The sequence below is a fragment of the Populus nigra genome, chromosome 1 (assembly GCF_951802175.1).
Source record: "Populus nigra chromosome 1, ddPopNigr1.1, whole genome shotgun sequence".
Classification (NCBI taxonomy): domain Eukaryota; kingdom Viridiplantae; phylum Streptophyta; class Magnoliopsida; order Malpighiales; family Salicaceae; genus Populus; species Populus nigra.
The window spans coordinates 29,815,481-29,887,569 of NC_084852.1; the positions used below are offsets into that span (position 1 = coordinate 29,815,481).

Below are 72,089 nucleotides of genomic sequence, written 5' to 3' on the forward strand. Positions count from 1 at the left end.
CAACCCCAAAAAATAGAAAAGACGGATATCGGAAAAGATTACAGATTTGTTACTTGATTGGACAAGAAATAGCATATCTTACCCATAGAAAAATCTCCATATAAGAAATAAAAAAATTGTGAAACAAAATTGAAAGAAAGAAAGAAAAGAAAAGAAAAGAGAATATTGTGTAGGAAATATTGTACCTGTGCTTCACAGCGTACAACTGCCATCACACGGTCATTATGTTCCTCAATACTCAATGGAGGAAACAAAAAGTGCCTACGAGCATATAGCTACAGCATATAACAACCAATAGAGTCAGATGTATGGGAAGGTTAAATATGCTGAAAAAACAGCAATTGTGTTAGAAAACGTAAAATTTATCATGCACCTTGTAAGCATGCGTTCAGAAACAAGTCAGCTCATTTACATGAGTTATTAACCATGTAAATATAATATGCCTTCTCAGTTAATCATCTAAACAAGTCATTAACCACTATATCTGCTAATACGTTAAATGAGTTCATCATGCCTTAATGCCTAGTGATCTTGCCAACATCAGGAGTTATTCTATTTTTATTTTTACCAACAGGTCAAGCCATTAATGTGTGATTCAGCGTTCTAACCACCAGCACAATCTCGTATAATGCCAAAAGAAGGTGCAAGGCAGCTCATTTACATAGATGCGTACAAAACAAGTGCCAGAAAAATAATAAAAACCTAAGAAAAATTAAACGATCTGAAATTCAAAAATAAAAGTGGAGTGATGAATACAAAATGAATCTGATTAGAATGCAAGGGTAATCTGAAAAACACCACCGTGAATCCATGAGCAGGATGCCATGCATCTGCAAACATTCTACCGTTCCATTTCTGATATAAGTAAGCATCATATAAAGCATTGATACACAATTTTGCAAGCACAACACATCTCCATGTTTACCCTCCAAATTATGACTATCCTCTCACTATAACAAAATGTAAAATGCATATAATAACACACACTCAAACACCCAGCTAGGAATCTGAAGTATATAAAAGTCCAAAATGGTGATTAAATGAAACAAACAAAATTAGAACATACCTCGAATATACTATCACCAATATATGCCAAAGTCGCAGCATTAAACACTGATCGAGGCTTCTCCACTTTGGGCGGACTCGGCAGCCACCTCTCATATCCCAGATATGAATCACCCAATTGTTCTACAATTTCACATAAATTCCAATTAAAAAGTAAAAAAATCCCAATTGAAAAGGATAAAAATAAATGAATCCTTCATTTGATCATCGATACATGTTAGGAATGACAAATCATTAATCTGCATTTAAGCAGTTAATAAGAAATTTCCCATGCAATATACACATAGAAGCATATTATGTATAGGTTCCTTTATACAGGTTTCCATTAAATGCTCTATTGTCTACCATTTCCTTTCCTTGATTATTTATCTGGGCAAATAACCAAAATATAAAAGAGAAGACCAAATAACATAATTTTGGCAATCATAGAAAACCCATTGACACCAATAACAAGCAAGTTTATTATTATTATTATTGGCTGAATTCTCCTTATCCATTAACCACAACACCATGAGAAACAAAAGCCCTCCATTTCTTACACGCATATATGATAAATAAGAGGCTAGAGGAACATGAGTAATGAGAGAGAGAAACAAATGCGAAACTGCGGAGTACCTTGAACAATAACAGTCTTGCGTTTGAGAAGCCCAGAAACTGTCTGAGCAGTTAAAGTGACAGTTGAGGAGGGAGCAGGAGCAGTACTTGTGGGAACAAAATTGTTGGGTTTAGGATTGAGGTTTTTGAACGGGTTTCTCGGAGCATTGGGATTGTAAGGGAGTCTTTGTTGAGTGTCCACTGAAGCAGCTCTTACTCTTACTCTTCTAGATAACACATCCACATTCATGGATCCTACTGCTGTTGCCATTTGCTCCTTTGTTTTTTCGGTTTGGATGGGACCAGAGGAGTGTTTGGCTGTTGGGTTCGGTCGGTTCTATTTGAGCCTTCTTCAAGTCGGTTTAATGGCTTTTTTTTCATCCTTCAACTCTTACACATTAAACCTGATGGTTCCAAAATTAGGTCCTTATACTATTATGATCGTGTTAAAATTTGTCCCTCTCAAGCTCTTAAAAGAGTTCTTGTATATTTGGAATGAATTTAATTTAAATGTTTTAATAAAATTTCATATTTTGAGTATCAAAAATTAAATTTCAAATGAAATTCAATAATTAAAAATAATATAAAAATAAATCAAAGGCTAATCCCCTTAAAATGAATTCAATTTAGAGGTTTTAATAAAATCTTATATTTAGAATTACTTTTAATGTTAAGAACTGAATGAGATTCAACATTTAAAAATGATACAAAAATAAATTAGAGACCATCCCCTCTAATTTACAACACTAAAGAGGAGAAATTGATGTTAAAACTAACTTCTTCAAAATACTCATTTACTCATTTTTGTTTTTAGATACTTTTGAATGAATAAGATGAAGATGACAAGGATAATATAGAAAATAAAATTAATTGAACTCTAGCTCTTTCAAACATGTGAATTCAATTTATTTATCAATTGAATTTATATTAAACACTATAATTGAATTTAATTATAATATAAAAGTGGCCTTAAACAGCTTGTTAACTAGAATTAGTTGAGATCCTAAACAAATAAATTCTAAAATCATAAGATTTTTCAAACAATATAAAATAATTAGTAAAAAAGATATATACAATGTAAAAAGCTATAAACTTTGTGTACTATATTGTTATCAACAATAAAAATAATTATATTTACCTTGCAATTGAATTTATAAGGGAAAAAAACTATGAGGTTGAATAAACTGTCAATACATGCAAGAAATACTTTTAAAAGGAAAAATAAATATTGTTTTTGTTTTTGTGTTATGGTTACCTTGATAAGTTTAGACTTGGTGAGCGTTTGTTTTTGTGTTATAGTCTATTTTTTAAAATGTTTTTCAAATTGTTTTTTACGCCAAAGGATTACGCCACTTGAACCAAGTTAGATTAGTATAATGCAACTTCTTAACCTAACTGACAAGCTTCAATATGAGCTCCTAGAAAAGCATGTCATGTCTACAATAACCTAACTCAATAGAAGGCAAATACAAAAAGAGTTACAAGCTATAAGACAAGATGAGCTCAAAATGAAATTCCCAAATATTGATGCTCACCCAGAGCTGATAGATGAGTCACGTCGAAATTAAAAATTCACACTAGAAACAACACAAGATATCAAAGTAGAAGAAGAGAAAGGAAGGTGTGATTCTTCAAGGGACGGGGTGCTAGTCGTGCCTCCAAACTTGTTGAGAGAAAAAGTCTAGCCTTTATGAGTAATTGGATCATGTATTGTGAGTGAGCAAGCTTAAGGCCCCAACACTACTATAAAAGGGTCATACATGTGTAACATCGTGATGATCGTTCTCTCAAATCGGGATCTTTGTAGTGATGAGGGAAAGAACAAGAAATTCTTGTTTCCTATCATTAAAAAGAGGATGGAGTCGTCACCTAATATTTTGGTCACTAAAAATCCTAACTAGTCTTAGAATTTGGATAAGAGGACTAGTTGTGTATAGGAAAGAAGTATCACTCCTAGTACACGTTACCTAGATAAGCTGCATTGTTTATTTATGTGATATAAACTAAGATATTGTTGTGTTTTCTAACCATTAGTTTATTTAAATTTTAAGAAAAGTAATCTCCGGTAAGAAGGTTCTTATCTTATTAGGATGAAGCCTAGCCATTCTAGAGTAAAAACATATATATTTTTTTTCTTTTAATATCAGGAATTTTTCTTACATATAACTTCATAATCCTTGATATTGAGACAAATAAAAAATATATATTTTTTAAAATTTTAAAATGTAGGCTAAGTTCTCATGAATTTTATAAACGAGTTATTATGCATAGATATCAACAAAACTATTTTCTTGATTTTTTTATATTTAAAGATGTTAAATCATGCCTTGTATTTTTTTGTTTATTATTTATGCAAATTTATTTATTTATATTTTTGAAAGACTTGGTTATATGCAATTTAAAATAAAATTGTATTTTTAAAGAAATATTTTTTTTATTGTTTTTAGGGATGAAAACTAATTTATTTAATATCGAAAAAGTGCTTCATGTGTAGGTTACAATTCCAACTATCAAATATGAGAGGGTAAAAAGTGTCGAATTCAAATTAATTGCAAAAAAGTATCTTCTGAACATTTAAAAATTTATTAAAATTTTGCTAAGAGCATGTTTTGCAAAACACAAATAAAGTTTAATTGTTACCAGTAAAAGAAAATATCACACCATAAAGCTTTGGTTCTCATCTCTTTTGTTTACAGATCTGCTTTTCTCTCTCCTCATCTGTTATTGTTGTTGTTATTATGGGGGCCTATGAGGAAGAGGCTGGTGATACTTATGGGTTTTACTGGTTATTGTTGCTATGGTTGGCTGCTAGGTGGACATAGGGGATGGTAAAGGCTTAAATGGGCTACCATGGTGGGACTGATCAATGGTATTTGAGTTGTTATTGGGTGGTGGTGTTTTGGTTTTGAGAGGAGCTGTAAGGGAAAGCTAGGGCTGGCGATGGATGGTAGTAGCTAGTTACTATTGGTCATGCTGTCACGGTGGTAGTATCATTGTGGTCTTCATGTGTTGTAAGGAGGAGTTGTGGTTGTGATTGTTTATAATTGTGCACACAAGCCGTGGTGGTTGGAATGAGCTACGTTGTACTGGTGATGTAGGAAGATCACCAGTTCAGCTAATATAGGTGTGTTGACAACTATAATGGTTGGTGGAGGAGCTCACAAATTCTTTATAAAGGAGAGGAAAACGAGTTGATCATTTTAGAGAAAGAGTAGCAACTTTTGCTCTCTTTTTTTGGATTTAAATCCTTGTTTAAAACCTCAAAGATCAAAGGTCAAAGAGAGTTCGTGAAAATGTCAGGAGGCATACCCAAATGGAAAAACAAAAAAAAAATGATCAAGTTAAGGTCAAAACAAAATAAGGATGCCCCATCTAAGCAATAAAAAAGAGCAAGTCAAATAAATACGATGAAATAAAAGAAAAACACTATGACAGTGATCCTGTCTTTTGAAACTTGAAACACTTTTTAAGCCTTCAAATCTCATTCTTTAATAGCTGAAATCAATAACTTGCATTATGTGCCTTTTAAAAGACTTTCTAATCAAGCAAGCAAACAACTTGGACCAATAAATGACTTTAGCAAAATGCAAAAAGAACATTTCCATAAAAATCATGACATTGCAAACAAAAAAACTCGTTATTATTCATGTTAAAAACACAAATGCTAAAAAAAAGACAAATGTTTCCAAACAAAACTTTGATAATTACTCTAGCCATTTGCTTTAAAGCCCATAAAAATAAAAGGTCACTTTATCATATACCTTCACCAATTCCAACCTTGCTATGATAAAAGATTAAATTATCATTTTTCTTAAAGATTATACCCCTCGGAAATTGTAAGAAAATTCAAAACAATTTAAATATTAAAATAATCATTTGAGCCACTGATAGCCCAACTTTAAGCTAACAAGTCTTCCTTAACCTTTACCTTGTCCATTCTTAACCAAAAATACACAAAAGTTGTATCTTAACACTGAATAACATGCCATGGGGTTATAATTAGAGAAACACTTTTAAAATTACATATCATGATTTCTTTTGCAACAATTAGACTTGAATGGATAGAATCCTTGAAATTTATGAGTTAATTCCAAAGCAAGAAAACAATTTTCAAACAAAAAAGTCATTGATCAAGTTTTCAAAGAGCTTGACAGAAATAACATTGATACTTCTTATAAGTCATCTTTAAAAAGTTGAGGGGTAATGTAGTGGATCCTAAGAAGAATAACAAATACCATCTAAATCAGCTGGGGGGCAAATAAGTCATTGTGATAACAATAATCAAATGATGATTCAATAAAATTCATCAAAGCTATGAATGATATTTGATAATGACAAGAGTTTTTTAATGAAAGGAGAGTGAGTAGCAGCTGGAAAATGAAATGAAAGGAGGCTAAAAAGTCACTAGTCTATGAAGAAGGGATCATCGTTAGAATAAAACTTGGGTGTTAATGGAGAGGACTTACAATAAAAAAGAGGTTGTGGGTCCTTTTTTGTGTGTGGTGGCTAGCGGCTAGGTATAAAGAAAATGGGTTAGGTTTTTTTGTGTGTGAGGGGAAAGAATATGAGAAACAATTGTTTTCGTTTCTTCTTTTTTTTTCTACTTTTTTTTTCTTTTGGCTAATGCTTTTCCCTAAAATTCTCCCTATTTTTATGTGGTACAAGCATCTATTTATAGGAAAAACAAACTTGTCATTTTTCTCCTAATTGACTGGTCCCTAAACAACTAAAAAAATTTGGCTTCTCATTTTTCTTTTTGCTCTTTCGGTCCATTTGTCCAAATAATTTTTGTTTTTTTTTATTTTTCTTATTTTCTTTGTATTTTGATATATTTTTTTAAAAAAGAAATGTCAACGTCGACTCAATAAAATTGATCAATGATTTTGAAATGAGCGTGTTAAAAACCGAACATGTTGAAAGTAAATTTTTAAATTTTTAATTCTTTTGAAAAGACACTGAAAATGCCAAAAATAGTTCAAATACATCAAAACTATATTTTTTGGATTTTTTTTATTGTTTTTTTGTTATTTTTTGGATTTTTTTTAAACAAGTAAAAAAATGTGTAAAAAATTAAGTAATGACAGTTACCCCTCTCTTTACAATAATTACAACATAAAGTCTTTTATAGGACTTTAGAAAGTAAGTTTGTAAAGAAAAGGAAATGGTGTTGGGTATTTAAGTGTCAACTCTTTGCAAGAAAATATCTACGAGTTTTCATGAATAGTCTATGTTTAAGTGACCTGCCCATGGATTATGATCGGGTAACTTGCCTGTGGTGTGAAAAATATTTAGGATTTCTCATGAATGATTTGTATTCAGGTGACCTACATGTGATTGATTTTCTTGGTGCTTTTTGATGATAGGGTTGGACTTCCTAATGGCAGGATTAATTTTTTGGGTGCTTCTTAATTGTAGGGTTGACACTTTTTTTTCATGATGATAGGGTTGGACTTCTTGATGGCAGGATTAATTTTTTGGGTGCTTCTTAATTGTAGGGTTGACACTTTTTTTTCATGATGATAGGGTTGGACTTCCTGATGATAGGGTTAATTTTTTGGTGTTTCCTGATTGTAGGGTTGATACATGTCCTTCCTGGTAGCAGGGTTGGACTTTTTATGGCAAGTTTAATTTCTTAGTGCTTCTTAATTACAAGGTTAACATATGTTCTTTCTGATAGCAGGGTTGGACTTCATTGAGGATTTGTTTTCTAGAAATTTTCTGTAAAAACACTATGCAATGATTTAGGATCAAATGATATGCATGCATCCTTACCTAGCTGGAAATGTAGACCCCCTTTTCTTGTCATCTCTCTATTGCTTGATGGATGAGGTTTGTAATTTTTTAGATGAATTCTCTTGACATTTTGACTTTTCAACTCACATGGGTTATACCCATGAGGCTAATGTGTTTGATCTCTTTGTCGCACAACCTGAACCCTTAGGCAATAAATGAAACTCTGCTTAGTTAACCATTCTTTGAGAAGTGATAATTTTTCTTAGCCATAAAATTGCCCCTTGGTTTGATGGCGCCCCCCAATTATGGTATTTTTGCACCATTGCTCACTCTTTCTATTTTGATGGAGAAACATAGCTCTATTATTCTCACTTATCTAAACGAGTTTATCAAATCATCTATTGTCAATGATTGTTGTAAATTTTCCCAAACTGATACATTCATGTGATAACAATTTTCATGTATCATAATCATCCTTCAAAAGGGTAAACCGGATTTTTAGCTATGAAGATACCCCTTAAGTGCAACGTTACTCTCAACTGTTGTTGGAGTTCACCACACTTAAAACTTGAAAAATGTACCAAAAATGATTCAAACTAACTTTAAAGTTGGGTTATAAGTGGTTGAATAATGATTCATAATTTAATTTGATAGAAACTATTTTGCATGTCCAAATAATCACAATGAATAAAAGCAAAGCTTATTGAACTTAAACACATGTGTTTAAGATGATGAAAGACTATCTTTGATAATGCTTTCACGATACTTGAAAAATATCCTTTACAAGTTCTCGATGAGCTTAGCAAAATTTTTCTTTTAAAAGAATCCTAACTTAGATCACACCTCATAATAAGAAAAAGTAAGAAGATTTATAAAAGTAATTTAAACTTAAATGTTTTTACACAAAATGATCCTTAATGATCAATGAAAAGATCAAAAGTGACCAAATAAAAATTTGATGGTATGTAGAGATTAAAATATTCAAAAAAAATTGAGCATGTCATACACTGATGATGATGATACAAAAAAAAAAAGACAAGTAATCCAAGCCTAACACTAGAGGGCATGACAAGATCATTTTACAAGAAAAATTTTAAAATCTAAGAGGCCATCATAAAGAAAAAAGGGAAGGCCTAGGAAAGATGTTGGTAATCCTTAGTCTTGAGAGCCCTTAAACACCTCTTAAACCTAGAAATATCATTTTCTTCCATAACTAATAGTCTAAACCTATATTACATGCCTGATAAAGTCATTTTTAATCAAAGACAAGCAATCTGGGTTTGTAAGCAATGCTCTACCATGCAAAAAGAGATCTTCAAAAGATTATGATTATATTTTATTATTCATACAAGTAGAATGAATGCTTTAAAAATGTATTTTTTTCTTTAAAACTCTTGAGTTGAAACCCAAGCCCTTTTGACCAACAAATCTTGAAATAAAATATCACCTCATATTTTTACTAAAGGAAAAACATGCACCAAAATTTAAGATTCAAACTTCATAAAACCCTATCCATGTGAGTTGCGTGAATTTTTCAAAACATATTTGCTTTAAAATTGCATCGAAATGGTTTTGGAAGACATTTTGTAGAGAAATAATAAAACTAATTTTGGTTAATTGGACATAATTTAAACAAAACTCCATGAAATCAATCCTAATTGTATTAATTCATAGCTAATCTCAACCGATTCAAATAAAATTTCAAAATTCAGCAACTTATCCAAACATTCAATGCACTGCATAATTGATCAAAATTGAACATAATTCATATTATTTTTATACCTCACGAAATCAACTCTAATTATATAAATTCATAGCCAATTTCAACTGATTCAAACAAAATTCATAAATTCAATAACTTATACAAACATTCAACATAATGCATAATTGATAAAATTCAACATAATTCATATAATTTTAATGCTCAATTGCATGAAACAAACTCTAATTACATAAATTCATAGTTAATTTCAACCAATTTAAACAAAATCTCCAAATTTGGTAACTTATCCAAATATTCAATGCAACATATAATTGATCAAAATTCAATCTAATTCATGTTATTTTCATGCTCAATTGCATGACATATAAATTCATAGTTATTTTCAAACAATTGAAACAAAATCCTCAAATTCGACAATTTATTCAAACATTCAACGCAACACATAATTGATTAAAATTCAACATAATTCATGTTATTTTCATGATCAATTGCATGAAATCAATTCTAATCGCATAAATTCATAGCTAATTTCAACTAATTAAAAAAATCCTCAAATTTAACAACTTATCTAAACATTCAACGCCATGCATAATTGATCAAAATTCAACCTAATTCATATTATTTTTTATGCTCAATTGTATGAAATCTATCCTAATGGCATAAATTCATAGCTAATTTTTAGAAAAATCAACAAACTCTAATTTCAAACTAATCCTAAATAGGAATTTAATCACAACTAAATCAATAGTAAATTAACTATATATAAAACCTATAAAATTAATAACAATATAGGATGTTTACCTTGATTTTTTGACTAGGAAGTGGTGAAAGCGTGATGGTTATGGTATATTTGGGATTGTGATAGTGGTAGGGGTTCAAAATGTTTTTTGCTTAAAAATATATCAAAATAATTTTTTTTATTTTTTTAAAATTATTTTTGATATCAGCACATCAAAACAATCTAAAAATTTAAAGAAAAAATTATTTTAAACAAAAAAATTTAAAATTTAAAATAACATGGTTTGTATTGCATTTTCAAACACACCCCTAACCATGGCTAGGGAGCTGTGGTTGTATTGAGGCAATTGTTTCCAACAAGAAAAACCTAATTAAAGGTTCACAACGAAGATGGTGCTTTTTTTTCGGTGTTACATGGCAAAATAGGGGAGTTTTCAGGGTTTTTTTTTTTAAAAAAAACTGTGTTGTTCTACTACTAATATTTTTAATTATCTGTACTAATTTTAAAAAATCATTTTAATGGCTTAATGTTGGATCAAAATCGACCTATGCAGAACTGCTTCTCTTTTGAAAATTTCTGAAACGTTTCTTGCAAATCTTTAACTTGGTGCTGTGTAATTTATGCATACCCTGTGATGACTAGCCTTGGTGCTGTGATGTCCACATTTCCCTCCTCTCAACTTTGGAATATATATATATATAGAGACACACACACACCTTTTACGTAAAATACGTGAGGGAATCAAGACTAATGGACACAACCAATAGATTTGCCTTTTGCTTTAATTTTGAATCATTATAATTATATATATATAAAAATATCCGAGTAACATATACTCTATTAAAATACCAACCTTTTACGTAAAATGTTATATAAGATTCAAAAACTTTGTTTTATAGCTTTTGAGTTTTGGCTTCTAAATAACTTTCAAAATATTTTACTAAATATTTTTTTTCAATGACTTTAAGAGGAAAAAACCCCACAAATTTAAAAGGAAAAAAAACAATTGCATAACAAGGGTATTATATATATAAAAATAAACAAATTACTATAGATTATAGCAGTAATCCCTAGTATTTATTTATTTATTAGGTCTTTTGAAAATTTATAATTTGGTCATTTGATTGGTTTTTTTTAAGTCCTTTAATTACATTGTAATCATTTGGTTTGGACTCTTTGGGTTGTTTTATCTGCCTACAAATAAAGACATAGAGGTATTGAGAAAATATTTTATTACTCAATTGATGCTTGATTTTACAAAATAAATTTTAATTTTATTGGTTTAAAGCAATTAAAACAAAGAAGGGGGATGAAATTTGAGGCTTTAAATGTAAATCCCGAGAAAAACCAAGGCTAGATTAAATTAAAGAAGATAAACTAAACCAAAAAGAAATGGGGGCAAGAACCAATACACTTAAAGAAAATGGGGCCTAAATGCAAATAAGAATAATTATAGAGCATAAATACTCCTATTCTCACCAAAAACAGATCTGCAGCTATGTAAAAAAAGAAAAGAGGGAGTTTTTATATCTATTTTTAGAAATCAAGAAAGAAACACCAAAATTTCAAGAACCCATCCCAGATTGAGGGTTATAGGTAAAATAAACCTTGGTGGGAAAGGGATTAACAAGAAAAAAAATTGAACAAGAAGAGAACAGGGGAGGGTCGGCTGTCATTAGAAAGAAAAGGAGGGATCGAAGCCTTGATTCGCACCAGGTAAGATATTCTAAACCTGGTCTTATGAGTCATTTCAAGTCAATTATAAATTGATGCCTAGATGTTAATTTATATATTGAGTTCTTAGACTTGAATTGAGAAAAAAGTATGAGTTGTTAAAGTAAAGAACTTCATGTGTTGTGTGTAAATGGAAAGGTTGATGAATCTGGACAGTTTCATCTCTTGACCTTCAAAGAGATTTTGGGTAGGAGAATGAAGGAATTATGATCAAGTTCCTTCATAAAAATTGTAGTTTTGGATGTTTACTAACTAATGAAATTGGTCTTGCTCAATTTGGAGTCATAGAACTCCAGTCATGGGTCACCAACCGAGACTGGGTCATGACAGACCCTATAAGGTAGTAGGTTTGGTTCATTGATGAGCAATTTTGACTGTCTTAAAGGCAGAACTGGGTTCTCCCTAAAATATAGAACTTGTAGCCTCATGTCTTACCTTTCCAACTCCATAAATTTTGCTTGAATCGGAGTTCTATAACTCTAGATATAGTTAAAAATCTGAGGAGAGGTCATACAGTAACAGTTCAAAAACAAGACAGTAACAGTTCGATGTCTAGACAGTAACAGTTGGACAATAATGGTTCAATGTCTAGACAGTAACGGTTCAAAAACAAGACAGTAACAGTTCAAAAATGGACAGTAACAGTCCAAGTGTTTGTTGATGAGCGATTTTGACTATCTTAGAGGCAGAACTGGGTTCTTCCCAAAACATAGAACTTGTAGTCTCATGTCTTACCTTTCCAACGCCATAAATTTTGCTTGAATTGAAGTTCTATAACTCCAGATATAGTTAAAAATCTAAGGAGAGGTCAGACAGTAACAGTTCAAAAATGGACAGTAACAGTTGGACAGTAACGGTCCATGTGTTTGTTGATGAGCGATTTTGACTATCTTAGAGGTAAAACTGGGTTCTTCTCAAAACATAGAACTTGTAGCCTCATGTCTTACTTTTCCAACGCCATAAATTTCGCTTGAATCGGAGTTCTATAACTCCAGATATAGTTAAAAATCTAAGGAGAGGTCAGACAATAACAGTTCAAAAACAAGGCAATAACAGTTGGATAGTGATAGTCCAAATATAAAGAAAGGAATGATAGCTAGGATTGGAAAAAGAACGACAGTAATAATGAGTGAAATGAGAAAAACATAAAGTACTAAGAAATGACTGAAAGAAAGACTTAGTAGTTGTTGATGTGGTTATTATAAAACATATCCTTGAGTGAGGAAAATTTATGAGATAAACCTGTGATTTGCAGGAGGGACCACAGACGTGGTGCAACAGCAGCAGCGGGGGAGCACGAGTAGAGCTTCTATTGCAGGTAGGTGATTCACACCTATGCTTTCTAGTTAAATTCCATGATTTAATATATTATTGATGTGAAATGTGAATTACTGAATGTATGTGTATTCAAGGTGAAAAGTTGTTATGTGAATTGCCAAGTGATGAAATTATCATTGATAAAGGAAATATGAGAAGTGTGATTTGAGGCATAAACTAGCATACATTGAGTGTATGTTAGGATTCCGGGTAAGGGGATCACCACGAATGGATTAGCATACATGTAGTGTATGTTAGGATCCCGGGTAAGAGGATCTCCACGTATTGGCTAACATACATTCAGTGTGTGTTAGGATCCCGGGTAAGGGGATCACCATGTATTGGTTAGCATACATTTAGTGTATGTTAGGATCCCGGGTAAAGGGATCGCCTTACATCGACTCTTATGGGGTGGTGATGACGATACCAATGAAATTGGTATCGGTAATGTGATAAGCAAAAGTAATCACGTTGATCTTATAAGGTATGGGATGAAGGTTGATAGTGGTTGAGGGAATGGTTATTAATAGTTTGAATAAGGAAGAGATTTTAAATTAAAAAAAACTAGAAGGGAGAAATAAATGAAATATGAACGCATGTTACCCTGTTGAAATTATTAGATATTCATATTGTTATATTTATCGTGATATTCACCTTGCAATAATATATATTTTGTTTCAGGATCATCGCATGCACGACAGGAGTAGATCCTAGCTTATGTTCCCTTCTTGAAATCTAGGTTCTAGGGAGTATACCCTTATATTTTGTAAACATGAAAATGTTTGTATAACTTAATTTGTCTAGTAAATGTTTAAACTTAATTGGATGAATTTAACGTTGTAGTTCACATAACCATATTTCATGTCTATGTATTTATATTTATTTAATTATCCATCCATAATGATATTTTGTTATATAATGCATATCATAAATATTATGATTGATAGGTGTGAGTATAATTGTGGAATTAAAACCCAGGATGATTGAGTCGGGAATTAAGTTATGAGATGTGAACTGTTAGAAGTGTAAACAGGTTACATGTCAGTCAGTAACTTGGGATAGGGGGGACCCCGTCGAAGTTCCGGTAGATGTTAATACGAAGACCATGAATATATATATATATATATATATATATATATATATATATATATATAAATTAACTACTCTATTTTTCTATTGACATGAGATTGTTGTTTTATCCCAGAAATAGGGGATGTTACATTTGGTATCAGAGCTCAGGTTGCTATTCCGGGGATAAGAATGGTTATATGGTTTTGGAATGTGTTTCAGGATGGTGAGAACAAGGCAAGGAGCCAGGACTGATCCATCCCCAGTTCGGGGAAGTGGCCAGAGTATTCGTAATGAAAGTGATCCAGACTGGGATCCCTTGGCAGACACCTCCTCTCATATACCTGCAGCATCAATGTACTTAGAAGGGGGCGAGTTAGTGAGACTTCGAGATGATTCATCGTTCCGTCAGGCAGATGTATCCATGCCCGAGGGATCAGATAGACAGGGGGGAGATAATATATCACCACTAGTGGCACCGGTAGCTGAATCAAACCTATTTTTGGATCCTACTTTTATGGAACATATAGTGAGAGCTGTGGCAATAGGAATGGTAGCGAGGGCCTCCAATACGACTCCTAGATCAGGGGGAATAGTCATCATAGTACAATGGGTGAAGGGTATGAGAGAGATGGGTTGTATGACTTACCGGGGCGAAGAGGATGCTGAGGTTGCTGGGCATTGGCTGAGGAAAGTGGAAAGAGTTATAAATCAGATGCAGGTGCTAGAGGAGCTACGGGTGGATTGTGTGACTCAGCTATTGGTTGAAAGTGCCCACTCTTAGTGGGAGACCATTAGAGAAAGGAGATCAGGGGAGGTATTGAGATGGAAGGATTTTCGTGAAGAGTTGGAGGAGAGGTACTATTCTTGGGAGCATAAGAGGGAGAAAGAACAAGAGTTTTTGGAATTGAGGCAGGGAGATTTGACAATGCTGAAGTATGAGAGGAGATTTCAGGATTTAGTAGCTTTTGCCTTCACTTACCTTCCCACAGAGCGCCACAGGATGGAGAGGTTTTGTGATGGACTGAGGCGGGAATTGAGGATGATATTGATAGCCATGCAGTTTCAGTCTGTACGGGAATTGGTACGGGCTGCTCAGGGTATGTAGAGAGTAATAAAGGATACCCTGAAACTAGTGGTCGAGCAGAGTCTGGCAATGGGAGCTAAGAGGAGAGATTTTGAGTTTATAACTAGGAGACCTCCTCTCCCAAAGAAGGGGAAGAGCGGGCCATCATCAGGACAGTTCCAGAGAAGGGGTGGGAGTTTCACCCTATGAGGGAGCTTAGGAGGATCTAGACAAGTCAGTGGAAGAGGAGCTTGAGGAGGACAGTCTAGACAGGGAGTCAAAACTGCTAGAGGGTCTACAGAGCAAAAGGGACCAGTATATCCGTTTTGTCAGAGGTGTGAGCAGCGACACCCGGGAGATTGCTCTGCGATGCTAGGGAGATGTTATATTTGTAGAAGTGAGGGGCATCGATAGAGAGAGTGCCCGCATGTAGGAAGAGATTGTTATTATTGTGGGGACACGAGTCACCGGAAGAAGGATTGTCCTCGTAGAACTACCGAGGGAGCCCATGGTCAGAGGATTGAGGTTCAGAGCCAGCAGCAATCGGTGACAGTCAATCGTCCTATTAGGCCTACCCAGTCAGGGACGAGTGCTACTCGTGGGAGGCCTAGAAATCAGGAGGGGAGGACTCAGGGTCGGGTATATCACACGACCTACGAGAATGTGAGAGCTGTACCTGATGTGGTGGCAGGTACTTTACAATTAGATACAATGCAAATTTATGCTTTAATTGATCCTGGAGCTCGTCATTCCTTTGTATCTTATAGAATTGTGAATAACTTGCATGTGTTATCTAGTAACTTGGGTGTAGGGGTGACAGTTAGTACGCCTTTGGGAGAGAATATACATATTGATGATATTTATAGAGGGGTAAAAATATATATTGGAGAAGTAGAGTTGAGGGCAGATCTTATGCCGTTAGAGTTATATGATTTTGATGTGATTCTGGGCATGGATTGGCTAAGTAAACATAAGGCACGAGTGGATTGTTTCACCAAGACGGTGACAATCCAAGGAATAGGTGATAAAAGAGTAGTGTTTAAAAGGGAAAGAAAAGTAATTCCAAGTTGTGTAATCTCAGTCTTGGTGGCTAGAAAATTACTGAGAAAAGGTTGTTCTGCTTGGTTAGCCCATGTAAGAGAGCTGGAGAAGGATAACATAGATTTGGCTAGTATTCCTGTTGTGAGGGAGTTTCAAGATGTATTCCCAGAAGAGTTGCCTGGATTACCTCTAGTTAGAGAAATTGAAGTTTCCATAGAAACTATTCCAGGAGTTTCTCCTATAGCCCAGTCTCCTTATAGGATGGCACCTATGGAATTGGCGGAACTGAAGGTCCAGCTTCAGGAATTGTTAGATAAAGGCTTCATCCGGCCTAATAACTTACCCTGGGGAGCCCCGATATTATTTGTAAAGAAGAAGGATGGCACCCTTCATTTGTGCATTGATTATCGACAATTGAATAAAGTGACGGTGAAGAACAGGTACCCACTTCCACGAATAGATGACTTGTTTGATCAGTTGAAGGGGGCTAGGGTATTTTCTAAGATAGATCTGAGATCTGGATATCACCAGTTGAGAATCAAGGATCAAGACATACAAAAGACTGCCTTCCGAACCCGTTATGGGCATTACGAGTTTTCGGTGATGCCTTTTGGGTTAACCAATGCTCCAGCCATGTTTATGGACTTGATGAATCGGGTGTTTCGGCCTTACCTGGACCAATATGTGATTGTATTTATTGACAATATTTTGGTGTATTCAAACTCTCACTTGGAGCATGAACAACATCTAAGGGTTGTGCTACAGACTTTAAGGGAAAATCAATTATATGCAAAGCTGGATAAGTGTGAGTTCTAGCTCAAGGAAGTGGTATTTTTAGGCCATGTAATATCCGCAGAAGGAATATTTGTAGATCCAAGAAAGGTTGAGGCCGTGTTAAAATGGGAAAGGCCTACCAACGTGACTAAAATCTAGAGTTTCTTGGGTCTTGTTGGATATTACCGAAGGTTTATTGAAGGATTCTCCACCATAGCATCACCTTTAACTAAGCTGACCCGCAAGGAAGTCCGGTTTGTTTGGTCGGAAGAGTGTGAAGCAAGCTTTCAAGAACTGAGAGGCTCACTTCTGCTCCTGTGTTGGCCCTTCCATCAGGGACAGAAGGGTTTGTGGTATATAGTGATGCCTCAAAAAGGGGTCTGGGATGTGTATTGATGCAAAATGGGCGTGTCATTGCTTATGCATCAAGACAGTTAAAGTCGCATGAGGTGAATTACCCGGTTCATGACCTAGAACTTGCAGCGGTAGTGTTTGCCTTGAGAGTATGAAGACATTATTTATATGGGACACAAGTTCAAATCTTTACAAACCATAAAAGTTTGAAGTATTTGATGTCACAGAAGGAGTTAAACATGCGGCAGAGAAGATGGGTAGAGTTAATAAAAGATTACGATTGTGTTATTGACTACCATCCTAGTAAGGCTAATGTAGTACCCGATGCCTTGAGTAGGAAGGGAAAAACAGTGATGAATGATATGGAGCTTAAGGAACAAGAAAGTATAGTGGAATTAAAGAAAATGGGCTTGCGGTTAAGTGTAGGGCCCGAAGGATCACTGTTAGCTCAGTTAAAGATCTGATCTGTGCTTCGAGACAGGGTATTGGTGGCTCAACAAGCAGATGGGAAAGTAAAAGAGATCAAGGAGAGGGTAAACAAGGGTATAGAGACATCATTTCAAATGTTATCCGATGGGCTAATAGCTATGGGTAGGCGAATTTATTTGCCTGAGGATAAGATTTTGAAAGACAAAGTATTAAGAAAAGCTCATGAATCTCGATTTGCTACTCATCCTGGGAGTACAAAGATGTATAGGGATTTAAAGGAAAACTACTGGTGGCCAAATATGAAGAGGGAAATAGCAGAATTTGTGTCAAATTATGGGATCTATTAACAAGTAAAGATAGAACACCAGAAACCTGCAGGGGAATTACAATCATTATCAATTCCGGAATGGAAATGGGAGGATATTTCTATGGATTTTGTGACGGGATTCCTCAGGGGAAAGAAGGGGAATGATGCCATATGGGTGGTCGTGGATCGACTAACAAAATCTGCTTTGTTTTTGCCAATGAAGATGACTGATTCAGTGGATAAGCTGGCAAAATTATATGTAAATGAAGTAATCAGACTTCACGGAGTGCCGGTTTCAATTATATCGGATTGGGATCCAAAGTTCACATCAAGATTGTGGCCTAGCTTACAACGGGCAATGGGGACAAAGTTGAATCTGAGCACAACATTTCATCCTCAGACGGATGGTCAATCTGAAAGGACTATCCAAACTTTTGAGGATCTCTTGAGGTCCTGTGTGCTGGAGTTTGGAGGGGATTGGAAGGATCTCCTGCCATTGGTGGAGTTTGCTTATAACAATAGCCATCAAACTACTATTGGTATAGCTCCATATGAAGCATTGTATGAGAGGAAATGTCGTACCCCAATTTGTTGGGAGGAAGTAGGAGAAAGGAAGCTTTTGGGACCTGAGATGGTGCAACTGACAATTGACAAGGTGAGGGTGATCAAAAAGAGAATGAAGGAAGCCCAGGATAGACAAAAAAGTTACGCAGATTGTCGAAAAAGGCCGTTGGAATTCCAAGTAGGGGATAAAGTATTTTTAAAGGTTGCTCCTTGGAAAAGCATCATTCGATTTGGAGTAAAAGGGATATTAGCCCTGAGATATATTGGCCCTTTTGAGATTAAAGAAAGAATCGGGCTAGTTGCATATCGATTAGAATTGCCGGTACATTTGGATAAGATTCACAATGTGTTCCATGTATCATTGCTGCGAAAGGCCAAGATATACCCCTCACGGGTATTGCCACAAGTTCCTATGAAGATTAAAGGGGATCTAACCATGAAAACTAAGCCCGTCAAGATCTTAGATCGAGGTTAGAAATTGTTGAGGAATAAAAGAGTTCCCTTGGTGAGAGTATTGTGGAGAAGCTCTCAAATAGAAGAAGAAACATGGGAAAGAGAATCCGAGATGAAGGAAAAGTTTTCGCACTTATTCTCCGACATAGGTACGTAACTTGAATTTCAAGGATGAAATTTTTATTAGGAGGGGAGATTGTAAATCCTGAGAAAAACCAAGGCTGGATTAAATTAAAGAAGATAAACTAAACTAAAAAGAAGTGGGGGCAAGAACCAATACACTTAAAGAAAATGGGGTCTAAATGCAAATAAGAATAATTATAGAGCATAAATACTCCTATTCTCACCAAAAACAGATCTGCAGCTACGTAAAGAAAGAAAAGATAGAGTTTTTATATCTATTTTTAGAAATCAAGAGAGAAACACCAAAATTTCAAGAACCCATCCTAGATTGAGGGTTATAGGTAAAATAAACCTTGGTGGGAAAGGGATTAACAAGAAAAAAAATTGAACAAGAAGAGAAGAGGGGAGGGTCGGCTATCATTAGAAAGAAAATGAGGGATCGAAGCCTTGATTCGCACCAGGTAAGATATTCTAAACCTGGTCTTATGAGTCATTTCAAGTCGATTATAAATTGATGTCTGGATGTTAATTTATATATTGAGTTCTTAGACTTGAATTGAGGAAAAAGTATGAGTTATTAAAGTAAAGAACTTCATGTGTTGTGTATAAATAGAAAGGTTGATGAATCTAGACAGTTTTGTCTCTTGACCTTCAAAGAGATTTTGGGTAGGAGAATGAAGGAATTATGATCAAGTTCCTCATAGAAATTGTAGTTTTGGATGTTTACTAACTAATGAAATTGGTCTTGCTCAATTTGGTGTCATAGAACTCCAATCATGGGTCACCAACCGAGACTGGGTCATGACAGACCCTATAAGGTAGTAGGTCTGGTTCATTGATGAGCAATTTTAACTATCTTAGAGGTAGAACTAGGTTCTCTCTAAAACATAGAACTTGTAGCCTCATATCTTACCTTTCCAACGCCATAAATTTTGCTTGAATTGGAGTTCTATAACTCTAGATATAGTTAAAAATCTGAGGAAAGGTCAGACAGTAACAGTTCAAAAACAAGACAGTAACAGTTCGATGTCTAGACAGTAATAGTTGGACAGTAACAGTTCAATGTCTAGACAGTAACGGTTCAAAAACAAGATAGTAACAGTTCAAAAATAGACAGTAACAGTTTAAGTGTTTGTTGATGAGCGATTTTGACTATCTTAGAGGTAGAACTGGGTTCTTCCCAAAACATAGAACTTGTAGCTTCATGTCTTACCTTTCCAACGCCATAAATTTCACTTGAATTGGAGTTTTATAACTCCAGATATAGTTAAAAATCTGAGGAGAGGTCAGACAGTAACAATTCAAAAATGGACAGTAACAATTGGATAGTAACGGTCCAAGTGTTTGTTGATGAGCGATTTTGACTATCTTAGAGGTAGAACTGGGTTCTTCCCAAAACATAGAACTTGTAGCTTCATGTCTTACCTTTCCAACGCCATAAATTTCACTTGAATCGGAGTTCTATAACTCTAGATATAGTTAAAAATCTGAGGAGAGGTGAGACAGTAACAGTTCAAAAATGGACAGTAATAGTTGGACAGTAACGGTCCAAATGTTTGTTGATGAGCGATTTTGACTATCTTAGAAGCAGAACTGGGTTCTTTCCAAAACATAGAACTTGTAGCCTCTTGTCTTACCTTTCCAACGCCATAAATTTTGCTTAAATCGGAGTTCTATAACTCCAGATATAATTAAAAATCTAAGGAGAGGTCAGACAGTAACAGTTCAAAAATGGACAGTAATAGTTGGACAGTAACGGTCCAAGTGTTTGTTGATGAGCGATTTTGACTATCTTAGAGGTAGAACTGGGTTCTTTCCAAAACATAGAACTTGTAGCCTCATGTCTTACCTTTCCAACACCATAATTTTCGCTTGAATCGGAGTTGTATAACTCCAGATATAGTTAAAAATCTGAGGAGAGGTCAAAAAGTAACAGTTCAAAAACGAGGCAGTAACAGTTGGACAATGATAGTCCAAATATAAAGAAAGGAATGATAACTAGGATTGGACAAAGAACGGTAGTAATAATGAGTGAAATGAGAAAAACATAAAGTACTAAGAAATGACTAAAAGAAAGACTTAGTGGTTGTTGATGTGGTTATTATAAAACATATCCTTGAGTGAGGAAAATTTATGAGATAAACCTGTGATTTACAGGAGGGACCACAGACGTGGTGCAACAGCAATAGCAGGGGAGCACGAGTAGAGCTTCTATTGCAGGTAGGTGATTCACACATATGCTTTCTAGTTAAATTCCATAATTTAATATATTATTGATTAGAAATGTGAATTACTGAATGTATGTGTATTCAAGGTGAAAAGTTGTTATATGAATTGCCAAGTGATGAAATTATCACTGATAAAGAAAATATGAGAAGTGTGATTTGAGGCATAAACTAGCATACATTGAGTGTATGTTAGGATCCCGGGTAAGGGGATCACCATGTATTGTCTAGCATACATTTAGTGTATGTTAGGATCCCGGGTAAGGGGATCACCATGTATTGGCTAGCATACATTTAGTGTATGTTAGGATCCTGGGTAAGGGGATCGCCACGAATGGACTAACATACATTTAGTGTATGTTAGGATCCCGGGTAAGGGGATCTCCATGTATTGGCAAACATACATTCAATGTATGTTACGATCCCGGGTAAGGGGATCACCATGTATTGGCCAGCATACATTTAGTGTATGTTACGATCTCGGGTAAAGGTATCGCCTTACATCGACTCCTATGGGGTGGTGATGATGATACCAATGAAATTGGTATCGGTAATGTGATAAGCAAAAGTAATCACGTTGATCTTATAATGTCTGGAATGAAGGTTGATAGTGGTTGAGGGAATGGTTATTAATAGTTTGAATAAGGAAGAGATTTTAAATTAACAAAAAAAACTAGAATGGAGAAATAAATGAAATATGAACGCATGTTACCCTGTTGAAATTATTAGATATTCATATTGTTATATTTATCGTGATATTCACCTTGCAATAATATATATTTTGTTTCAGGATCATCGCATGCACGACAGGAGTAGATCCTAGCTTATGTTCCCTTCTTGAAATCTAGGTTCTAGGGAGTATACCCTTGTATTTTGTAAACATGAAAATATTTGTATAACTTAATTTGTATAATAAATGTTTAAACTTGATTGGATGAATTTAACGTTGTAGTTCACATAACCATATTTCATGTCTATGTATTTATATTTATTTAATTATCCATCCATAATGATATTTTGTTATATAATGCATATCATAAATATTATGGTTGATAGGTGTGAGTATAATTGTGGAATTGAAACTCAGGATAATTGGGTCGGGAATTAAGTTATGAGATGTGAACTGTTAGAAGTGTAAACAGGTTACATGTCAGTAACTTGGGATAGGGGGGACCCCGTCGAAGTTCCGGTAGATGTTAATACGAAGACCATGAATATATATACAAAAAAAAAAATTAACTACTCTGTTTTTCTATTGACATGAGATTGTTGTTTTATTTCAGAAATTGGGGATGTTACATTAAAACTTTTAGAGAAAATATTTATTTATTTTGGTTATTGTTCTTTTTTTTTTCCTTTTAAATCTAATCCTTCCTTCTTCTTTTTTCCTAATTGACTTGATAGTTTATTCTTTTTGCTTGGTTACAAAGGTCTCACAGTGTCAGGAAAAAATTTTGGTGCCTGATTGATGCTCGGGCTGATAAAATATGCTTAAATTATATTGATTTATAGCAACTAGGGCTTAAGGGGCCAAATTTAATTATGAAACAAATATGGGGGATGAAGTTAATGGACAAGTTAAAAATGGTTAGCACTTGCATTACACATGCTAGAGAGTGAGGGAGGCCACATTGCTCTGACAAAATATGCGATCTTTAACGGTGGTCAACCTGGCCTTTTATGGTGGCGATCAATATAGCTCGACACGCTTTTTCTAATACGGCAATGTGTGTATACTTATTCCCGATAGCTTGTCATCAACGACCTTTTCTTCCTTCTTTCCCTCATTTCTCTCTTTTCTCCACAAAATTGTGTTGTCCATTCTAAATTGCAAAGTTATCCTTTTATTTTATTATTCAAATCCGGTCCTCACACTTTGATTGTTAAATTTTTGTTATGAGTTCTTTTCTAAAATTTCAAATTGTTTTCAATTTTATCATTCCATAAAAAATTCTAGATTTTCCTATTATTTTATTTTTAAAATTTAGTCCTCATTATTTTATTTTTTTTCGTTTTGATCCTTTTGTGAAATTAAATTTTCTATTCAATTGCACCCTCAAATCCAAAAATATCAATTTCCTCTTTTCTTTTTTTAATTCTTATTTGGTCCTCATTCATTTGATTACATTTTTTTTTTGTTTTAAGTGCTTTTGTAAAATTAAATTTTTTTATCCTTCAGCATGAGATTGATTGAGAATTGAACTCTATTTTTTTTCTCAGTTGGGTGATTTGGTTTCATGATCCAAATCATGGATTTAAGAACTTAACCTGAGTTAACATCATTTTTTTTATTAGGGTTTATCTTTATTTTTATTGATTTTCTTTCTTATTTTCATCATTCCAAGTTTTTTTTTAAAAAAATCTAGATTTCATGATTTTCTTCGATTTCTATTTTTATTCAGTTACCTTGATCTTATCATCAAGATCACAAGTTTGACGGGCTAGACAAGATTGACTTGAGTCTTTTTTTGGATTGTTGTTTTTTTAATATTTTTTAATTTTTATTTTTTAACATTGAGTTAATTTAAAAATGAGATTTTTCATCTTTCTCGATTTGCCTTTTATTGAGCTATCACATTCACATGATCCTATTCACAGGGTTTAGCATGCTTACTTGGATAGCCAATACTTTATTTTTTTTTATTTTTTTAAAATGAACTGAGTTGTAGATTTTGCATACTCATTATACTTGATTATACTTGATTAGAGTCATATTTTTGTTTTTCTTTTTTAATCTTTATTGAGTTGACTTGAAACTAAGATATTTCTCTTTTTTGTGGTTGATATTTTCCTTTAGGTTCTAGTGATTATTTTTTACTCAATCTATTTATTGTCATTATTTTTTTTATTATCTTATTAAATGATAACGATTTATTTTACTCAGTCGAATCTATCACTAAAATTTGGATTTTTTTATATTTTTTTAAATACACTCACATTGTATGAATATTTTTACATTAAAAAATAATTATTTACCCTGGAGGTCACAAAACTAGTTAACCAACATTTCAATTTGGTACACCTACAAGGAAGGCAATACTAGGAGTGGCAGTTTTCAATAATCCTCCTGTCGAAGCACAAGGAAGAATGAAGGCAGAAGAAGAAGGAGGCCTAAAGCTCTTCACCAACAAACCCAAGAAAGGTAACAAATTATCAATTCCAGAATTCTTTTCTTTTTTATCGAATCATTTTGGGTCTTTTAAACTTTCGATTTACTATTTGTTTGTTGCAAAAACAACAACAACAATAGCGCAACTAAAAGCAAAGGATTTGTCTTCACCAACAACAGCAACAGGGACATCATCATCATCTGCTGCTGCAGCTGCATCATACAAAATGGGGTCTCAGTCTACCGCACCTCCACCACCCCCTCAGCCTCCTAAGGAGTCTTTCGCTAGGCGTTACAAGTTCCTTTGGCCCCTTATTTTGACTGTCAATCTCAGTGTTGGAGGTGCTCGCTTTCTCTGTCTTTTCAATTCTAATGTATGATTTTTGGATTTGCCGAAATGGGTCTTTTCTATTTTGCCATTTTACTCTCTCACTCGATTTTACACTTGGGCTGGATAATTTTTATCTTTCCGGTTTGGGAATCGAAGAATATTTATATACTATCACTTTTTACCGTCTTGATTCTTGAAATGGCTCCTTGAATCTTCTTTCTTGAATCTTGGTTACATTTTTCGATGTTTTCATGTAAAATAGAGGGATTTAGATGGATCTTATAATAATTGTATTGCATTTCAATAGTTGCTTGGCTGAGAGTGAATTTTCTGATTGATGAATTTTAACGTTTCTTGCTGCGTATTGGGAATGGTTCAGCTGCCAGGCTGAGTAATGACTTAGCAATCGTGGAATTGAGGGGCTTGCTGCTGTTACTGTTTGTTATCCAATGATTGATCACCCTAGCTCTGGCATATTACATGTGTGCTTTGTCTATCCTAGCTTTCTAGGAATACCCTTATTATGATTTCTGTTGACAATCAGAAGTTGATATGAGGCAATAGAGTTTCGTAGATGTTTGAGTGTGACTTGTATATTTGACTTTGAGCAGTTGCATTTCTTTTATCTAAGTGGGTGATGAAATATCAGTGTGTCCATGGTGTCAATGTTCAAACATGCCAAATAGAGAATTAGCATATTGCGCTGATAAGTCTGATGTTTCATAGCAAAATGGTTTTCCCTGGTGGTCCACCCCACCCTCTAAACTGATTTTCTACAGTGATATGGCATCACCATTTGGATTAGCTTGCCTGAGGTTCTCATAGATCATTAACTAAAAAAAAAAGGGGGATTCTGGAGGTTTCTCAGAGTTTCAAATTTATACTAGCTAGACCATTCAAGTTGTGAAAGCCTATGCAGCACAGGCTCATTGTTTGAGTTATGGATGTATGTATTATGCAAAGGAGCGCCTGATTCTCGCCTATTGAGACTCTGTACTTACTTTCATTACACATCCTTCAGGTCTCAAATAACTGAAAAACTGTCAAATAGCTTTGGTAATTAAATGTTTCAAATATTTAGATGGCCATTTACGAAACCAAAATCCAGATATTGGCAGTTAAATTGTCTGAAGTACTGGATGAAATTTATTTGACACTTTTTTTTTGGTTGTTTGGCATACAGCCGGTAACATCAACATCTTAATGAACAACAAATACAATTTACAGGCTTTGTCGGGTTTTTTGCTTACTGTCACTAGTTTCAGCTATTGGGTTCAGGTGCAGGTTGAAAACAATTTAAATTTGATTAACTGTGAGGCAAAAGTGTTGGAAAGAAATATTTTTTATCTGCCTTCTGGGGTCCTGCAAATCATGTATACCAATGTCTCTTTTGGCATATATTTCCTTTCAGTTACCAGAGACTTGCCTACCATCAAGTTAATTGTGCAGTCTGTTTCTTCTGGTTTATGACATTAATTGATGCTAGGATGTAATTGAACAAGGTGATGGAAGGATCAAAAGATCGTGTTGTGTACATTTTCTTTTTATCTGAAATAGGAAAATGTAGATGATTGTCATTATATTGACATAGTGAAACTTTTAAATTGATTCAGAAAAGATGACTATATTATGTCATCATGAGCTTAGCAAAATGCTCTGTTGTTTTTCTCTCTAGAAGTGTCATATATGGTGCACATGACTATCACATGCTTCCCCTGCTCTCTGGTCATGCATTTGCTACGATAACTTTATTTATTTTTTTACAGCTGTTTGATGTGTCTGCTTAAATTTCTGTTTTGTTTTGTGCATTTCATGGTGTTAAATTTCTTGGACTATAAGTATGTGGAGGCACAGGCTCTACCTGCTGTGCCCATGCTCTTTGTTGATAATGTGAAATTGATAAGGAGTGTTATTCCTTTTCTATTCACTTGAGAAATTGTGTTATTTCAATGAGATGGGATGAACTCTTCTCACTTCAGTTGCTTTTTCCGGCATATGGTGGGTGTTTGAATCAATCTTATGATATTGCTTTATGACTGGTGCTTGCTATAGTCACTTGAAGGCACTATAATTATGGTTCCTTCCGAGTTCCAAACTGTTAAGTATGTGCACTTATTGCCTAAAATAAATTATTGACCTTTATGATTTACTAATTCTTCCATGATTATAGCAATTACAAATGATTAGTGCAGTTACGACTCAGAAAGTATTTTGTTACTTTAGAGAAGAAAATACATTATTCAAATGGTGACAAGCCTTTTTAAGTGATTACGGACTGTCGAGGATATTTACTTAATGTATTATCTTGTATCTTTGTAAATTAACTAATTGATCCATAGCTGTGATGTTTTTAGGATTATGAACTATGAAGTGTTTGTGTCTAATGGGCTGTAAACTTTATATTATCAATTGGTAACTTGCAAACACCTAGAACTGCAGTATCTTCAAGTAACCTTAGAAATGGCCTTACTAAGATGTCCACTTTCACTGCTATCTGTAGGTGATACCTGGAAATTCTAGCCACAATGGTACATAGGAATTTTTTTAATCCATTCCAATTCAGTATAGTTATCAGTTCTTTTTGAAACATCAAACTGATGAGTTGGTTTAGATGTCACATTACTCATGAATTTGTTAAGCACCCTTTTTGGACTTGACATGAATGGGTGGGTGGATATTGTATGTGCTACTGTGATGGTTGAACATGGTTGAAGGTAATAAAGTCCAATCAAATTTATGCACATTGCCTAGTGAATCATCCATGTTGGAGATGCTGTATTAAGGCTGTACGTAATATTTCACATTTCTTATGTTTTGATGGTTCTAGTATGATCTTTACATCTTATTGGGGATAAATGCATGCAAAACCTTTCTGCACACTAGTATTGAATTCTCAAATCCTCCTTGGATATAAATATTTGGATTTATGTGATTAATGTTCTCCATTGATAATTGTTTCTTGGTTATATGCTGTAGAAATTCCGAATCCTCCAGATTTGAGTATCCTTTTAGTGCAGTTGCTTGAAGAGTTGAAACCACATGATGGATTCTAAAGCTGTCCTTGAGTTCTTTTCCATGGTTTATTAACTGACAGCATTACTAGCATCAAAAGCAATCCTTTGACATTAGATGTGATTAACTACATATAGTTACAGAACTTGTCATCAACTACTAAGCAGTAGGCAGTGCACTAGCACCTCTCATGGCAATTCTTTTAGGTGCACACTTCATGGATGCCTTGGTTGGGAGTATCATCAGATGCAATGCAGCACCAAGCAGGGAGTATGGAGTGATTATTACCCATAAGAGCTTTATGATGACGTGGGACAAGTGAAATCATCTCGTACACGCTCTCATAACCATCTCCCAAAATTGGTGTTTAGGTGTAGTTTGTTGATCTGTTCTGTACCCTTGGTAGTCTATGTTTGGAATAATATTTCTACATGTATATGGTTACTAGCTGCAACATTTGGTGCGGCTTCTTTGTGTAAATGTTAGATTTGTGGGCTGGGGATGTCGTGTAGTTCAAATTTCCAGCTAAATTGCTTGATTAGTAGTTCTCAGGATCGTGCTTTGCTTTTCTCTTCGTGGACTGAGTGAGGTTAATGTAATTTTTGCAGCTTACTTGTTCATGAGAACGAAGAAAAAGGATACAGTTCAAGAGGAGGAAGTTTCAAGCAAAATTCCCTCATCCACTCCTAGTACAACCGCTCCAGTTTCTGAGACACCCATACCATCACCTGCCATTTCTGAAGTAGTGAAGCTATGTGAACCTATTCGAGAGGATCAGCAGCGTGAACTATTCAAGTGGATTTTGGAAGAAAAAAGAAAAGTGAAACCAAAAGATTCAGAAGAGAGAAAGCGCATTGATGATGAGAAAGCTATTCTCAAACAATTCATTCGAGCAAAATCCATCCCAAGCATCTAAGTCGATCATGCTTCTCTTCCAATTCACATCATTAGGAATGGATTTTTTTTTATTGACTTTTGTGCAATGGAAAGAAATCTTGGATTTCAACCACCAGGTGGCAGGAGTTTCATGTAAAGATGCTGAAGGGCATGACTGTCCTAAATTCATCCTCCTTCGACTCCATTTTAGTTGGGCCATAACTAGGTGGTGGCCTCTTTATCGGTTGTGATTCTGTAATTTAGCAATTGCTATCTGCATGCTGAATATCGATATGCATTAACAGTCCTCCTTGTAGATGAATTTTCTACAGCTTTGATCATCTTAATAAATTGCAGTCTTTTGTGATTATTGTTGTTTTCTTTTGACACGACGACGGTTTCATACTGTGAATCATGACATCATATGCAAGATTCTTACGGACCGCAAACTAGCTTTTCTGCGCTTGCTTCTGTACATGCAATCATATGATCGATCGATCAATCAATCAATCAATCATATACTCCACGTATCTTTATACTTTAGTCAAGGTGTCCGCGCTTCAATGCGGAATGAAGCAATATTTTTTCAACACAAAAAAAGAAGAGAATAATGCTAGTGATGTTAAATTTTAGATGTTTGGAGGATCTTGGTGACTTGTTTATGCTTTAGGCTTAAATGTATTATGGAACCGATGGACTTAAGCCCTAATACTTGCAAAAATAAGGTTGTGGGATTCTCTAATGATTAATTAAGTTAGTAAAGCAACGAGGCTTTTAGAGCCAAGAAGTTGGATTATTCTCTAATGCTTTAGGCTTCATCACTTGTTTTGAGTTTTTGGGTCTGTATTTATCGCGAGCGTGTCTTAAATAATTGATTGATTAGGGAATAAATCTTAGGACCACATTCTTGGTAAAAGGTAGCCATGGATTTTATTTAATTTGCTTGCTTTCTAGTGTTAGCTAGGAACTCAATAAATGAAGCATATTCTCCAATTTTTTAGAAAAAGATATTCACATGCTGACATAGAATAAGTTCCAAAGAGGATGTGGCCACACCATATCACTACGAATATCCGACTTACTTTATGAGAGTACCTCAAGCATTGCAAAGTATCCAAATCAAGCCAACGTCTGCAACTATCAAATAAGATTAGTTTCCACGAACCTTGAGGGGAGGAGCTAATTAACTAGTTAAATTATGAGTTTGTTTTCTAGAGATTACTAATTAAAGTCTCACAAACCTCAGGGTCATTAAAAGCTTGCATGGTCATTAACTTCAGAGCTCGTGGGATTAGTCGAGGTGCACGCAAGTTAACCCGAACATCCTCATTAATAATAATGAAAAAAGATTAGGTTCCAGCCTCCGAATCATATCTTTCTTTCCCCTCATGAAATATAAGTCCTAAACTCCAGCCTTTTCAAAAGGATTTAGAAATATATATATCCTACCATGTATGTTCTTAAAGATTCTAAATAGATTTTGAAGAGTTTTTATAAAGAAACTAGCAATCAGCAAATCAAACGAGAGAGAGAGATCTAATTAATGCAATAAAATATGTTAACAATATTAATGTATAATGATTAATCTTGTTATATAAAAGGATAGCACTGTATGATGAGGTAGGTAGTTTGAAGGAGGTAGCCAGAAAGAAAGCCAAGTAATGGAGCTTAATTAACAATATATAGATTAATTACATTTGCAGTCAAGAAACGGGCCAACTTATAATTAATTCCACAATCCATGTTATTTGATCATCAACACTACAGTCAAAGAGAGAGATTTTTGAAAATTAAAGAGGTAGATTAATTAATACACCCTAGCTAGCCCCAAAAGTCATGGCTTTCGTCTATGTTTTAGGTGTTGTTATTAATTATATATATCCACCCTTAAGAATTATGGCACACAAACAAGCTTGAGGGCAATAATGACACAGCCATTATTGAATTAACACACTAGCTAAGAAGGGTTCAAGACAACGTTTGACATAAACTAAAGTATTTTTGGTAAGGGTAATCGCATGTGCTCTCTCTCTCTCTCTCTCTGTCTCCCCCACAGAAAAACTCAAGAGAGGATCGATGGTAATGAAAGAAACACATGATGAGGGGCTGGGCTGGCCTAGGTGCGTGCGTGCGTGCGTGCGAGAGGGACAAAAGTTGAGGGAAATTAAGTTGATATTGATGATGATGAGGATGGTGATGGAGAATGTGGTAGGATTTATTGAGCCTCACATGAATGCACGAGGACACCAGCTGCATCTGCTAAAGGGACGCCTCAAGCCACTGCGCCCACGAGACAATTATGGACTTGTGGGGACTAATTCTTCTTCTTCTACTGCTATATATATTAAAACAAAAATATATTGATACACTTAACTCAACCAAAGCTAACTTATTAAATTTAAAATCCTAATTATGAGACCATATTAATTATATATAAAATAAATCAAAATAAATTATAAAACTCAATTCTCAATCAATATAATTTTGGAGGATAATTTTTTTTAAAAAAAAAACCAAGTAACTCCAGTCAATACGGATTAACTTGCCAAACTTATAACTCGATTCATGTGACTGAGATAATTCCATAAAAATCAAACCATGATAAACTATGAAATTTAATTCCTAATCAATCTAATATTGAAGGTTGAAATTAAAAAAAATTAAATGAAAAAACATTAAAAAATGACTTGATTTAACCCCTGTTAACCTTCCAAACCTGTAATCCAAGTAATGAGACCAGGATATACTTATAAAAAATAAACTAAAACATATTATGAAGCCGAATTCCAAAACAACCAAATATTGAAAGATGATATTGAATTTTTTTTTTTAAAAAAAGATAGAAAATCCAAGCTAACCCACCAAAGTCGTGATTCAGATTATGAGATTAGGATTAAAAAATTATTAAAAAATAAATTAAAAAAACTAATTCTTGAAAAAAAAAACTATTCAAGTGAATAATACTTTTTCAAAGGGAAACAATGAATTCCCTCCTCAATTAATTAATTACTGTTAAGATTCATGTATTGTTTTTTTAGAAACAAAAACAAACTTATCATGATACTTATTTACGAGTTTTCGAAGAATGTTTCTTTTTATTTATTTTTTTAATATTTTTTATTAACATGAGTGTTTAGGCTATTTTACACGTACCTCGATTAATCTCATATACAGGTTCTAAAATTAACGACCATATAAGTTTTTAATTATCCTGAAAGGACTAAAATTAACTCGTAATTATAGAGAAATAAACCTAAGATTTGACCAGTTAAGCTACCCCTCATGGTTTTTTTTTTTACTCTTCTTCTACATACAGTAGTTGGTATTTCATGTATTCAATCTCCAGTAATCATAATTTGATCAATGCATGTTACCGTATAATTGTGACCCGTGACCAATTAAAGGATTCACGTAAAAATAAATAAGATATTTCAAAGAACAAACGTTTCCTTACATATTTAATCAGAGTTTTCTTCCAAATCAAGCACTTAAATTAATAAGCCTCTAATTAATACTACTTTAAATCAACAAAAAACCTAACCTGACACAATTTAATCAGAGCTGGAAGCAACAACACAAATATATATTACACTCATTGTAATGTAATAAAATATAAAAATAACGTTAATATAGGTAATTAACAAGGTAGAATATTTTTACCAGCAGCACGTATACTGATTAACTATATATATATATAATTCCTCGTAGAGGGGGCATCATTTAGGCCCACTGTCGCTAAAGAAGCCAATACTAAGCTTAGTAGTAGCTAATACTTATCACAAGCTAGCATCACCTCATTATTATACTAATGGAGAAAACAAATATTCTTGCACACACTACCTTGACCTCCAACCTTGTTCTCTCTCTGCCCCACGCCACGCGTGCTCGTACGTACACTCTCATATCATATATATTTTCCTTACAAACAAATACTTACTCATCATCCTCTCATATATATAAAGTATACTCATCATCGCCATAATTAGGAAACCGTATTTAAGCAAAGGAAAGAGAGAGAAAGAGAGACGGGGGGAGAGAGAGAGACAGAGAGCTCTGTAGGAATAGGATACGAGTGTGAAATTAAGTTAATATCATGAATATTAACACGGACGATTTATTGTGGATTGCGTTAGCAATCTTGTTGTCCAGTACTGCCATAATATTTCTCTACAGGAACAGCAGCTGGTTTAGTAGCAGTAGTATGATGACGATCAGATTATCATCATCAAAGTACAAAACCCCACTTCCTTTAGGCACTCTTGGATGGCCCTTTATCGGTGAAACCATCGACTTCGTTTCATGTGCTTACTCAGACCGCCCTGAAAGCTTCATGGATAAACGCCGTCGCATGTAAGTAGAAGTGGTAGCAGTAGCAGTTAAGGATACGTGTATTAGCTAGCAGCACTAGATATAACATCCCAAATCAATACTTGATTTTTTTTGTTATCGTTTTCGTATATTTTTCAGGTAGATACATGTAAGGTTAATCTTGCGGTTACTTATCTTGTCAGGTGATTATATTAGATTAGATTAGGCTAATTTGTGATTAGAAAGTAATTACATCACATATCAGAAATGATGCTTAAGAAGAGGGTTATGGTTACTTGTTAACCACAAAATTAACCTTGTAGCTAGCTAGTATATACTAAAAATTTACTTTATTGTCCATTTTTAATTTGTAGGTATGGGAAGGTGTTCAAGTCACATATATTTGGAAGTCCGACTATAGTATCAACAGATGCAGAAGTGAGCAAATTTATACTACAAAGTGATGCAAAGGTGTTCGTTCCTTCTTACCCGAAATCTCTAACCGAGTTGATGGGAAAATCTTCCATTTTGCTCATCAATGGGAGCTTACAAAGGAGAATTCATGGTCTCATAGGTGCCTTCTTCAAATCCCCTCATCTCAAAGCTCAAATCACCCGAGACATGCAAAGTTATGTTCAAGAATCAATGGAGAAATGGAGAGAAGACCAGCCCATTTTCATACAAGATGAAACCAAGAATGTTAGTCCCCTAGCTTCTTCTCTCTCTCTCTCTTAGTTTTCTGTGTGTGCGCGGTTTAGAGAGCTGAATTCTATTTTTTAGGAGTTTGAAATCTATCTCTAGCTAGTCTTCTTCGATATTCTCTGATTCTATGACTATGACGGTGCCTTTTTTTTTTCTTTTTTTCTTTTTGAGAAGAGTTCAATTAGACACAAGATAAAACAAAAGATGTCGGGCTCTTAACCCTATCTCTGGCATCTTTCATCTTCTTCTATGTTTTTTTTACTTGTTTTTTTTTTTTACATGCTTTTATGAAGAAAAAAACATAAAAGAGAACCCATTTAAATCACGACGACGTACATGCAATTATAACACACCCTCTCTCTCTAGCGGAAGAAAGAAACGATTAATGTTTGAATTTTATCTCCGGCTTCTACTCAAGTTTGGAATGATTTTGCTAGAAAGTAATAAACCAAGCTTAGTGGAGTATGGGGCTTGCATGAATCATATTGTCTCGTAAAAGAGACTCATGATGATTACAACATATATTTACAGCCCTTTAATTTCCCCAAAAAGTTACCAAGTAAAAACCCTTTCTTGTATAAATGTCTCCAGATTGCCTTTCAAGTATTAGTCAAGGCATTGATTAGTTTGGATCCTGGTGAAGAAATGGAGCTGCTAAAGAAACAGTTCCAAGAATTCATTGCTGGTCTCATGTCCTTACCTTTAAACATCCCTGGAAGTCAACTTTATCGATCATTACAGGCAAGTTAATAGCCAACGATACGCTACACAGACACACACACACACGCACATTCTCTTAATTTGTACGAAGAGATAGAAAAATATACAAGTGACCAATGATGAAAAATGAAATTGCTTTTGGGTTTCCAGGCAAAGAAGAAAATGGTGAAGTTAGTGCAGAAAATCATCCAATCTAAAAGAGAAGGTAGAGCTGGGATTGTTTCAATGGCACCAAAGGATGTAGCGGAAGTGCTGCTTAATGATGCAAGTGAACAATTAACAGATGATTTAATAGCTGATAATATGATCGATATGATGATACCTGGTGAGGATTCAGTGCCGGTCCTCATGACTCTTGCTGTTAAGTACCTTTCAGATTGCCCTGCTGCTCTGCAACAATTGACGGTATGCATGCTCATCAATTTATTAATCTCCCAACACCCTTCTTCTATATATATATATATATATATATATATATATATATATATATATATTCTTAACTTAATTTCTTGGAGTTATTAATTAGCTGCAAGAAAAATCAAATTCATGATTAAGATTAATAATGTCATTGTTCTTCTTTTAATAATTAGTCATTTTCTTTCAGACTTGATTTCTTGTTTCCATCTTGGTTTTAATTTGCTTTCTCTTTCATGACATGGCAATCTTCTTTAATTTACTGGCGACTAGTACGCTCCAGTAATTCTAGCTCTAGCTAGCTAGGTGTCCATTTATTATTTATTATTTGTCATTTTCTGAGTTTTATAAATGACCATTTATTTTGACTACCCTTGCAAATAATAATACTGTTGTTCTCAGCTTTCTTATCCTCTGGGGACATCTCCCTATGATCACACACTCTTATCTTATGCCATAATTTCTCATAGGTCTTCCACACAGCTCCTAGGGTTTGCCCACCGACAGAACCGCATGACTGCACTGATGAACAACAAGATCATCATTTTAGAAACTAACACTGAGCTTCGATTTTGCGATTCAAGAAGCTTTTAAAAATTGTTTTTTAATCTTTTTTATTTTAAAAAAAATATTAAATTGGTTTCTTAATATATATATATAAAGAATGTGAAGAATAGAAACATACAACTAAATTAAAGAACTATTTGGATTGAAATGTGTATAAACTCATATTATTTTATTTTTAATTTTTATTAAATAAATAAAAATAATGAGATTTGAACCCGTTACCGTTTAATTATTAAAGCTTTGATACTATGATAAAAAACTATCTTATCTTAATAACTTAAATAATAATTAGATATAATTTATATTATTTTCTAGTAAACTAATGATTAGTGTTTCTCCATTCTAAGTCATGGGGGAAGAAAAAACCACGTTCGAACCCATTATCCGAATGAAAGTATCCTCCTTAAATTAAGAACAGAATCCTAGGGTTTCATCAAGGAAACGTGTAGGGATTGTTCTCAAAATTATAGTGCTTCTAGATAAGGGTCAATTTTATGGTTAGGTGCCCTATCAATGTCGACTTTGTGACTTCTCCACGTGTGACTTGTAACCATCATAGCACTTTTTTCTTCTCTCTTTTTTTCCTGTGTCGTTTTTTCCTTTTTATCTTTATTGAGGCAGTCTTTTCATACATATGATCGATGATTGAATCTGATCAGAAGGAGAACATGAAATTGAAAAGCCTCAAAGCTCAGCATGGGGAGCCATTGTGCTGGACTGATTATTTGTCTCTACCCTTTACTCAAACGGTATGTATATATGCGCCATTTTCAATCCTCATTATTTGATTAATGGAGAATTAATTAAAATGAGTGAAAATATTAACAATAAATTTGTTTTCTTCCCTAATTATATATAGGTGATCACAGAAACTCTAAGAATGGGAAACATAATAATCGGGGTGATGAGAAAGGCGATGAAAGACACAGAAATTAAAGGGTATTTGATACCCAAAGGATGGTGTGCTTTTGCATATTTCAGGTCAGTTCATCTTGATGAAAACAACTATGAGTGGCCTTACGAATTCAATCCATGGAGGTGGCAAGTAAGAGATCAATTGCTTTGCAAATAGTTAGTTCTTGCTATTATTTAATTTGGTGTCTTTAATTTCTAGCATTTTAACCTGCTAGCTCGATCTCTTACAGGACAAGGATATGAGCATTAATGGCAGCTTCACTCCATTCGGAGGAGGACAAAGATTATGTCCTGGACTTGACCTCGCCAGGCTGGAAGCTTCAATCTTCTTGCACCACTTTGTCACCCAATTTAGGTAAATAATTCCTTCCCCAATCACAGTAAATTAATTTCTCTTGTTTTTTTTCTGTTTTGCATTTCAAATGTTCATAATTGTTTCCAATATTGGATGAACATTTAATTAATTCAATAATTGGGGTGGCCATAAACAACAATTAAAAAAACCGCAGACTTATTTTTTACCATAAAGCCAGCAGCACGTCTAAGGATAAGGCGGAAAAGAGAGAGGATAGGGATAAGAAAAGCTTTTGATAGCTACACAGCACCATCATGGTGCGATTGAAGAAACTAAGATAAATAGATTAAAATAAAATCTAATTGTTTTTCATCATTAATGATTCTTAATTACAAAAAAAAAAGAAAGAATGGTGAACGGATCAGAACTTGATTAAGTTCGAATTTTACCACCTTAATCCGATCGAATTAATGACATCTTTTATATATAGAAATGTTTTCCATACTGAATAAAGTGGTTCATAAATCCAAAGTGTCATGCTCATCATACGCTACATTCCCCCCCCCCCTCTTTTTTTCCCTTCCAAATGAGCAAAGACAAAATCATGACAAGAAAGTAGAAACATCCTCCTTTCTGCCATTTTTAGCTTCTTTGTTCCCTTGAGGTGCTTCCAGTTACAATCAACTTTTATATATATATATATATATAGTAGACACACTAAGACTTGTATGATGATTGTGTTCGTATTACCTTACAATCAACTCTTTTTCCTGAGGTTTTATACTAGATATCCCCTAGAGTAATCATCCTAGATGTTTCTTTCTTTACCTTGAAAAACCATGATGATATCGGTCAAAACTCTCCCTTCTTTTTGCAAGGTGGGTGGCTGAGGAGGATACTGTTGTAAATTTCCCTACTGTAAGAATGAAGAGAAGAATGCCGATTTGGGTCAAAAGGGGAGGAGAAAATTAAGCAAACATCATGAGCAAGAAAAAGTTTCAAAGAAACTTGACAATGATGCCAAACCCAGCATGAAAAGACTAGAGAAATAAGGAAAAGAAAAATAGAATTCATGGTGACAGAGACACGTGTGGGAACATCAACAATCTGACATAATTTGTCTTCTTCTTCTTCAGACGTCCAGCAAATATAGACATTTAGAGAACAGAAGAATTACAATTTCTTTTCTCTGTTTTTTGGTTGGTTGGGATCCAAAATATGTAATATCCATTTTTCATTGCTTCTTAGTTCTTCCTCTTCTCCTCCCTCAACTTTTTTCCACAGTAATTAATTAGCAATCTGTACAATGAGCGGTCACTGAGGCTGGAGGTTTAGACAATTGCTAGATTATTGTTTCGCAATATGTTAAGAGCTAGATCAAATTTTCTCTGAGTGGAAGAAGATATTTAAATTGTGTGTGGTGGGGGTTTATATTATGTAATTTAGTGAATTTGATAGATTTGAAAACAACTTGGATCATTAAAAAAATATAGTTTGATTTAAAATAATTTTAAAATGATATCTTCTTCTTTTTAAAAAAATATTGAGACATTAATTTATTAGATTGACCTGAATCAACTAAGGTCAACTTGCTAAATTCACAACTTGGATTATGAGACCATGATAACACTGTATAAATCAAATCAAAAAAAATTATGGAGTTAAATTATCAATCAACCTCATGTTGAAAAAAGAAAATGAAAAAAAAATATTAATTACAAAAAGAAAAAAAAGTTACTAGAGTCAACATTAGTTAATCTGACAAACTCACGACTTAAATCATAAGATTGAGATAACCTCATAAAAAGCAAATTAAAACAAAATATAAATCATAATTCCTAATCAACTCAATGCTGAAAAAAAAAAATTGATTTGTCTCAACCTATGTTAACTCACGAACTGAATCATGAGTCTAATATAATCTAAAAGAAAGAAAAATAAAATAAATTATGAATCTCAATTTCCAATCAACCCAATGTTGAAGCATGAATTAAAAAAATAAAGAAAAAAAATTAATTCGCCAAATCCACAACTTAGATCATAAGATTAAGATAATCCTATAAAAAATAAATCAAAATAAATCATGAAATTTAATTGTCAATAAAATCAATATTAAAGTATAAAATTAAAAATTAAAAAAAAAAGCAAAGTATTGTTCCAATAACAGTGCTTTGTAAGGAGGCGACCAATGTATTCACCTTATCTTTTAGTTTTTCTAACTAGATAACTATCTTGCATTATGTTGTAGGTTAAACAAAATATTATTTGAATGTTTAGGCCATGAGAAACTATTTGATAGTGTCGTTAAACCTGACTAACAGATCAATATCAAAACCTCCTTACCTAGCTCGAGCTTGAAATTAAATTGTCTGGGACTTCTCTAAATGTGACCTAATCGACTTAACAAATTTAAAAGCAACCTAGACAATTAACAAAAAAACATGTTTGGCTTTACAAAAAAATCTAAGATAATATCTTTTTTATTTTTTCTACATAATGAGACAATGATATATTGGATTGAATTGGATTTCATGGCTTAACCTATTAAACCTATGACTCAGGTCATGGACTCTACTTGATTTAATAACTTCATTCTTAAAAAAAAAAAACTATTTTTTACTTAATTATATTATAACAAAAATAAAAACTCACAAAATTGAACACTAACCAAATACGAGGATGTTTGTTTAAGATCTTGATAAAAACCTATTAAAATAAACCAAAATAAATTATAAAACCTAATTCAAAACCAATCAAATTTTGAAAGATGAAAGTAAAAAAAAGTAAAATTAAATATAAAAAAGTAAAAAAAATAAGAAAATGAAAAAATTTCGAAAACAGTAAGAAAAAAAAGGGTAAAATTAAGGAAAAGGTTGACATTGGCTAAATAATTAAAAATTAGAAAACCAATGACCAAATTGAAAAAGGTTGCAACATGTAATGATAAGAAAAATACAATTAGGGATGAAATTCTGAAGAAATATTTAGAAAATGGTTGAAATTAGCTAAATAATTAAAAATTAGAAAACCAATGACCAAATTGAAAAAGGTTGCAACATGTAATGATAAGAAAAATACAATTAGGGATGAAATTCTGAAGAAATATTTAGGAAAGGGTTGAAATTAGCTAAATAATTAAAAATTGGAAATGTCATAACTTGAATTTTACCTCTTTAAAATCTTGAAAAAAAGTCTTCAAAAGTATTTTAAAAATTTTCAGGAAAACAATTAGTTTAGAAAAAAAAAATTATTCAAAGAAAAATGTTTCAAAATAAAATAGAGTTTGGGTTGGAATCATACAAGAATTTAATTTATAGTTGATCAAAGATAATAAGGGCATGTAATTTAGTGTTTAATTAAAGAAAATTGAAAAATAAATGTATGAAATTAATCATAATTGAAGTAATTGAAAGACCAAAGTTCAAAGATGAAAAGAATAGTAAAGTTTGGGACTTCAATTCATTCAATTGGGGGGCTAATAGAGGAGAAAAATTGGAATTCAAGGAAAAACTAATGATCAAAATAGAAAATATAGCAAAGTTTAGAAGTACAATTAACTCAATCATAGACTTAATTGAAGAAACAAATTGAAATTTAAAGTTAATTTGATAAAAAAAAATGAAAGCATTAGAGGATCAACATAAAATATTTGCTGGAACTTGAAGCTCATATTAGTTCAATTAAGGTCTAATTGAAGAAAAAAAACTAAGGTTTAGGGTGATTTTTCAAAAATGCACAAATTTAAAAATTCTTGCTAAAATTATATTATTAATAAAAGTTAGTAATCTAGGATGGAAAACAAAAAATATCTTGTGAACTTACAGTAACGTTAGGAGCCCACAAACAAAACAAAACAATATTTTGTTGGGCAGATACAAAAGATAGTTGAGCCTTTTAATTTAGGAGCCTACAAACTGACTACACTACCTAACCAAATGAATGAATGCTTGACACGTGGTGTAGTCTTTGGGTGCCGAGTACATATCGTCACCATTAAGCTCTAAACAAAAATTAATAGAATTCTAGCACGAATAGAATTCTTAATTTGTATTCTTAATTTGTATTTTTTTATTATTAGGTAAACTTCTTTTTTCAATAAAAAAATAAATAAATTAGAATATTATATCAAAATAAATATTTTATTCTTATACAAACCTATAGATTAAAAAAAAAGATTATGGTTTTGATGTAAAATTAAATAAATTTGATATAAGATAGGATTAAGATTATTTTAGAAAGAAAAAAAATATTATCTATTATCTTTATAAATGAAATATTATATTTTAAAATATTATCTTTGAAAAATAAATAAATATCATCTTTATCATGATAAAGGTATTTGATAATATTTATTTATTTTGAAATTTAAAATAACTTCTAAAAATTTTGATTTTTTTTAATAAGTTGTGATATTTTTTCAAAAGTGTTATTTTTTTAATATTTTATTTTTATTGTGCTACTTCAGAAGGGAAAAAAAATAAAAAAACCTTCGATTTCAGGTTAGAGTTGGCTGAAAATCATAATCATCAAACAGAGGTAACGATAAAGACAATACGGCAACCAACTGGGTCCTGTGGGTAACGAGATGAAGAGCAAACTATGGGACCGACCACATGGTACCAAGGAACAATTACCTGCGTCGTCATGAATTTCAGAGGCTTTTGTCGCCATCAAATCAAATTCAATGCTTGGATTTATTGCATTTCCAATTATTTGAAATTCAAGAAATTACATACGAGGTGAGAAAATGTTTTCCTTTCATCATTGCAACCCCTCCTCCTCGTTTAATGCCCTATCATGTTTCATGTTTTCTGGTTGTGGTTGCTTCCTGAGGTTAGGACAAATCTAAGATTAGTTTTGTCTGCTTCTTGACCTCAATTTTCAAAGATTCAAAACTAATGAACAGCCCAAGATTAACAAACACAGAGGAAGAGACAGATTCCCAGAAGCTGCTGCTTCATTGATTCGAAGCATTACGTATTCACTAATACTCTGGCATCGTTGCTATTTGATATCAGTTCCTATCATTTACCAAAGAATTACACAGAACATTGCTACCCCTACTTCCCTTCTACTATACAAAGCAAAATCAAGATGGCATTTGAACATACACAAGGCAAAAAAAGGAAAACAAAACAAATACAAAATGCAAATGGGCCAGCGACATATTTAGCATACCATATGTGGTTCATTAAGGGTTAGCACTTTACAAATCATCTTGGCATGAAATCCTCCTGGCGCTATCCCTTTCCCGGAAAGTTGGCTCTAGGGTGTCGAAAGAGAGCTTCCCACTGAATCCTTCCAATGCCTCATTCGTTGACAGCAGAACACCATAATGTTTTGATGGCTGCTGCTGCTGCTGCTGTTCTATCTATGTAAATCCTTCCACTTCGGTTCCCCACATCATACCCGGGTGCTGCCATGTAATTCGTGTCAACATGCATGTCACCTTCTAGTATGCGGAGAACCTTCTCCCAAACAACACAAACAAGAAAGAAAAAATATGTTTGATTATAACTATCCAAAACAACAGAATGCTCTGTGCATGAGAAAGTAAAGCATTGTCAAGATCTTTCCCGCAAGCGAAATTTAACAAGAGCGCGTTTCCACATGGTTTTCCAACACAAAACGTGATATTTTCAAAAACACACACACACACAAACAAAATCCCCTATGTCTTCGTAACTTTGAGTGATTCACATTTGTTTCTATGCAGATTTGACAACATAGCAAACTTATCTGGATTTTCCATTGTCTAAGGGATTGCCTTAGAACATGCTCATTCAGATCCATGTATTGTAAGGCATGCCAGAATGTTCTTCAAATTGAAAGTTTTGTTTACCTGAGACATTCGAGGCCTGGAATGAGGATCCCGTCGTATGCATAGTGATGCTGCATGGAGCATGCAGTAAACCTCCTGCTCTGAATAGTGATTGCCAAGCTGTGGGTCAATCAGTTCCACTATGGCATATTCTTCCAATAGAGGGCGTGCCTATCCAGATCAATATGATTAAGAATTAGAATATAAAAACAAAGAAGCTACAGCCTGAAAGGAAGCAAGAAATATTTATCTTTCTGATTCTATCAGCAGTGCCTGTCATGCATTTTGACAATGTCTTAGCGAGATTACACTAAACATACAGCCTAAAAGAACAAGAAAATGCTAGAATTGATGTTGTGGATTACAAAGAGCAAGCTAAGGATGATCCCTACAGCTTACCCATTCCGTGAGACACTGCTGGCCCTTTGGCCGGTTGAGGTCCACTGCCTTTCGTCCTGTAACAAGCTCGACCAAAACTACTCCAAAGGAATAAACATCAGCTTTTTCTGTGATTTGACCGGTTTCAGCATATTCTGGAGCCAAATACCTGCAGCAGAGAAGAACATCTTATTCTATACTGCAATTGCATGTGGAAGGAAAAGGCAATAAGGCACACTATCTGAAATTACCCAAATGTTCCGATCACTCTTGTTTCAACACCAGTATCGCCATCAGGCTGCCACCTTGCTAGGCCAAAATCTCCAACCTAGAAATCAAAGCTGAATTAAGGTCAATAAATTCAACAGGTTGGCAAGTGAATTACACATTTCATACATCATGAAACACAATAAAAATATCTCAAAAAACATCCGAGAAATTCAAAGGAAGACAACACCTAAAAAAGCTTGTCAAGCACGGAGGTGCTGCATAAATGAAAAGCAGAGTGAAGGTCTACAAGAGTTCTACTCCGGTTCTGTTGTATCTAAAAAATATGAGATGCTGGACTAGGAAACGGAAGGTAAAAAGAAGAGGACTTTGATGATAGAGAAGATGGAAAAATGAAGCAGTTGTGATTAGCATTTACATTTGTAAGTGTCTGATTTTGAGAAAGAAACTATGAATATTCATACCAGGGGTTCAAAATCATGGGTTATGAGAATGTTGTTTGGCCGCATATCACGATGGACTATGCAACCTACTCTGCATTCTTCATGAAGATAACGTAACCCTCGAGCAGCTCCTACTGCAATCTTCTGGCGCGCAGACCATTCTAATGGCTCCCTGTGATGCCCTAAAGAATAAAGCTCTCTTAGTAAAATGCAACCAAAATTGGCATCCACAAACCGAACTTTAAATTAAAGGTATCTATTACTATGCCAAAAAAACGTCACCTCATTAGGACCATATATTGTGTTTTTCAGTTATACAAGCATCAAACTCTTCATGCAGGGATAAAGAAAAATTACCATACAGATGAGAATCTAGTGACCCGTTGCATATATATTCATAAACTAACAACCTCCTTCTGTCCTCAATACAAAACCCGATGAGCATAACAACATTTCGATGCTGAGCACAGCTAAGGACTTCCACCTCTGAGCAAAATTCTAGATCCCCCTGTGAGCTAGCCAATTTGTGCTGCTTGACAGCAACTGCCTGGCCATCTGGCAATACACCTCTGTGAACAGATCCAAACCCACCCTCTGCCAAGAAATTGGCTTGCGAAAATCCTCCAGTAGCAAGCTCCAACTCAGCATAGCTAAACCACCTTGGGGGCTTCCCGAATACAGGTGCCTTATGCTGACATATCGAACACAAAGGAGGCGGCCCAGGAGGCGTATTTCTGGATAATGATATTGCCTCTCTCACGTTTACACTCAAGTCTAGATCAGTCCTGTAGTTTGACATTCCAATTCCTGTTTGTCTATCAAGTTTTGAGAACTTCTCTAGCAAAGCTTCTGTTGTTGATGTTTGCGCCATGCAATTACTTCTCTGAGAGCTTTCTTCTACGTGTCTTGAGGATTGAATATGAGAACCAATTAACTCTCCTACCCATGGTTCAAACCTTAAACTTGAAGCCAAAGATAAATGTTCAGTGTCTGTGTCTGAACTAGATTCATCAAGATCCCTATTTTCCTTGATGACCAGTGGTTCCTCTTTCTTCAGTTCTCCATTTGTTTCTGAGATAAAAAATGGTGAAGCCCCCGGATCACTTGAGACTGATGAAGTTCCTGCTTCAGTCACAGTAAAGGGTGTTCCAAGCTCTGGACTACTTGTTGGAGTAACCACCGGTCCTCGAATGGAGCCTGAAGAATTATTCTTGTTTTTTGAATGCTGCTCAGAAGCTTCATTTAGTTTGGAAGGTGATGGGCCCACAACTTCAGGTTCCTTTGATGTTCCAACCAGATTCAAGCGGAGGACTTTTGCCTGGGATCGTTTCATAACCACTATGTTGCATTGCAGCTCTTCCACGCAGCGTTTTTCCTCGTGCTTCAGCTGTCTATAGAAGAAGCCCAAACATAGAATCATGAATCATAAGCATCAACATATATTCTGGATCAAGCAAATCAGTATTGGGAACTTGAAGGAGGCAAGAACTCATTAATTTAAAATCTTAAAGGTCTTTTTTTTTTAACTGACAGGGATGAAATATGATACTATACTCAATGAAGATTGGAGCATTACTTGTCTAGTACAACCCAGTTGGCTTGCGCCTTCTTGGCTTCTGCAGAGACTGCCCCACAAGGTGATCCAGAAACAATTTTTATCTTCACATTGATCTGCGAACGCGGATCAGGATACGAAATGTAGTATCAGCAAAGGCATATATGGAGTTCAGCACCCACAAGAAATTAGACTGCGGCACTCACTTTGTTTGGATCATAAACATCATGAAGCTGAAGGATCATCTGGGAACAGGAATCTGTAATGTCACACCTCTGATCTGAGGTTGCTCCCGAATGAGACTTCCGGTGACCATTGGCGCAGTCACCAGCAAATCTTGGGAATCCCCATAATCTTCGACCTGAAGAAATGGTGAAGACAATCATATTTACCAACTAATTAAGAAAGTTAGACCACAAAGTACCTTCTAAAACAGGAAATGATAAAGCAAAATTAGAATCAATAATGAAATATCAAACTACAAAATATCCCAGACAAAGTTTACTAATCAAGATTAGACAATAGCATGACGTCATTGAAAGGAAATGGAAAATATACCTGGAGCGTGTGAAGGGACAACCACAAGAAGAGTAATGCAGTCTCCAGGTTGCACAACATGAGTCAAAGCCCAGACCAAAGCAGTCTTAGGAATCTCCTTGGAGGCTTTAACTGCGACAACAACCTTCACAGCAACATCCGAGCCGCCTTTATCTTGCTTCCCCTTCTTCTGTTCTCTACTCATCACTACCACCACAAAATTAATGTATCAGAAACCTCCAGTTGTTCTCTCAATCAAAACCCCACTAGAGTTTTATAGAGCCAACAACAACAACAACAGCATGTCTACACTAAGACGTTTCATGCATTAATATCCTGTCCCGTCCATGTTGGATTCAAAAGACAAGTACCACCGACAATAAACCTATACCCCTCCGGATATATCAGTAGCAGACCACTCCATTGACAAGACCGCTTTCACCATTTAACACAAGTCCCTCAAGAAGAAAAAATACCCATTTCACAGCTTGTAAATTTGTATTTGGCATCCTTTGATGATCAAAAAATGGTACCCAAAAATATCCTCAGGATCTAGACATCCTTTCGGCCCGAAAGGCAAGAACCAGATTCCACTGGCAGAAATTTGACAAAAAAACTACTTGCTCATGCTAATAAATTCAAGGAAAGAGTATCCACGAACACTGGCAAAATGGAAAAGGACAATAAACACTGTAACGAGGACAAAAGGATGTCACTCAACACCGCTATAGCATTGCTTTTTGAGCCTTCAAATCAATGAGTCAAAGTAGTGAAAGAAACAGCTCCAAAAGATTAAAAACAAAAATGAGGGAGTAACTTTCTTGTATTAGTGGAGATAAAAAAAAAATCCCTTGATTGTTTCCGTTTCGAAACATAGTGAGACTGTATATATATTTGACTAATGAACCTTCACTCTTGGAACCATAAATTTGAACTACTATCACAAACTGTCTTAAGCTGAAAAGCCACACCTTTTGAAATCAAACAGGCTCACGTAGACTTCCTGCAAAATAAAAAACCAAAGATCAGTGTCGAAACATTTTACATTAGCATCAAATTCTTTTCCTGTTTGGTTGCTCGGAAAGTGCAAAAGAAAATGCAGAACAAACACAAAAGTAGGTATTGATTGGAACCAAAATTTAAAAGAAAAACAATATATATATATAATCAAGGTATTATTAGATCCAAAACTTGTTACAATTTTATAAGATTTGAAAAGGCAACAAAATACCAGCTAAGCTTCTCAAAGAAAACAAAATTCCCAAAGAAAGAAAATGCTGCTAAAGCTTTCTGCTTCAAACTGAAACCTTCAAAGAAAAGAAACAGAAAACATATTTCAGACCAAAAACACACCACAAACAAGAAGAAGAAGAAGCGACGAAAACCTCTAACAAAAAACTGCTTCAAGAGCGGTTTTGTGCAAAAAAAAAACAGCACCAAATCCAGCTTTTAAATCGAAAGAAAACGAAGAATAATTTTGAACTTAGGAAGAGACCAACCAGCGCTCAAATTTTTCGAAGATGAGAACAAAAAAAATGGGATAATCCTGTTCCGAATATTAAATGCGTGCGACTCTGTGAGATTTTTTTTCTCCCTTTGCTCTGGCTAAAAACAAAACAGAAGAGAAGCGAATATAATAATATAATATTAAAAATGTGCTATGTCATCAGCTTTGTAGTTTGTGAGTGAGAGAGAAGAATACAGACCTTGTCTTGCTTTTTTTTCTTGCTCTTTTTTCTCTCGTCGTTGTTACCATTATATGTATTTATACCATTTCTCGTTGAGGTGAGTTCATGTTTTCTCAGAGATATAATTTATTTCATTATAATTTATATCTAATTAAAACTTAAAAATCTATATTATATAGGTTTTTTTTACCCCACAAAAAAATCAAACATATAAATCTACAATGCTGGCAACTAAATTATTTTTTATATAAAATAAAATTTTTTAAAAAAAATATGCAACAAAAGGAAGATCACCCAGTAATATTAATTTTAGATATTCTGATGTTGTTGAGGGATGTAATTTAATTAGTCAAATTTTAAATTTGTTTTTTAAAGATTACTGGTTCAAGTCTCGTATATTTCAGAGCAACTGAAAGCTTATATAATCATTAATTTTAGAATTCATAATATTTATTAGACTGCTCTAAACACATATTAATATAAAAAAATAAAAATTGAGGGATTCTAACTTCAGAATATTTTTGTTACAATGCTAACAGATAACAGTATTGGCAAAAACAAAATCCCTTTATTTTAGTTTTTGGACTCGCTGCCGTCATTTTTTTACCTAATGGCCGATCTGACAACTTCTTTATTTCCTGCGTGAATTACGGATAGTTTTTGTTTTTAAATTAATTTTTGTATTAAAAAATATTAAATTTATATTTTTTAAAATATTTTTTATGATTTCATATGCTATATTAAAAATTAGCATAATATTAAACTTCTTTTTTTACCTTTTCTATCTCCTCCTCCCCCTCTTTTGTTTCTTCTTCTTCTTTTTTCTCCGCTCTAGATCTCTCTCTCTCTATATATATATATATATATATATATATATATATATATATGTCTTTTGGGGGTTGTAAATTTATTTAATAAAGCTTTGAGGAGTTTTTATTTTATTTTATTTATTTGTAGACTTTGGCACTGACCGAAGATGTGTATTCTCCGTCGATGAGATGAGACCCATCAATGTGGTCTGTCCGTCGTTAATAAAAAAATGGTTTAAAATCTTGTGTGTGTGTGTGTGTGTGTGTGTGTGTGTGTGTGTGTGATGGATGCTTCAAGTCCCAAAACTCGAAGAAAGGATTCTAGAAAGTCTCTTCGAAAGTCCATAAGCAGTCTGCTGCATTACTAATTTATCTTATTATTATGTCTTGTCTACTTCTCACATAACACTAGTAAGAAAATTACTGTACTTGCTATGATGCTTATCATTTAAAAAAAATTATGTAAAAAAATATCTAAGTTATTGGTAATATGTTTTTTAATAAAAAATAAATAATACAGTAATTAATTTGAAGTGACTTTGTTTTCTTGACGGGTCTAAAAAAATTTAAACGACTGATAAAAAAGTAGTTTGATTAAAAAAAATTAAGATAATATTTTTTTAAGAATTGAAAAGACAACATATTAGATAGATCAACTCGAATTCACCTATTAAATCTGTTATCCAGGTCATGAGACCCTAATAACCCTATAGAAAGTAAATAAAAAAATTATTAAATTCAATTTAATTTCAACCTAGTGTTGAAGGATGAAAATAAAAACAAAATTCAACTAAAAAATGGAGCTGAATCAACTCGGATTAATCGTTCAAACTTGAATCATGAGACTAGGATGAATTCATAAGAAGCAATTTAATGGATGGTAGGTTACCATAATTAAATCTAGGATAAAAAAAATAAAATCCTCATAAATGTTATAGTTTTAAGTTCCAAGATGAATGATTTAATTTTCATCTACTTGAGAAACCAAATTTAGTTTCAATGACTAAAGAATGATCCAAGAATATCACTACACTGATCGATGGATGAAAAACATACAGGGAGCTCATAGAAATTATGTTGGGAGAAAAAACACTTTCCAAAATAACCTTTGATATCATTTTTTATTTGATAAGATTTTGTTTTATCCCATAGGCTTGAAGGTCGAGCATAGACCTGACCTAAAGTTAATAATTACCTGGTTCTGAAAATATAACCCACCCTTCTATAGTGAAAGTATGGTAAATCATCGTCATTATTTGCAACAGGTTCTCTTTTATCTATTTGATAATTAAATTAGTGTTGACTTAAAAAGAGATCGATTATACTTTTTAGAAAAAAGCTTTTAAGATAGACTAGTCCTTGTAACCAAAGAGAAAAAATTGAACATGGCCTGATCATCTTTGTTTCGTTCTTTTATACCTCCAGGTGTTTCTTTTCCTTGTAGAGGAAATGTTGGCCTCTTCTATTAAGATAAAATAATCTGATCTATCAGGGGATGTTTGGGCTCAGCGATTGGCTAAGTTTAAGAACAATGAGTCTGGCAACTTACCAAACCCATAGGTGTTTGAGCTCAACACTTGGATGAGCTCAAAAAAGATTGATCTAGCAATTCACTTGACCTATAGGCGTCTGGACTTATTGGCTGGGCCTAAAGATGATGGGTCTTAACCTTCTCATGGTTAGACCTTTGGAGAGCAATTTCGAACAAACAAACAAAAAGTAATATATATATATATATTGATCCATTAATAGCCCCCCCTAAATTGTTGGGTATTATACACACAGATTTTGAAAAAAAACCTCTACTTCTAGCACGTGAGACCCTTTTTATCCTTCCCATAAAGTCTTTATGTGTTCCTTTTAACACCATTGAGATCCTCAAGTTCAAGTGGCTTTTTTGCACTGGTAGAAGATTCGTCTTGGTGAATAATATGACTGCTAGCACTCAATATATCACTTGAGTATCACTTGAGTATTCCTCTCAAGACATATGATGACACAAAAAGTTTTCATCCAATAGTGGGGATGTAGTGAGTGTTTTTATAACCCTAGTTATTCTTACATTTTCATTTTCTTTACTTGGATTTTGTCTGATCTATAAAAAAAAAGAGAAAAAAAACTACTCTTGTAGAAGAGACCTGAAGTCATATCTTCCTTGACCCGAGAAAAATCTTTATGAATCATCTTTAAAAAAGTTCTCATACTAAAGGTACTTAAGAGAAGAGGTACCGTAGGAGTCCTTCCCATATCCCTTCTACAGACCCTCAAGAGAGAAGGAGATTACCTCGAACCCCTAAAGATGACATCCTTAATAACATAAATGTTGCGGACGTGGAAATCATGGCTTTCCAACAACCTGATGAATACATTGCCTAGATACATCTCCCTAATAAGCGTATCAATAAAACGACCTTGAGAACCTCCGAGGTTTTTTTTAAAATCGATGCCCCTCTCTACATGTATGAGATGGGGTATTCCTTCCCTCTCCATGAATGTGGGAGGGATGTGTTTAGTTATTACCAGTTGAGTCTGGACTAGTTGCATCCTAATGAGTGAACACTAATATTCATTTTATTACCGTATTCAATGGTTGGATTGAGAATTATAATTATTGCCGTAAAATTACATAGTCTTACACTAGAATCTGAATTTATCTATTCAATCATTTCTTCGATCAATTCTGTTTAATTTTTAAATGTCTAGTAATAGTTTAATATTAATATCAAAATCTTTTTTTTATGTATTTTTTAGAAGTTATAATTTATAGTTTTTTTTAAAAAAAACTAACAACCACATCCGCATATAAGTGGCTCCCCTGTTTATGAAATTGCAAAATTAACTGAAGAGTTCGCAGATATCAACGCTGTGGATGGATTTCGTTTCTCAAAATACCCTTGAATAATATCAAAATTTCTCAAGTAACCTCGTTGAAGTTTGAGATTAGAAAACGACTAGGTGTCGTTTAGGGGATTTGAATGTGTGAAGGCGCCTTCTTTGGTAAAGAAAAGAAAAAGAAAAAGCATCTGCGTTTGGATTTGTATCTTTTGTCGTTTAATCAAAGTTTTGAACATTACACGGCGCACAATCACACGTTATCAGAGAGGCATTGTTTACTGTTTAGTTCCAGGTGGTAATAATATTGACATTAATAGTAAATATTATATTTTATATCATACTATACTGATCAGCGTGTGAATATTTGTTTTGTGGTCACAACCAATCAGTGATAGATCGTTCATGCTGGGGACCAATCTGATATGACTGCTCTCTGCTTAATTGAATTGACGGTGATGGAACACTCTGTCACAGCAACCAGTAAATTTTGGGTGGTGAATTTTAGAGATCTTTACTGTTAATTTATAAAAATTCGGGACCAGTTAAAAAAACATTAAAAATTAACGCTACTATTATTAGACCAATCCACGAACACCAAATACAACCATCATTAATAGTGGCGTGAGCTATGCGTATTGTCCAAACGCAGCGGTGGACTCGCCTTGGGAGCTGTAATTTTTACTCGACTGATATTTTACAAAATCCTTTTCTACTTGTCCTAGTTTTTTTTTTTAAAAAAGAAAATATATTAAATATACTAATTAAAAAAAATCCCCTTTTTCATGACTTAGATATTGGATATTTTAATTATACTTTACATTAATTTATCTCTTGATATAGTTGTCTTTATTCTTAGAATCTCTTTATTTGTCGGGTTTACTTTATTAGCCCGCTTAATTGTCTTGTATTTCAAAGTAGAATCTTGCATTAAATTAGGGGTATTCAACAATTTGGGTCCCATATTGGAACATACTTAGTATTATTACAATTTTCCACATTGGAGGAGTATTTATTTTGATTTTATTAAATATTAAATCATCAAATTCAAATTCAAACACTTTTTTTTTATTCGAGGAAACCCACCTCCCGGAAAGCATATTTTGTGGGCCTAGATAAGCAAGTAAAACCCCGGCTATCCCAGGCTCTTACAAGAAATGAACGTCCTGACTCGAACTTGAGACCTGCTGTGCAGATCTCAAGCCCTTTACCATTACGCTACGTCCCTTAAAGACTCAAATTCGAACACACGCAACCATTATAATGATTTTCCCGATTAATTCCATAATGTTTTAAAAGAAAAAATTAAATTAAATTTGGAGTTTTTTTCATGCTATAATGACTATTTGTTTCGAAAGTTAAAAATACATTTCATGAATTTAAATTTTATTTTTGCTTGAAATTAATTGTTTTTTGTATTTTTTATATATTAATATTAAAAATAATTTAAAAAAATAAAAAAAATATTATTTTAAATAACTTTTTAAAAAAAACAACAATTGTATTTTCTATACAATGCATCAGCATAATAAATTACATTATTTTTCATACGATTCAAAAGCGTTAGTCATGTTATGGTACTGAATTTTTAATTGAGGATGAGGATCGCGAAAGAATTGTTGGTTTGAATAAAAGTGTGGATCTCGTCTTGCAAAGCTGAGATTATCTTTTCTTTTTCTCTTTTCTTTTTTCTTTGCTTTCAATTTAAATCTTGATCATGTCTATATGACAAGCTATTGGCATGTTCTTATTTGAGATATTGGCGGCACTATATTTTCATTTAAATTGAAATTAAAGGTGTGTTGGGGCTGTGGTTCCACCACCTTATTTTAAAAAAATTAAATTTGTTTTTTTATTTAAATTATTTTTTTGATATTTTTAAATTATTTTAATGTCAAAAATAAATCTTAAAAAATAAAAAAAAATATTATTTTAATATATTTTCAAACTAAAAACATTTTAAAAAATAATATTTATTATTATCTCAGATAAAAAAAATAAGTCTTATTATTTATTAATTAGCAATACACACGCATCGATCCCTTTCTTTTTATTTTATTATTTCTCAAATTTGTCTCTTTATCATTTCCCTTATTCCCAAAATTTTAATTTCTAACGTCCATTGGTCACCACATTTTGTAACTTTCATTATTTGGGTACAAATTTCACTTTCTAAATATGTAGCATCACAATGTAATATATAAATTCAACATTTATACTTTCTTAAAGCTAATCTGCAAGAAATAATTTTTTCTATAGAAAATTTATTTTGTTGCATGAAAAATTGCTTCCAAATTAAGGTTGCATCTGTTTTCCATTAGCTTTTATGCTTGGGGTGAAACAAACACAACAAGGTATTTAATAACAAATCAAATTGTATTTTGTTCTGCGAGACCCACTAAAAAATTGAGTTTGAAATGCAGTTTTTACATGTTTTTTTAACCGAGTTTACAACCCTGTTTGTTTTTGTGTTTCAAAAATGCTTTTGAAAAAATTTAAAATTTTTTATTTTTTTCTTTGCTTCAAATTAATATTTTTTTGGTGTTTTCAGATCATTTTGATGCGTTAATATCAAAAATAATTTTTAAAAAATAAAAAAATATATTATTTTGATGCATTTCCAAGTAAAAAATATTTTGAAAAACAACCGCAACTACACTTCCAAACATAACTAAGTAAAATATTTTATACATATTTTTTACTACACATAAACTTCAATCATAATTTTTATAAAATACGCCTCCAACTAACATACTGTTTTGCAACCAAAAACCTTCGTCAAAAGCAAATATATTCTGAAAACAGAAGCCATTCTAACTCAGTTCCCGTGTTTAAAGATTTTTCTCATGTCCTTAAACAAATTAAACAAAGATTCATTTAGCTTCTTAATATTTGAAGTTCTGCTTTAATAATTGAATTTATAAAACGATTTATATATTTTTTTATTAGCTCTATTTAAATCTCAGTCTCAATATAAATAAAAGGATAATCCTTTTGAATACGTGTTGCTGCAAAATGCATGCATGATATTCACTTTTCCATGCCTGTCCGATCAAACTTTCTATATATACATTTTTGTAAATTTATTATTCGAACTGATCTTGACGAAGAAACAAAATACACAGGGGTGTCCTCTTTTTTATGTGACACGTGTTCTATTTTTACTATATTTATTAACCACACTGAAAATTGAAAAGCCACTTTTGTTTTTTTTTTTATGTTTTTTAAAAAATATGTTTACCATGAAATAATATTAAAATGATTTTTTTAATTTTTTTATGATTTTAATATGCTAATGTCAAAAATAATAAAAAAATATACAAAAACTAATAATTTTAATACATTTTCAAGCAAAGAACACATTTAAAAATAGCATCATAAATTACAATATCAAACATGTTAGAAAAAGAAATCTTTTAGATTATAATAAGTCTTCAAATAAAATAATATATTATTAAAAATAGAGTAAGATCTTATTTTTTTTAATGTTTTTTACATAATTATGTTGAATTTTTTTTTTAAATATTTAATGTTTTTAATTTGATATCCAACATATGATTTTAACATAGAATATTAACATGATTTAAACAAATTATGGATGAATAAAAAATTAATCGCAAATAACCATTTATTTGTATATCCATTGGTTTATTTATAAAGTGAGTAGTTGAAAAGTTGAAATTGAATCTTTTACAGAGAAGACGTTTTAAGGAAAATGGGCTTTGGTTTTAAACCCACACACATGCGTCAGCAAACCCTAGTCAAACCTAACTTATGCTCGAGCTTCAGACTTAGGTTTAGGTTTGTTATAAAATAATAGTTTGGATCATAAAAGAATTTTTTTTTCCAATTGAAATTTGGACTTGGGCCAACCCATTATTTGTCCAGTCTAGCCCATAAATGTTAATAGTCTCTTCCAGAAGCTTTTGTTGCAAATCTGGATAGTTTTTTCAGCTAAACAAAGTATAGATTTATGGCCACCATGTTTAGATTTAATTCTTGATTTATGATGGCTAATCAAAAGTTGATAATTTGAGAATTAATTATGATCATTACTAGAATTAATTCTTCAACTTTTTAGCTTTCAAAATCCATTATAAAAAGGGGGTGAAGGAAGAGTTTAAAACAATGTTTTTTTTATATATTTTTTATGCTTTCTTCCTCATCTCATATTTTAGTGTTTTCTTTTCTCTTTATGCTTTGGTTTTTCTCTCAAATCTAGAGTTTATGTTCATCTTATTAAGAGATATTTGAGTTACAAATCTTTTGATGCAAACCTCTTGATCACGTGGTCAGACAACCCCTAATGAAGTAAATAATAACCCGGAAAGCCAAAAATCAGCTTTTATAGAACCTTAATCTATAGGTAACCTTGTACCTAAGAACCAAAAGTATTGGAAAAAGACTTGGACATAGAGATAATCTTGTATCTAAGAACCTAAGTATGCGAATGATGCCATGAAACTAGTTAATCTTTGATAAGTCAGTGTATGATTTTTGTCCATGCAAAGAAAGATGATTTTGCCACAAACAAACAAAAGGAAAATTCATATTTATTCTCCAACTTGTTGCTGGAATTTTCAGCTAAAAAAATATAATATAGTCTCCTCTAACTAACCCTAATAGACCCCTTTTGGTTGCAAGCTAATGAACCTAAATTAGTAATCAACTAACATAAGTCCAATGATGAAATGAACCCCTAAATAATGTTTAATAGGCCAAAACAAACCCAAATTAAGAATAATTATTCAAAAATAAATAAATAAATAAAATAGGATAATAAAAACAAAGTCTTCATGTCAAAATTCCTCTATGTAGCCCGAATCTCTAATTTTTATTCATTCTTATAGATTTTCATTCCTGACTTCAAACACGTCGTTTTTTCTCGTCTAGATGGATTATTGGGCCTAACATAATGGTTGGAAATCTTGAGATGTCTAGTTTTCAGACTAACTTGAATATAAAAAAAGATCCACTTGTAGCTATAGATATGTCTCAAACAGTACACAAAGGTCTAATTTGATAGATTTGACAATATTTATCTATTAACTTTGGCCATATGAAATAACATGTTCTTGAACTCCATTTGACCTAAAGATTTACCAAAGTATATTTCCATGTGTCTAGTATCTCTTTGTAAAATATCAGCTCGTTCTAATGTACGGTTTAAGAGATATGTCTGATCTTACTAAACTAGTTAACATACATTTTAAAGTCAAATTCAGACCTGACTTGGTTCATATCATCCTCCTTTAAAAAAAAAAAAGATTTGACCTCGAATCTATATCATGGAAAACATCTTCTAAGATCAATAAATTAGTATTAAGCTAATGAATAGCATCATCATAAAAACAAAGAAGAACCTTGTTAGCAAAAAAGGTCATCTTGATATATAAGCTCTCATTTTCAACCATCTTCTTCTTTAATTTTAGTTGCTCCTCATATATTTGCTTAGGTGTCAAAGATAGAAGAGTTATAGGTTTTTTATTCATCTCAAAGGAATACCTATTTTACACTCTATCATGCATAACTTTTCTATCATACTGTCACGGTCTACCAAAAAACAAATGACTAGCTTGCATTGACACAACATCACATAATACCTCATCATAATATTTACCAATAGAAAAAGCAACCAAAACCTACTTATTCACTTTCACTTTACTATCATTATTCAACTATTGTAATTTATAAGGAATGAGATGTTTGGTAGTGTGCAAGTTCAACTTTCTCACCAATTCAATACTAGCTACATTAATGCAACTACCACTATCTATAATTAAGCTACATGTCTTATTATAAATATGACATCTCGTGTGGAATATGTTCCCCCTCTAACCTTCTGAATCATCTACCTTGACATGCATATTTAGTGCTCTCCTCACCACAAGTGTCTCTCCTTTAATCGGATACTCAAGACAAACATCATCAACATCCTTCAATGGTGGCATCTTTTCCTTTTCATCCTTCCTATCAGTCTCAACCTCATTATTATTATTTTTTTGTTTAGATATTGTGAAGCAATATGACCAAAACCTAGACAACAAAAGCATTTATGTCATGATTACAAGAAATAGGAGTAACATTACCTTTAATAAAAACCGAAGTGTCTTTATTCTCTTTAGGGTATTCGACATTGCCCTCCTTATTCTGTTGTGATGGACTACCGCAAGTGTTAGCTTTCCAATTGGGTTTTTAAGTTTTTGAAGAGGCTAATGTTCCCGAACTCCATTTGACTTGAACATTAACCAAAATATATTTTCATATGTCTAGTATCTTCCTGTAAAATTTTGACTCGTTCTGATGTACTATTAAGAGATATGCCTAATCTCGCAAAATCAGTCAATAGATATTTTAAGATCAAATTCAGACTTGACTTGGTTTGTATCATCTTTGGTTCAAAGACCTTGTTTAAAAGTGTTTCTAAATCAAGGTGACATGGTTGGAATCTCAAAAGATATATTGCAAACATCTTAATTGCACAAGTGATGAACAATAAAGCCTTAAAGATAAAGGATTTATCGTTGACAACAACATGCTTTTCATTACTTTAAAGTTCTTCAACAGGTAAGTACCCTTCTTTATTTTAATATAAGCATAATTATTTTTATTAATGGTATATATGCTAGGACTTTGATTTTGTGCCAATTGTAAGTTTGTGTAGATGTTTAATATGCACACTGATATTTTTTTATTATATTTATGTTGAAAACATGTTAGACATGAGTTTTATTTTTGCATGTTTATAGATTTAAAATTGTATACTTTTCTTAAATAATTTTTTATGTTTTGAATGCTCTTATTATGACAAACTAAACATTATTGTTTACTAGTTTAATATATTTACAAATTTGAAAAATAATCTTAAGGCTTTTTTATTACATTAGATTTTGTTTAGTTTATCTAGAAGATAACAACAACAACAACAACGACAAATTATAAAAGAGGTTTTTAGCGTGTTTGAAATTCAATTTTTAATTTAACTTCTTTTTAAATTGTTATATTCTCAAATATAGATTTAATTTTAATTTTATATGCTTTAGTCTATAACCTTTTGATTTGTTATTATTATTTTTCCTTTTCTTTTATTTAATTTTGTAAGGTTACTATATATCTTTTTTTTTTAATTTATAGTTTATCTTTGAAAATTGTTTTTTCATGCAATTTGGATGGTTTGATACATGTCATACATCTTATTGATCTATATTTTCTAATAAGTGAATCATTAATTTGTTTATGATAGTTTATACTATCTTACTGGTATGTTCATGCTTTTTGTTTCTCTTGCTTATACTCTCTAGAATTGACATCAAAATTATCTAGTTAGTTTTGTTCATGTACACAATACTATTCATGTATACATTAATATTTACACATGCAATACTGCTCATACATATAGAAAGTTAGTAAAGTGAATAGATATGATCTAGGAAGTTTTATATAAGAAGATTGGATTTTAAATTGGACTGTTTGTGACCACTCCAATCTTTCTTGGGAACTTACTTTGTAAAAGTACTATTCACACAATACTATTTTTATATACAAAATAATTCATAAGTGAAATGATGATAATTATATAAATCACAGTGAATAAAATAGGGTTTAATGTAGTAACCCAAAAAAAAAAATGATTATTGATTTTATCTTGTATAATTTAAATATTTGTATTTATTAGGTTGCTTTATTACAAGTTTTTTATTATTATTACTTGCTTAGTGTGGAGCTAAAATATTTATTTATATATTATTGGCTATTGTTATATATATATATATATATATATATATATATATATATATATATATATATCATGTCTTCTACTCGTTCTATTTAAGATTTGGTTGTGTCAACCAATGTTGCTTCAACGATACTACTTCGATAATGAGGATCTTACCATCACCTTCTATGGTACATAGTGAGAAACTTGAAAAGTTCAATGGGTTGAACTTTAAGAAGTGGCAAGAAAAAAATATTGTTTTATCTGACCACCTTACACATGACAAAGTTCTTGACTAAGGAAGCACTAAAATTGTTAGAAAATAAATCTAACCTTGCTACCATGACGGCTATGGATGGATGGAATCATACTGATTTCATATGCATGAACTATATATTGAATGAGTTAGACAATACACTATATAATGTGTATAGTTCAATAAAAAATACAAAAGAATTATGGGAAGCTTTAAACAAAAAGCACAAAGTTGAAGATGCTAGTGTGAAGAAGTTCTTAGTCATTAAATTTCTAGATCTCAAGATGGTTATTTCAATGACCATAGTAAGCCAAGTTCAAGAGTCTTTGCTTATCTTGCAAGATATACATGCTGAAAGCATAGTTTTGAAACCCGGACCGGCCCGGCGGGTCGACCCGGGACCCTGCCGACTCGGGCCTGGGACCGGTCCGGGTCTAAGTAAAAACCCGGTCGACCCGGCGGGTCGAACCGGAACCCGGGCGACCCGGGTAAACCCGGCTGAGACCCGACCTCTTTTTTTATATATATACATAAACATTAAACGGTGTCGTTTTGGCTTTTATAGGCCAAAACGATGAACGATCCAGAGAGAAAACCTAATTAAAGAAGAAGAACTTATCATTCCATTCAGTTAAGAATTTCCAACAGTTAAGAATTTCCATTAACAATTACTATAAATAAAAATATTCAACAGCCGTAAACACAAACTTACCATTCCATTAAGAATTTCCAACAATTACTTCTGAAATATCGAGCTATTCCAAAAACCCTAATGCTAAACAATACAATATATTAAAATTGGTAATAGAGATTAAATTACCTCTCAACAACACCAACAGAATCACTTAAGCTACCATTTTCATTAAAGCTATCCTCTCCTTCGAACTGATAGATAGAAGAGCCAAAGAGTAATTGATGAGGGAGACCCATTAACCTAATAATCTATTAGGAGAAGAATACACAACAAAACCAAGAAAATTTAGGTTTTAAAAGTAACCCTAAGAAGAAGAGGAAATGCAGGCAAAGAGAGGATAAATAGAGGAAAGATTTTAGTAGATCTGTCAAAAAAAGAAGAAGTAAAAAGAAGAAGATAAATAGAGCGAAGGAAATGAAGAGACATTTCATAAGTTCATAACAAAAAAACTTACCCGGTAGAGTGAAGAAGATGGGTTATATTATTGGTAGAGTGAAGAAGTAGGGTAACAAATTTACCGTAATAATTTTTTTTGGGTTGACCCGGGTTAACCCGGGTCAACCCATCTGACCTGTGACCCGATCATTAGACCGGGCCAACCACCGGGTCGGGTTTCAAAACTATAGCTGAAAGTATGTATCTAAATGATTCCTTCCAAGTGGCTGAAATCATTGAAAAATTATGAACATCTTAGAAAGGTTTCAAGAACTATCTTAAGCATAAGCACAATGAGATGAGAATTGAAGACTTTAGTTTGAGGTTAATGATAGAACGGGACAATAAGTTATCCTAGAAGAAAGTCAACTTTTATGGTGCCCTAAAAGTAAATTTCGGTGAAGTTCAAAAATAAAAAAAAAAAGATTGTTTTGAAAGGGAAATAAATTGCCAAGAAGTTCAATGGTAAGTGTTTTATCTATAACAAGATTGGATATCTGAATAAAGATTACATAAATAAAGATTAGGAAGTAAACCCTAAGAAAAGGATTGCTAAAGTAAATATCATCAAGGTTTATCACCTCACCAATGAAGTTTTAGAAATAAACTTATCTTGTGTTGTTTATGAAGTCAATCTTATCAGTAATCCTGAGAAGTGGTGGGTTAACACTGGTGTTATAAGATATATATGTGCTAATAAAAGGATATTTTCCACTTATAAAGAAGTGGATGGAGAAAAACTATACATAGGAAACTCATCAACCTCCAAGGTACTGGGTGATGAAAAGGTCATACTGAAGATGACCTTTAGAAAGCTTCTCACCCTCAATAATGTATTACATGTTGCTGACATTAGGAAGAACTTAATGTCTAGCTCATTGTTGAGCAAAAATGATTTGAGAGCGATGAATTTATACTCACTAAGAGTGGTATGTTTTTAGAAAAGTGGTATCTCTACAATGACCTCTTTAAAATAATATAATGACTATTATGATCAATGATAGGAATAATAATAAAAGTGTCACTTTTTCTTATTTGCTTGAGTCTTGTGACGTATGGCATGGTAGGATATGTCATATGAATTATAATTATATGCAAAGTTTAATAAACCATGAATTATTACCTAGTATGATTTTTTAGAAAAACCATAAGTATGCAACTTGTGTAGAGTCAAAATTCACAAAACCTTCTTTTCAAACAATTGAAAGAAGTAGTGAATCTCTAGATTTAATTCATTCATCTATTAGTGATTTAAAGTTTGTGCAAATTATAGGTGGACAAAATATTATATTACTTTTATAGATAACCTCATAAGGTATTGTTATACCTATTTGCTTAGGAGCAAAGATAAAGCTTTTGAGATGTTTAAATATTACAAGAATGAAGTTGAAAATCAACTTAACAAAAAGATAAAAGTAGTAAGAAGTGATACAGGTGGAGAATATGAAGCACCATATGATGATTTTTGTTCCTAAAATAGTATTATCTATCAAATTATTACTCATTATTCACCATAATAAAATGACATTGTGGAATGTAAGAATCAAACATTTAAAGAAATAATAAATTCCATGTTGATAAGTTAAGAAGCACCATAAAACTTATGGGAAAGACAATTGTAACTACCAATTACATACTTAATAAAGTACCACATAACAAGTTAGAAAAGACACCATAAGAATTATGAAAAGGTAAAAGACTTTCCAACTTATACCTCAAAATATGTGTGGAGGGGGTGTCTTATAAAGGTAGTGATATATAATCCTATAAAGTTTAAGATAGAGCCTAAAACTATAGATTGTGTTTTTATCAGATATGCATATAATAGTAATGCATATCAATTTCTTATACACAAGTCAAGTATTGAGAATAGTAATTATAATACTATTATGGAATTAAGAATGCTACATTCTTAAAGATGTGTTTACATAAAAGAAAACACGGGAAAATCATTCACTTAAGAGAATGATTGAGGCTAGCTCAAGTGATCATTATCAATTAGAAGATGAACATTTAGAAGGAAAAAATAACAAAAACATTTATTCTTTATTTTTTTAACATACTTGTTAGAAAATGAACCTTGAACATATTTCAAGGCAATGTCCTATCCAAAATCTTCCTATAAGAAGAAGACAGTCAATAACAAAATTGAATCTATTATGAATAAATAGATCTTCCTCTTTAACTTAAACTATTAGTCCATAAGTGGATCTTTAAGAGAAAGATGAGAATTAATGACACTATTGATATATATATATATATATAAAGACTTGTTGTTGAAGGTTTTTGACAATAAGAAGGTGTGGACTACTTTGACACATGTCAAGAATAACTTCCATATGAATGTTAATAGCATAGTTTTGAAACCCGACCCGATGGTCGACCTGGTCTAATGATTGGGTCACAGGTCAGATGGGTTAACCCAGGTCAACCTAAAAAAAATTAAAAATCAAATAACCCATCAATGATCAAACAACTCTCCTGCACTCTCCATGTTCCTACTCTTCCCATAAGCAGAAATTAACTCCATCCAAGAAATCACATCCGTATTAGGTATTTCATCAAACACATTTCGCCCACACTCTAAAAACCCACATTTTATATACATATCAATCATAGAATTCCCAACATGCAAATCCTTACCAAACCCCCCAACCAAAATCATTTGCCCATGAATTTGCCGCCCCAAACCCTCATCCATTTTAGCATCACAAGCCTTAAAAAGAGCAGTAAATGTGAAAGAAACAAGCACAACACCTTTTCTCAACAACTATAAGACTCAGTAGAGGAGGAGCTAATCGGCTCCAATGTATTAACTCCAACTTCAAGAGATGTTCTTTCTTCATATTGAAAAAAAACTATTATCTTTCTCCATTGCATTGAAGGCAACTTCATAAAGTAATTGGTAAACTTGTGAAATCATTATATGGTTTGAACTAAACACCTAAACAATGACATGAAAAATATGACAAGGTTATGTTATTAAATGAGTTTAAAATCAATAAAATGGATAAATGTGTTTATGTGAAAAACACAAATAAAAGTTATGTCATAGTATGCATCTATGTGGATGATATATTAATTTTGGACATCAATGATTGAATGATCAAGTCTACTAAGAAAATATTAACTAACAAGTATAATATAAAAGACTTAGGTGTTGCAAATGTCATAGTAGAAATAAAAGTTTCTAGGACATCTTATGAATGGTATTGTCCTAATCTTATTATGTTGAGAAAATTCTTGATAAATTTTCTAAAGATAACAATAACACTTTCAAAACACCAATTGATATAAGTGTAAACATGTCTAAGAATAGAGGTAATTAAATAAACTAGTTGGAATATTCTCAAATAATTTGAAGCCTAATGTATGTTATGAACTACATAAAACTTGATATTGTTTACACGATTAGTAAACTAACTAGATTTAGAAGTAATCCAAGTACAAATCATTGAAAGCCAATAAAAAGGGTATTCAAGTATTTGAGGTACACCTTAGACTATAAACTACAATATACTGGTTACCTAGCAATACTAGAAAAGTATAATGATGTTAATTGGATATCCGACACTAAGGTTTCAAAATCCATAAGTGGATATGTCTTCACATTTAGCAGAGAAGTTGTGGCATGAAAATCATCTAAATAAATGTGTGTCACAAGATCCATGATAAAATCAAAATTTATTACTCTTGATAAAGTCGAAGAGAAAGGTGAAAGAATTCATAAGTTTTTAGAGGACACTCTATGTTGGCTGAAACCAATGCTAACTATTTGTGTTCATTGTGAAAGTCAATTAGCTAAAATTTTTATATGCTATATATAGACAGTTTGTATATGTATAATATTATGTGAAACTCAATATCTATAATATTATTAATATTTCATCTAGCAAATATAAATGATGGTCTGACTTGTATATTCAATATCTCTTTTTTTTATCACTTTTTTTTATATATTTTTTATCTTTATTGTTTTATATAGTTTATTTTTTTTTGGCATTATCTCTTTTTGTTTAACATCTTATATGAAGTTAAGAATCTCACACTTCGCAAGATTGTTATCTTGCTGTCACTCAAGATTAATTTTTTTTTTTAATTGTAGTCACTTCTTGTTGAAAGAAAAAAAAACAAATAATATATAAATAAAAAAAATTAAAAGTCAATTTAACAGTTAATTTATAGATTTGCATTCTACAAATCAAGACACGTACATCCAATTATGGAACGCACCCATTGAAATTGATGTTTCTCTCTTTCTCTTTTTTTAATTTATAAGTGATTTATGTTTGTATAACATAACACACCAATCGGATTTTATATTAGAAATTGAAAGGTCCCGTGTGAAGCCACGTGTAAAGAAGGGGGAACAATGCCCCGCTTAATCTTTTTTTATTTATTTAACATAAGAGGACCATAAATAAATCTTTTTGCCCCCTTAAAAGATGACATGTGGCTCCCTTCTAAGTGCCCTCTTTTGCAATTTTATTACAGTTTTAAGACAATCCAGCCCCATGCCAAATTACTATATTTATTGCATTAATAAAAGTTTTTAACGTCTTGCTCCTTTATTCGAAATCTTATCTTCACTGCTACCGAAGTCAGTTTAATGAAGAAGACCTCTCGGATTGAGAATTTGTGACCCCAAACTTTAGTTTTCCATCCCAAAAAAGAAAAAAGAAAAAAGAAAAAAGAAAGAGTGCTTCGTTAATTAGGAGGGGCATTTGTTTTTTTTCAAATATTTTATAAAAAATAATTTTATAATTTTCTAGTATTTTTACATAAACAATTCTTTAAAAAAGCATAAATATTTTATGTTAACATATAAATTCACTTTGTTTATTAAAAAATATTTTCACCTCATTAATATTTTTTAAAATATATTACGATCTACTACTCATAATTATTAAAAAAGTTTATTACGAATATGGTTAATGAGCATATTTGAAGCAAAACTAAAAACAAGGTTCACTCATTTTTTGGATCAAAATCTTGTTATAACTTAATCTTCAACATAAACTTTTTAATATGAAATATTAACATAATTTAAATAAATTATGAGTGAATAAAAAATTAATTTTAAAAAATAATTGTTCGTTATGTTTTGGTGAAACTTGAAATACTATAAAATAACTTTATTTCATATAAAAAAACCAAAATTTTTTAAGTGTTTATAAAATAAAAAGTTAAAATTAGACAAAAAAACATTTAAGCTTTTATAAAAAAAATGTTTTAAGAAAAGTAGGTTTTTAGCTTAAACCCACGCCTGGAGGTGGGGTAGAACTTGAGTGTGGCTTTGGAGTTAGAAAACATTATTTTTTTGATAACTAAAATTTAAACTTAGACCGATACATAAAAGAATTATTTCCGTGAGCTTATTATTTTGTCCAATCTTGCCCATGAATATTAACACCTAAATAATCTTTTCCATAAACATTTTAACTGTTATAATTCTGGATTTATAATAGGTAATTAAAATCAATTTTTCCTTACTGAACATCGTGAAAAATGCAAAAGAGAAAACATTTTACTGAAAACAAATGCCCTCCTATTTGAGCTACCATTGTATTGGATCAAACAATATTGCCCTTCGAAAAATCAAATGTACATATATTTAATCAAATTATGACAATGCAAGAGGTAACCTCGCGGCATGTGCCGCGGATCATGTCTAGCAATCATTTTATAACGATGGGAATAAATTAAGTCCATAGGTTGGGTGTTTTATTATATTTAATTATTTGGATTTCGATATAAATTAATACCCTCTGTTTCTAAAGTCGAATTTTGTACTTTTGTCTTGCATGGTGACAGAATTGGACAAGCAAGAGCGCGCTGATATAGATGTTCTTCTGGATTATAAATTCATAAATATCGCCAGTCCCTTTGTTGCCCTTGAAAACTTGAAGAGCTGTATACTATACACGCACACCTTTCTGTCCTCGTTGCGCTGCGGACATGAAGCCAAATAATAAAAAGTATTATCAAGCTCTTCTTCAAAAACAAAAAAAAAAACAAATCTTCAACCCGAAGCATGTAATTTTTTTTAAAAAATTATAAAGTTAATTCTTAATCAATTAAATATTAAAAAATAAAATTTTTTAAAAATAATTATTAAAAATAATAATAAATAATTAAGAATCAAAATTAAAATACAAAATAAAAATTATATTTAATTCAATGGTGAAATTGAAACAAAATCAGTTTAGTATAAGGATAAAAAATTTAAAAAGAACAATAATCAAAATTGATATAAAAAACAAAAATAATGGTATAATTAAAGGGTGAAATTGAAAATAATAGCAACCTTCACAAAAGGGCCAAGAAAAAAAAGAAATCAGAACTACGAGGATCAAATTGAAAAAAATAATACAATCAATTTGAATTGAAGGATGAAATTGAAAACCATTGAGACTTTTACAAAAGGGCCAATGATAAAAATTAGAAATCCAAAGAATGAGATTAGAAAATGTAATATTTGATAAATTCAGATCATTCAAAGTTGAAAACAAACAAAACTTCTCTAAAAGGGCTAAGACCAAGAATTACAAATCAAAAGAATAAGGATTGCAATTGAAATGCTAACAACCAAGAGGGTTAAACTGTAATTTTTTGAGGACAAAGAGAAGAAAGGAAAAAAGAAGAAAGGCCTATCTGCGTCAAAATGAATCACCAACAAAGACACGCATCATATTAACAGGAAAAGGACACGATGACGCTTTCAACCACATGATGAAAGGACATTTTTGGATATTGGGAGGCGCCGTAAGTGCTGCCTGAAGGGTGTGAGCACCTCCCACGGGCCCCCAAATAACGCACCCACCTTTTAGTTTTTTTGTTTAGCCAAATGCATAATTATCCCTGAGCTGACTTTGTAATTAAAAAAAAAACTATTATGAAAAGTTAAAAACACCCTTTGACTCCAAGCTTAAAATTGTTGATTTTAAAGGTATTTTCATAGTTTCATTGTGCATTTTAATTTTTTTTATTATATTTATGCAAATACCAAAGTGCCCCTTAGGTTCAATTATAATAGCCAAAAAAACATTATAAAAATACAAAAATATCCTTTGACGCCAAGCTTAATTTTTTGCTTCCAAATGTGTTCATGTTGTTTTACTACTTTATTTGGTAATGATAAATGAGTCACGTGAAAAGACCTTAATATTCTTGGAAGCCTGTTTTAAGTTTTTTATATGGAGGGGCAAAAACACCATTATAATATTCTAGTGACAATAACAATGAGTCTGGAGCTACAATACTTTTCCAAGGAGTTTTAGTTCTTATATATGAAAATGAGCTTTATAACAAGCCTAACCAGGCTTGCTGTCTGGCAGCTCCAACCCTTGAGTTGGCAGGAGAAGAAGCAAAGGAGAAAGAGAAAGAATGAAAAGACAAAGGAGAAGAAATGGGCATTGTCAATCAAACATTTCATTTAACCCAACCATGCCTTTACTCCTGGTCCAAGCTCTCTCTCCTCTTCTCAATAGAACCTCTCCTTTTATGGCCCAACTGAACTTATCCAATAGAAACTTCAATGTGGAGACAAAAATAGTTGAAAAGATAAAAATATAAAAAAAGAGAATTCACCATCCACATGTATATATGTTTACTTGAATTTTTTCCAGAACCAGTAGATCTCAAACACCACCTTAATCTCTAGTGCAAACCACTTTACTTATATTATAACCATTGTACTACTTTTTATTATGAGTGTCATCACTTACCTCTAACATCACATGCTAACTCTGTGGTGATAAATGATAAAGGGTAGCCTTTCACCTAACAATAACAGGTTTGCCACCCAACAAGAACACAAGTTTTTCAACCTACTCTCGTAGACTTATAACTTGGTCTTTATTATCTTATGGTTCTAAAATATTTATAAATAGTGAGGATAATTAAGTATGAAAGAAGAACTCCCATGAACAACACATCTACATTTACATCACTCAACCCATCACAAATACAAAATGATCCCTACTTACACTCTTAATTTTCTTGTTTCTTTTATTTTTCCATTGAATTGACTTGAGCATTGAAGAGTCTGATTTTTAAGTGACACCAACTTGTTCCTACCAGCTAGTTCATTATCAATTGTGAAGAGCACAAATTCATATGGATTTTTTCACGACTTCATCACCTATATATATTGGAATTGGTTTTATAAAACTTGTAATAAGCACTTTTTAGGTTAAATTAAATGTGAGGTTCACTCATATTTAGGGTTAAAATCATGTTGGGTTTGTAATCCAACATGAGTTCTTTAACATTGAATATTAACATTTTTTAAAAACCAATTAAAGGTGAATGAGTAATTGTTCTCAAAGAACCTTTGGATAACAAAAGTTTCAAACCCAAAATAGTTTTATGAATTGGATAGTGGGCTCATGAGTTTAGACTTGAGTTTGGTTAATGAAAAATATTGTGTTATTAAATCCCTATTTGATTAGTAATTTTTAGTCCTTAAAATCTAATAGTACATGAACTAATACATTAATTATAATGCGATAAAAATGAATGTACTTATAAGTTTTCATGAACTATGAATGTTCATGAATATTTATTAATGAACATATATTAATTATGGACATTTATCATAATTAATAAACATTCATGAATTATGAGTAATTAATGTTTTAGTTCTGGAATCTTATAAATAGGTGTCTTGAATGGATGGAAAGGAATGGAGAAACCTTTTGAGTTCTTTTCTTCCTTTGTTGTTTTTTCATAAACTTGTTCTTCAATTCATTCTTTCTACCCTAGATCATAGGTATTTGTTTTTATAGAGAGAAAATTGAGTCAATTCCATTAAGTTTGTAGACCTTTAAAACAAGTGCATTTTTCAAGGTAGTGTTGTCGAATTTTAGGGAGGCAATTGCATTGGGCTGTTTGCACCAAGTGAGGAGCAATTACGTCTTAAGAATAAAGAGTTCAATCATTAGCAACAATGTTAAGTTCCTTGTTTCCTTTTAATTGTCTTCAACAAGTAAGTCTTTTAAACTTCTATTACGAACATGTTTTCAATTAATATTTATTTGATTGAATAATTGTTATGTTGTATGAGTTTTTTTTGTTGATCATATAAATCCTATTCTTAATCCTTTCAAATTTTATACATGTTTGTTTTTTATGTGATCATATTTTATGCAAGTAATTTTTCATTTAACAAAGATTTACAAATTTAGAAAATAGTAATCATAATTTCCAACAATATTAAGGTGTAATTTTTACATATTATTTTAATAGACCTTATCATGTCTTCTACTCAAGAATTGGTTGTCCTAACTAATTTTGCTTCGATAAGTACTATTTTAGTAGTGAGGATTCCATCAACACCTCATGTGATGCACAATGAGAAACTTGAAAAGTTAAATGGATTGAACTTTAAGATGTGACAATAGAAGATGTTATTCTATCTGACCACCTTGAACTTGATAATGTTCTTAACAAAAAAAAAACAATTAGATGATGATTCTGATCACACTACGGTGGAAGCTATGGATGCTTGGAATCATAATGATTTCATTTCTAAGAACTACATCTTGAATGGATTAGACAATACACTATATGATGTGCATAGTTCAATTAAAAGAGCAAAGTCATTGTGAGAAGTTTTGGATAAGAAGTTAAAGGTTAAAGATGTCAACATAAAGAAATTTATTATTGGTAAATTTTTAAATTTTAAGATGGTTGATTTAAGAACCGTTTATAAGCCAAGTTCAAGAGTTTTAGCTCATCTTGCATGACATACATGTTGAAGGTATGTCTTTAAGGGCATATTCCCAAGTGGCTGCAATAATTGAAAAATTATCACAATCTAGAAAAGATTTCAAGAAGAATTTTAAGCATAAACAGAAGGAAATAAGAGTTAAAAATCTCATTTTAAAGTTAAGAATAGAAGAGGATAATACATTAACCAAAATAAGATCAAACTCTTCCAGTAACCCTAAAACAAATATTGTGGAATAAGTAACGAAGTTTCACAATAAGAATAAGAAATGAAGATTGATGTCATGGGAAAAGAACTGCCAAGAAGTTAAATGATAAATACTTCATCTGTAACAAGACTAGGTCACCTAGCTGAGAATTATAGAAATAAATGTAAAAAAGAGAACCCAAAGAAAAGTATTTCTTAAGCCAATATTATCGAGGTTGATTACCTTATAAAAGAATTCTAAAAAATAAATCTACAAGTTATTATTTTTGAAATCAACCTATTCAATAATCCTGAGTAGTGGTGGGTTGATATTGGTTAAAAAAACACTTATGCACCGTTTTTTACTTGCTAAGAAGTGGAAGGTAAAAACTTGTATATGGAGAACTCATCAACTTTCAAAGTACTAGGAGTGGGTAAGGTCATTTTGAAAATCCCCTCACCTTCAATAATGTACTCCAAATTATGGACAATAAAAAGTACTTAGTGTCTGGCTCATTGTTGAGAAAAAATAATTTTAGAATGGTCTTTGAGAGATTAATTTATCATCTCTAAAAATGATATGTTTGTAGAAAAAAAGTATCCTAGTGATGACCTCTTTAATATGAATGTAATGGCCATTATAACTAATGATTAGAATAACAATAAGATTATCTCTTCTTCTTATTTGCTTGAGTCTTGTGATGTGTGGCATGACAAGTTAGGTCATGTGAATTATAATTCTATATAAAGGTTAATTAATCTTGAATTATTACCAAGTATGGTTTTTGAGATAAATCATAAGTTTGAGATTTGTGTAGAATTAAAATTCATGAAACCTTCTTTTCAAACAATTAAAAGAAGTAATGGGCCTCTGAACTTAATTCACTCGAATAGTGATTTAAAGTTTGTACTAGAGGTAGAAAAAAATATTATATTACTTTTATATAAGATTGCACAAGATATTGTTATATCTATTTGCTTAGAAGCAAAGATAAGGCTATTAAAATGTTTAAATATTACAAGAATGAAGATGAATATCAACTTAACAAGAAAATAAAGGTAATAAGAAATGATAGAAGTGGATACTACAAAACACCTTATGGGGAATCTTGCTCATAAAATGGTATTATCCATAAATTATCATTCCTTACTCACCTTAAAAAAATGACATTGTGAAATATAAGAATTGAATATTAAAAGACATGATGATGCCATGTTGATAAGTTTGGAAATACCTTAGAACATATAGGGGGATAATTCTAACTGTCAAATAAATACTTAATAAAACACCATAAAAAGTTAGAAAAGATATCATATGAATAATGAAAAAGTAAAAAATATTCCTATAAATATCTTAGATTATGGAGGTGTCTTATAAATATGGCAGTACCTGATTCTAAAAAGGTCAAGATAGGACCTAGAACTGTGGATTATTGTTTATTGAATATGCTAACAACAATAATGTATATCAATTTCTTGTACACAAGTCAAGTACTAAGGATATTTATCCTAATACTATTGTGAAATCAAGGAATACTTCATTTGTTTAAAAATTATTTCCTTAAAAGAAAACACAATAAAATCATTCATTTAAGAGAATAGTTAAAGCTATCTCAAATAGTCATCATCAATCAAAAGATGATGAAGTTGAGCCTAAAATGAGTAAAAGGGAAAAATAACCAAAATGTTTGGTCTTGATTTTTTAACATACTTTTTAGAAAATAAACCTTGCACATATTCTGAGTAAGTATCTTGTCCGAAAGCTTTCTATTAGAAAGAGACAATCAATAGTGAAATAGAATCTATTATAGAAAATCGTTCATGGGAATTAATGGATCTTCCTTCTAGAAGTAAACCACTAGGCCATAAGTGGGTCTTTAAAATGAAAATGAAAGCCGATGATATTATTGACAAATATAAAGCTAGACTAGTTTTTAAATGATTTAGACAACAAAAATGTATAGATTATTTTGACACATATTCATATGTGTCAAGAATAACTTTCATAAAAGTTTTAATAACCATTATAACTATTAACAAGATTGAAATATATCAAATAGATATAAAAACAACTTTCTTAAATGGTGACCTTGACGAAGAGGTCCATATAGAATAACTTGAAGGGTTTGTTATTAGTGAACAAGGAATGAAAGTTTGTAAACTTATTAAATCATTATATGGTTTGAAATAAGCTCATGAACAATGGTATGTAAAATTTGACA

The 72,089-nt window shown here is 32.4% G+C and overlaps 4 protein-coding genes across 7 annotated transcripts in view; 2 read left to right on the forward strand and 2 right to left on the reverse strand.

Annotated features, from left to right (window-relative positions):
• LOC133690885 (uncharacterized) overlaps positions 1 to 2,033 on the reverse strand; it is a 12,045-nt gene extending 10,012 nt beyond the window's left edge. The window contains exons 1-3 of one of the 2 annotated variants that reach the window (XM_062111167.1): positions 1,681 to 2,033; positions 1,067 to 1,188; positions 186 to 275 (exon numbers count right to left, since the gene is read on the reverse strand). In XM_062111167.1, coding sequence (XP_061967151.1) covers positions 186 to 275; positions 1,067 to 1,188; positions 1,681 to 1,930 — 462 coding nt within the window. In that variant the 5' untranslated portion in view covers positions 1,931 to 2,033. The remainder of the gene's footprint in view (positions 1 to 185; positions 276 to 1,066; positions 1,189 to 1,680) is intronic. The other variant, XM_062111159.1, reaches the window with a different exon arrangement.
• A 22,257-nt stretch (positions 2,034 to 24,290) lies between these two features.
• Positions 24,291 to 29,007, forward strand: LOC133680969 (uncharacterized). Of its 2 annotated transcripts, none has more exons than XM_062104040.1 (3): positions 24,291 to 24,451; positions 24,560 to 24,760; positions 28,370 to 29,007. In XM_062104040.1, exons 1-3 carry the CDS (start codon positions 24,397 to 24,399, stop codon positions 28,675 to 28,677), a joined length of 564 nt encoding a protein of 187 aa, XP_061960024.1. In that variant the 5' UTR covers positions 24,291 to 24,396; the 3' UTR covers positions 28,678 to 29,007. The 2 variants fall into 2 exon arrangements, with proteins under 2 accessions (XP_061960024.1, XP_061960026.1); XM_062104042.1 differs by having other exon boundaries at positions 24,293 to 24,451; positions 24,599 to 24,760.
• A 3,723-nt stretch (positions 29,008 to 32,730) lies between these two features.
• Positions 32,731 to 37,974, forward strand: LOC133695780 (3-epi-6-deoxocathasterone 23-monooxygenase CYP90D1-like). The gene is made up of 8 exons (XM_062117725.1): positions 32,731 to 32,987; positions 33,320 to 33,644; positions 34,239 to 34,388; positions 34,518 to 34,772; positions 36,008 to 36,097; positions 36,208 to 36,393; positions 36,494 to 36,618; positions 37,437 to 37,974. Exons 1-8 carry the CDS (start codon positions 32,731 to 32,733, stop codon positions 37,528 to 37,530), a joined length of 1,482 nt encoding a protein of 493 aa, XP_061973709.1. The 3' UTR covers positions 37,531 to 37,974.
• A 3,523-nt stretch (positions 37,975 to 41,497) lies between these two features.
• Positions 41,498 to 47,247, reverse strand: LOC133678563 (inactive protein kinase SELMODRAFT_444075-like). 2 transcript variants are annotated; one of them, XM_062100917.1, is made up of 12 exons: positions 47,227 to 47,247; positions 47,020 to 47,125; positions 46,492 to 46,523; positions 45,542 to 45,727; positions 45,190 to 45,344; positions 45,005 to 45,099; positions 43,786 to 44,819; positions 43,450 to 43,610; positions 43,009 to 43,085; positions 42,779 to 42,926; positions 42,401 to 42,550; positions 41,498 to 42,026 (listed from the first exon to the last, which is right to left on the reverse strand). In XM_062100917.1, the coding sequence occupies exons 4-12, from the start codon at positions 45,723 to 45,725 to the stop codon at positions 41,868 to 41,870; spliced, it is 2,163 nt and encodes a 720-aa protein (XP_061956901.1). In that variant the 5' UTR covers positions 45,726 to 45,727; positions 46,492 to 46,523; positions 47,020 to 47,125; positions 47,227 to 47,247; the 3' UTR covers positions 41,498 to 41,867. The 2 variants fall into 2 exon arrangements, with proteins under 2 accessions (XP_061956901.1, XP_061956910.1); XM_062100926.1 differs by lacking the exons at positions 47,020 to 47,125; positions 47,227 to 47,247 and adding an exon at positions 46,906 to 46,997.
• Between the last annotated feature and the right edge of the window lie 24,842 nt (positions 47,248 to 72,089).

Bases quoted from the DNA above. Each gene is read 5' to 3' on its own strand.
- LOC133678563 (XM_062100917.1), bottom strand. From the start codon at position 45,725: ATGAGTAGAGAACAGAAGAAGGGGAAGCAAGATAAAGGCGGCTCGGAT. The intron at 42,927-43,008 runs GTAATTTCAGAT...TCTCTGCTGCAG, and splicing joins AGAGTGATCGGAACATTTGG to GTATTTGGCTCCAGAATATG. The intron at 42,027-42,400 runs GTAAACAAAACT...GTTTGGGAGAAG, and splicing joins CCAGGCCTCGAATGTCTCAG to GTTCTCCGCATACTAGAAGG.
- LOC133680969 (XM_062104040.1), top strand. From the start codon at position 24,397: ATGAAGGCAGAAGAAGAAGGAGGCCTAAAGCTCTTCACCAACAAACCC. The intron at 24,452-24,559 runs GTAACAAATTAT...CAACAACAATAG, and splicing joins CACCAACAAACCCAAGAAAG to CGCAACTAAAAGCAAAGGAT. The intron at 24,761-28,369 runs GTGCTCGCTTTC...TAATTTTTGCAG, and splicing joins TGTCAATCTCAGTGTTGGAG to CTTACTTGTTCATGAGAACG.
- LOC133695780 (XM_062117725.1), top strand. From the start codon at position 32,731: ATGAATATTAACACGGACGATTTATTGTGGATTGCGTTAGCAATCTTG. The intron at 34,389-34,517 runs GCAAGTTAATAG...TTGGGTTTCCAG, and splicing joins AACTTTATCGATCATTACAG to GCAAAGAAGAAAATGGTGAA. The intron at 36,619-37,436 runs GTAAATAATTCC...TCTTTTTGCAAG, and splicing joins CACTTTGTCACCCAATTTAG to GTGGGTGGCTGAGGAGGATA.